Here is a 60,948-nt window from a genome sequence, read left to right as displayed (position 1 = left end):
TTCGCCAACATTTAATTTTATGTCAACTTCACAATTATTAGTGTAAATATAGCATTTACTTGACAATTATCAAAATTTTCATCTGGCCCTAAATAGAGTAAGTGCAGACTTTTTGCATGGAACTCTCTGGATTTATGTTCCTGGTGTTAAAAGCTTTCCAAAAATGTACAGTTTGTTTATTTGGGAGGACCATGTAGCGGAATTGTGTTTCTAAGCAAGCTTGAAATTTTGTCTGCAGGCCTATTTTGCTCAATGGGTTGTCAACTCGCTATTATACGATCATAGGTATCATTCTCCCACTTACAAATCCTCGACCCCGGAAATTATAACACAATTACATTTACCTCCCTTGTTTTTCTATTTCCCCCCCCCCCCCGCCCCCATGGAATAGCTATCTTCAAACGTTTGAATTTGAAGTTGAAAATGATATTTTTGCCAATTTCTCAACTGGCAATAGTGAATTATAGGATTAATAGGATTATTCTTTAACAAGGCACGAATGTTTATAGATACCATCTATTTCAAAGGCTCAATACCACTCTTCTTGTAACTGAATAATATGTCCCAATCTTTATTCTGGTCAACAAATTGTACTACTTTACAGTATTCCAATTAATTGATGATACAAATTTCATCTTAACACACCTAATTTAAAAAATTGGAAAAATTCAACTAATTGATTTGAAAAGCCTAACGTAAACCTTTTCAAATGTGACTTGGATTTAAAAATATTTTCGAACCCTCTGGACAAGTAAAATAGGATGTAGGCCTAATGGATAATTTACACAACAGGTAGGACACTTAAACATCTAATACTTAGAATAAGGCTAATATTTATTTACTGGAGCTGTCAAGCCAGCAAGAGTGTTATTGTCTCTTTAAGGCTTTATTTTAATTCATTTTAAAAATATAACTTAAAAATATGAAATTGCAACTTTAAGGGAGCTATAGGCCAGTAACGTTTTTGTAGTTATTTGACTGAAAAAACTTGCTCAAAGGAACTGCTTAAAAATTAGAAAGATCCACTAGCTGTGGCTGGAGTAAGACAGAATTAGACACCAGTAGTGGAACCATTTCTAATTACCGCGGTGAAAGGCGGGGTTGGATGGTCGAATTGCCTGCGCGCTGTATCATAAAGTCTGTCATTGAGTCAACGACTGCAGCGTGGTTTTGATTCCCCGGTTGTACGTGACAAGAAGTGGTGTCGCTGTAACCTCGTAGGTTTTTTTCTGAGTCCTTCGGTTTCCTCCCACGGCTAAAGACCCCTACGCACAAGCGAATTATTGGAATAAAATTGAACCATATTTATGTTAGTCCCGAAATGACCTAGTTTGTGTCGAGTAGACGTTATCCCAATCCCATCCCCTGCCGTCTGTCGATTAAAGCCGAGTAGTTTTGATTGATTTGACCCGGAAGCAAACTTGCCGGAAGTTGCCGGTGGCTTTACGACTCAGGAAAATGTTCATATTGCATAAGTGATATTGACGAAATTTCCAGTAAAATATGGCTTCTCTGTTTTCGCACAACGCTTTTCAGCCACAGGTAAATGTATTCTAAAAGGCATTAATAATGAAAACAAAAATCTTTATGTTGTATCATTTATCCCAGGACCTTCAAATGGTGTCCAGTGTATCATCAGAATTCAGTCGTCACTCAACTGTCGTGCTCTCTCACTCTCAGGTTTACTTACTTTTACTCTGATTTCTGTAGTAATCGCTCCTTGTGGAATGTTTTTGAGGACGTGATTTTCAAATGCCGACACACATCGGTGTCGTCAGTGAATAGACCTATTCAATACGATATTACGGTACATGGTTTGAGTGGGTGAATTGTCTTCTGTGTAAGGCATGCGCTACCAACAGTGAGTGGCATGGATGGTTCTGATTTGATGTCCAGCTTGGGCAGCCTTCAGGTGCGCTTGTATGGTCATGACTATACGGCAGAGTATAGTTCATTACACCCGAACGGAAGCTAGTTCGACCATAGTCTTCAAAATGGATGCCAATCTCTTCAATGAACTGCTACACATCATTTTACTTAACGAAAATGCAAGTTTGCTTAATGAAAACTTTGATATGACCACATCATTCTTTGGAGACAAATTCCTGGAACGTTTGCCAAAAGTTTCTGACTATGCTGAAAAGGCTGTACTAGAGGTAGTCACGGTAGAATATGATAACGATTTCAAGAAATCTACTCACAGTTGAGTTCCTGACCGAGTTATCCCCAGAGAATAAAATAAACAAACCAACCAAATATCCTGAGTTTATTTACAGTTACATAAGTTATATTTACAATGTATATCAAACTGATGTATTTAATGAACAAAATCGTTTGTTTGTGTTACTGTTTTTCCAAATAAAATTCACAAATGGATGAAATATTTTCACTATAATACTGTCACTTTCACAAATTCAGTCTGACATCTGCCCTGGTTGAATTGATTGACTAAACATGATTATCCACTCTATTTTATATAATCTGGAAACTACTTGAATATGTTATATGAATTTAAATAAGTCTCAGGTTCTGGGGCAACATTGGTAGTATACGTTCTATCTTCATATAACAATTCCAACACAACATAGTCAAGACTATGGTTGAACATTTGGACGAGACGAAGGTGGCCCTGTTTGTATGTAACAAGGACTACTATCGCCTGCCCAACCTCATGGGTTTTTTCTAGGTCTAGATTAATACTAGTAACTTAAACTAGCTCATTCTGATCTAGACAATAATTAATCAATCTGATTAAAACACAGATCCAAGTTCGTTTTGTTTTTATAGTTCAAAATTTTGATTTTACTTGTCTTTACTACACTTGGATCTGGAAGCGTCGTTATTTAACTCGTGTTCTGCTTGAAATGAGGGGTCAGCCAATCAAATGGTCTGTCGAATTGAGCGTTTGACCTTTTTTTGCACGGAACTGTGGGTAGACATTAGCGGCAATAGAAATCAAAACAAAGCAAAAGTAGATAAAAAATACATGGCGGTCGCTAATTGGTTAATCAAATGACTGACGTAATCGGGTCAAATGTCGCTTGCTAGGTACCTGAGGTCATAGAACGTGAACTCCCACTATAACCTGTTAGATCTACATGTAGTGTAGGCCTTCGAAAGTATAAAAAATTAGATTGATAATTAATTGTACATTAGAGAACTGTATTTGGGTTTCTTATGTACTTCTGCTTCTACATGTAGTTCTACATTACATTAACTTTTCTAAACATATTTTCATTCTAGGTGTTGGCAGCATTTTCACAGCTTTCGTCAATATATAATGGAATCAGAACTTTGTCACAGTCGTCTGCTTCTAGGACATCCAAAGACAAGAAATTCAAAGATCTCCAAAGTGTAGAAAGTCTTGTTGTATGTTATTTCTACTTGTGTATTTAATGCAGGCTGATATGATCAAGTTAACCATTTTTGTTGTCCTGTGCAGGGATTATCCAACTCCAAGATCTATTTTGGTGTTTAAAATTGACTCTTTGCAAAAATAACTTTCAAAGTCAAATTTTTTAGTTTTGCTGACAAATTTTCCCAATAGTAGGTCGGTCTATGACCAGAAAAAAAATACGATAACAAGATATATTTGTAGCTTATTTGAACATATATGATAAGACTTACCATTAAAAACATCATTCATGAAGAATTAAAGCATTGCTAAGTTGTATTTTTATGTGATGTAACCATGACGTTGTCACAAAAAATTAAGTTCCTTAGTCACATTAAAATTTCACCAGTCGCGCTGAAACGAATACTTAATTTCCTCTGCCCGGATTCTTCGTTTTATTAAGTACGTGCAAATGACGATGGAATTTAACATTTGTGTATGCACAGCCCTTAGTTTTTGCACATACATATAAGAAAACATTGTTGTGTATTTATCAGTTACATTTTCGGCTGATTATTTTTAAACGTTTACATGCACTAGACCATAGTTAAAGGGGCAATCCCGATAATATGTTGGAGAATAAAACTGCTTAATTTTGTGTTAAAATCTCTTAAAATCCTCTACCTAAGAGCCGAGCAACTAACTCAATATTTGTGATACGTTTTCAAACAACTTAAACCCATCAGTCTTCATCTGGAAATGGAGACCGGTGTCCCAAGCTGTATTATGCGATGTCTAGATAAAACCAGACTTTTATAAAATAATGTCTAGATGAAATTTACCTTTCGTTATCAAGTACAGCACATGGGTCATTCACCATAGACCTCTAAAGGAACGAGAATCCATTATCAAATCACGCAACAAAAAAATTGACCTGAAATCTTACAAGGGTTATGGGTCCGGATAAGCATTTTTGAAGTCCACGTCCAGGGCTAGAAATTCACACGAATTGCCAAATCTAATTCTCGCAAGAGCTTACGCTGCGAATCGACAAGGATTTGCGTAAAAAAATTCTAAAAAAACCCCAAAAAACTCTCAAATGTCAGTCAGGGTCAGTGTTCATCATGGGGCTGTATTTTGTCGGCTTTAACCGATTGATGTTTATTCAAGCCGATTGGTAAAACAATGAATCTGCCACTGTGGTATCTTAAATAATCAATCTACTTTTGGCTAAATTACAACGGGTTGTTTGTGGACACTCTACAGGTCACAATTTTTATCCAATTTCAGCGAAACTTGAAATATAGCTTTATCTCCCTAAGATCTCAGTTCCTTTCGATATTGGTATGTATCGGACCGTAACTTCATGGATTATGGCCCCTGATTGTACGAAAAACTGCGTTTTTAGCTTGTGGACACTCTAGAGGTCACAATTTTGATCCGATTTTGATGAAACCTGAAACACATGTTTCTAACCAAAAGATCTTGGTTCCTTTCGATATTCGCGCATATTGGATCGTAACTTCCTGAATTATGGCCCCTGATTGTACGATCTTGGTTCCTTTCGATATTTGCACATATAGGATCGTAACTTCCTGAATTATGGCCCCTGATTGTACGAAAAATCGCCTTTTTATACGCCCACGACGTATATTGTCGGAGGCCCCTGTCCGTCCGTCCACAATTGTTTGTGAACAGTCTACAGGTCACAATTTTTATCCGAATTCAATGAAACTTGAAATATAGGTTTATCACCCTAAGATCTCGGTTCCTTTTGATATTAGCATGTATCAGACTGTAACTTCATGGATTATGGCCTCTGATTGTACGAAAAATCACGTTTTTAGCTTGTGAACACTGTAGAGGTCACAATTTTTATCCAATTTGGTTTAAACTTGAAATGTATGCTTATAAACCAAAGATATTCGCGCTATCGGAACTTAATTTCCTGAATTATGGCCCCTAATTGTACGAAAAATCGCGTGTTTAGCTTGTGGACCCTATAGAGGTCATAATTTTTATCCGATTTAAAAATCACCGTTAGCCCTTAACCGGTCATTGTCGACTCTAGCACCACCGCGGTCGACTAATGTCGACCGCAGCAAGAACCTTTTTTATAAGCCGCATTTGAGTATTTAGTTTCGTATTTAATTGATATGGCCACGCATGCGTGTCAGACAGGAACTTGTCTTGTCAAGGGCATTGAGGAAAACATGTCTTTGTTCAACATTTTTGGACGAAAAACGTAATTTAACGGTGTCGGGAACGTTAAAGACACTCGAAGTGGTTGAAATACTTATGAATTGTTCTGAATCAGATTATATCGATGACACCGATTCTGAAGACGATATTTCTGATGAAAAGGATTTAGAATGATTTGCAAATTATAGATCAACTTATCCCCAGCAACTTATAATTATTCGGCAGTAGTCGATTGAAATAGGCATACAAAATATTTCAAATCAGCCTTTATTTAGCCTGACCACTTGACGTCATAACGTTGAAATGAGGTCGACCGGTTAAGGGTTAAACCCTTAGGACGGATGACAGACAAAATGGCTGCCGTTCGTTCTCAAATAGCGTAAAAATATGGTATATCAAGGTTGTGGACCCTATAGAGGTCACAATTTTTATCCGATTTTGTTGAATCTTGAAATGTAAGTTTATAACCCTAAGATTTCGGTTCCTTTTGATATTCGCGCATATCGGACCGTAACTTCCTGAATTATGGCCCCTGATTGTATGAAAAATTGCATTTTTAGCTTGTGGACCCTATAGAGGTTATAATTTTTATCCAATTTAAAAAAACGTATTATTATATCACCGTTACACCCTAAGGATGGCTGAGTTCGAATTTCGTGAAAATCGGCCCAAAACCGACAGACAAAATGGCCGCCCCTCGTTCTCAAATAGCGTAAAAATATGGTATATCAAGGTTGTGGACCCAATAGAGGTCACAATTTTTATCCAATTTTGTTGAAACTTGAAATGTAAGTTTATAACCCAAAGATAGTGGTTCCTTTCGATATTCGAGCATATCGGACCGGAACTTCCTGAATTATGGCCCCTGATTCTACGAAAAATCATGTTTTTAGCTTGTTGACACTATACAGGTCATAATTTTTATCTGATTTAGAAAAACATATTATTATATCACTGTTACACCCTAAGGACGACTGAGTTCGAATTTCGTGAAAATCGGCCCAAAACTGACAGACAAAATGTCTGCCCTTCGTTCTCAAATAGCGTAAAAATATGGTATATCAAGGTTGTGGACCCTATAGAGGTCACAATTTTAATCCTATTTGGATGAAACTTGAAATGTAAGAATCATAACCCAAAGATCTCGGTTCCTTTCGATATTCGCGCATATCGGAACGTGAAAATCGGCCCAAAATTGACAGACAAAATGGCCGATGTTTGTTCTCAAATAGCGTAAAAATATGGTATATCAAGGTTGTGGACCCTATAGAGGTCACAATTTTTATCCGATATTGTTGAAACTTGAAATGTAAGTTTATAACCCAAAGATCTCGGTTCCTTTCGATATTTGCGCATATCGAATTGTAATTTCCTGAATTATGGCCCTTGATTGTAGGAAAAATCACTTTCTTTTTAGCTTGTTCTCTATCCATCTCTTGAAAATGTGGGCATATCCTGTCTGGCAGCCGCTGGTTATCCAATGTTGATGAAACTTAAAATATATCTTTATATTCCAAAAATCTCAGTCCCTTTTGATATTTGTGCATTTCAGACCATAACTTTCTGGATTATGGCCCCTGATTGTACAAAAAATCGTTTTTATACGCCCACATTTAAATGTGGTCGTATATTGTCGTCGGTCCGGCTGGCCGGCCGGCCGGCGTCCACAATTGCTTGTAGACGCTCTAGAGGCTAAAGTTAATATCCGATTGACTTTAAATTTATACACAGTGTTAAAGGTCATGAGACGAAGAAGCCTATAGATTTTCAGCAATTTCCGATAATTACTGCCAGAGTTATGGCCCTTGATCACTTCAAAAAATCTTGTGGACGCTCTTGAGGCAAAAGTTAATATCAGATTTGCTTTAGATTCATACACAGTGTTTAAGGTCATGAGACGAAGAAGCCTATTGATTTTTAGCAATTTCCGATAATTACTGCCAGAGTTATGGCCCTTGATCACTTTGAAAAATCTTGTGGACGCTCTAAAGGCCAAAGTTAATATCCGATTGACTTTAAATTTATACACAGTCTTTAAGGTCATGAGACGAAGAAGCCTATTGATTTTTAGCAATTTCCGATAATTACTGCCAGTGTTATGGCCCTTGATCACTTTGAAAAATCTTGTGGACGCTCTAAAGGCCAAAGTTAATATCCGATTGACTTTAAATTTATACACAGTGTTTAAGGTCATGAGACGAAGAATCCTCTTGATTTTCAGCAATTTCCGATAATTAATGTCAGAGTTATGGCCCTTAATCATTTTGAAAAATCTTGTGGACGCTCTAGAGGTCAAAGTTAATATCCAATTGACTTTAAATTTATAATCAGATTTTAGTTTATTATAAATGTTTCATTACCGAAAATTAAAAATATGTGACAACTCTTGTTGACTGCCCGGACGATTTAGCTGCTGTCGGCGTATGTTTCGTTGCCTGGCAACCTATCTTTGTTTTTAGCTTGTTCTCTATCCATCTCTTGCAAAATGTGGGCGTATCCTGCCTGGCAGCCGCTGGTTACATATAAGCAATGGAAACGACATTGTCGCAGAGCATTTAATATTGGCAGCGATACCCTTCCATAGGTTATTCCAGTCTACACCGATAGTGTTTGTAGCGCATGCTTTCCAGATAAGAATGATACCCTTCCATAGGTTATTCCAGTCTACACCGAAAGGGTTTATAGCACATGCTTTCCAGATAAGAATATAATGTTATCGTTTGACAAGACTTGTGGAATATGTCTAGCCTGGTTCTTCTAGTCTCTTGTTACAACTGGCACTTAAATTTTGGATATCAGAAGCCCATCTTTTCCCGGTAAGATTACAACATCAATGTTTGTTTAAGTTGACAAATAATTTGTGTTTTCAATGTCGAAGACTTTGGATGATATTGAGTTAGAGACTTGGCTACTTTAAGTTGAACAAACATTTGTTTTATGGATCTGTGACTCGTTTCAGATAAGATTAAAAAATTGAATTAATGTCACTTTCATGTATTTTTGATTATTTCATTTTACAGAACAGTGATTTAAGTAAAGAATTGTCATTTGAAGATCTTCCTAAAGAGCTCACAGTATCCCAACTTCTTGATACATTCACACCTAAAAAACATACAGAAGTTCTTTCAAAAAACAAAGATGCGGTGTGGAATGAATCACATGTGTCAAAAAATACTTTCTTTGAAAATAAAACAGGTTAGTTTCTTCGGTAACTATTGTCCTAAAACATTTTTTTATATTCCCACATTTTCATTTGGACGTATATTGTTGTTGCTTCTGTCCATCCTTCCACACTTTTTTTGTGAACACTTTACAGGTCACAGTTTGTATCCGATTTTTACAAAACTTGAAAAATAGGTTTATCTCCAAAGTATCTTCGTTCCTTTTGATATTAGCATGGATCGTATCGTAACTTCATGGATTGTGACCCCCGGTTGAACAATGTACGAAAAATCATGTTTTTTAGCTTGTTGGAACCTCTATAGGTCAAAACATATCCCCGTTAGACACTAATTGTGGTTGAATTCGAATCTCATAAAAATCGGACCAAAACTGCTTGACAAAATGACTTCTACTTGCAAGCAAATAGTGTAAAAGTATGTAATACCAAAGTTGTGGACCCTCTAGAAGTCACAGTTTTTATCCGATTTTGATGAAACTTAAAATATATGTTTATATTCAAAAGATCTTGGATCCTTTTGATGTACAAGCATATCGGTCCGTAACTTTCTGGAATATGGTCCCTTATTTTAACTTGTTCTCTGTCCATCTCTTGCAAATGTGGGCATATCTTGCCTGGCAATGGCTGGATTTAATAAGAAAATTTTTATTTTGTTTTTTGTTTTCAAACAGTATAATATCTTTTTTGCAGGATTTCCATCCAGTCAACTTGGGGATAATCTACACCATGTTACAATTGGCCAGATATTGGAGGACAAAACAGTTCAACATTTATTAAATAAAGGAATATTCAACTCATGTATGTATTAGCCATCAGTAGCCTAATATTTATGACAGCTAATACACATTTGATAAATACAATTTTTTTTAACAAGGCAGATTTAGAAATATACACAATGGCACAAGTTACACATGTTTGCTTTGTTTATCATGATGAGTAATGTAGGCTAATTTATTGTTTTATATTATATCCAGACATATTTTAGTATTTCAGCAACAAAGGGGATTTAAGACTGTTAGAGCAGGTCACAGAGGTGGAATGGGTCAGGACCCTAAACATACATCAGCATTAGATGATCTTAAAAAATCTGTAAGCAATTTGTTTGAAATTATGTGTTTTTCAATACGTTTTAGACTTTTACAGAGGTTGTGTGGATAACACATGCAAAGTTCTCTCTCTGAAAGCAATTGTAGTGAATATATGTTACATCTGGTGCGGATGTAGAAATAAGAAGCACAAAGAAAAAACAAAATAAGTTGAATTAAATTAACCTCTAAGTCAGTCTAAGTAATATTTAGAATCATTTAATGTTCATGTGTATGCATATTGTCATCGCCCCTGTCCGTCCGTCCGTCTGTTTACAATTTATTGGATTTTGACGAAACCTAGAATATAGGTTTATTTCCAAACGATCTCGGTTCTTTTAGATATTGGCATGTATTGGGTCGAAACTTCATACTCACCGTTGCTCCCTGATGATGATGGAGTTAGAATTTTGTAAAAATCGGACCAAAACTGCCGGACAAAATAATTGCTCCTTGAAAGCAAATAGTGTAAAAGTATGTAATACCAGGGTTGTGGACCCGATAGCGGTCACAATTTTTGTCCGATTTGGATGGAACTTAAAATATATGTTTATATGCCAAAGATTTTGGCTCCTTTCGATATTCACGGACATCATACCGTAACTTCATGGATTATAGCCCCCGCTTGTAGCTTGTGGACCCTCTAGAGTTTACAGTTTTTATCCGTTTTTTACAACCTAAGCTAACAGTGCTAGGTATAGCTCTCCAATTATAAGAGATTATCCCTTGTGTTGCTCATTTTTGTGAATTTTCTGTTGTGTCCTGGCTAGGATGTGTGCTTAGAAAACATTTTAAGGATTTCTTTGAATTATGTTTTCTCAATCAACTAAGGTAAGATCAACTCTCTAAATTTAAATGATACAGGAACCCCATTTATGTTTTAACATTCTTTTTGGAAAATTCAATTGGAATGTGAGGTGAAAGAATGTTAGGCTAAAACAGTTAACAGGTTTTGATATTAAAGATTTCAAATTTGTGAATAAAGATATTATATTAAGATGCAAAATTCACTCTATTAAATTAATATTGAATATTTTTCAAGGTTTTTTCAAAGATATTTCCCACTAAAGAGTCACAGCAAAAACAGCCAGAGTTACAGAAGTTGGTCAATGAACATGAACGCAATCCTGAATTTCAAGACAAATTGAAAGTTGCGTTTGCAGAAGGTTACAGTGCCCGAGAGAAACCAGCATCAGCGAGTGGTTCTTCGGGTAGTAGATTTGGCCGATTTATTATGTATGGCTTCATTATATATATAATAATGCAGGTGGTATCTCTGTATAGAGGAGTGAGTGGTAAGTGATAACACTGTTTTTCATATATAAGATATTGGCCAATTTGCAAAAGTTTAAGTCTCTGATTGTCATTTGAGTGATTTTTGATCCCTTGCATACAGCAATATTCAGAAAGTTAAATCTCTAATATAACCTCTATTGACATTATTATAAAATAGTCATTAAAGAAAGGGTATGAGACAACAGTTCACATTATATTTATGAGAACACTGTTCATGTCCATTCATTTCATGACACATTGATTTTTTGCTTTACAGCATTCAAGATTTTTTGTAAAAATCATGTTTATAAACTCGTTTTCTTTTATCATAGACAATATTATTATTATTATTTGATTAATTTTTTTTATATTGGAGATGGAGTACAAAACGGATTTAAAGGTATTATCAACATAGGGCAACAATTCCAGATTAACCCAGAAGAAATCATGGTGACTTTTGATGATGTAAAAGGAGTAAGATATTGTTTTCTTTGTTTGAATCTTTGGCAGAAAATGAATGTGTTAGTTGAATAAAATGGCTAGAAATTCTTTTTAAAATACATTAGATAAAAAGATATAATGAGATGTTTTCAGAAACATGATAAACATTATTTGAGCCTTCCCTTTTCTGAGTTTGTCTGTTAATACATTAAAGATTGCATTATCATCTAATCTTTTTAAGATTTATATGTGTTGTTTACATTAGTGAAATGAATAAGCCTTTGAGTTTAAGCAATTTGTTTATTGTAATGTCTTATGAATGCTCCTGTTCTCATACAATCCATTGAAATTTATATGCATTGTTCAGATTAGTGAAATTTACTTTTGATTGAGATTTCTTTTCTTCTTCCGTCTTCATTGGCCCAGTAAGAGCAGAACAGTAGGACATTAAACTTCATTTCATTTGTTTTCTTCTTTTTTTTTCAGGCTGATGAAGCTAAGCAAGAGCTAAAAGATGTTGTTGAATTTTTACGTGATCCTGAAAAATTCACAGTACTTGGTGCTAAATTACCTAAAGGTGATATATCCATACATGTATTTACGCTCGCAAAGTTATTCGAACATAACAGTTTCAATAGTTTTTCAAGGCTTTGTTAAAATAATATCAATGTTCTGACATATACATTTGATTCGATGGTAGACATTTAAAGACTATTTTGTTGGTTGAGGGGTCTTTCAAATGGGTCATTTCAAATTACCACCCAATCCTTTGTTATTTTAAAATTGTGTAGCCCTTACTTTTATGTTTAAGTGTACATCAAGATTAGGCAAAAAAATATTTAGTATAGTTTTACAATATATAGATATTTTTTGCTAGATATTATTACATGATTGAGTACACAGAAAGTCTCACATTGCTATAAAAGATTTCTTTGCATTTCCAATATGTAGAAATGATAAATATATCTTTCATTTATATTTAGGTGTTTTGTTAGTGGGACCACCTGGTATAGGTAAAACTTTACTTGCTAGAGCAGTGGCAGGTAACTATTTTATTAAAATATATCAACTTGAAATAGCTTCAGTAACTGTCTTATGAATTGTCTTCTAATTTTATATTCAAGGAATTATTAACATGATGGTATATTATTAGATATAATCTTCAAAAAAAGAAACGCATGGTGACATTTAGTCATTGGTATACCCTCGCTCTACCATCGCCTCGTTGCAACAGGTACCGCAACTGGTCGCCGAACCAAACTGTTCTCAAGCGTTGCTGTAGCCATACCCTCTGTGTCTGAACCCATTGCAGTTGGATTTGACTGTGTCGGCATATTTCAAAAGAGCAGTTCTAACGGAGCGTCTGGCTCGTAATCCGGTTTCATGTTGGCATTTACAGACTGTCTAGTCTGAGATCCTATTTCCGCAATGACGTAACTGGATGTGACGATCCAGGGCAGGTGAGGTCACTCTTGTTTGGCCAGAGCTTGGACGGTCATGTGTTGAACTTCGCTGTCTGGGAAACATTCAGCCGCCTGGCTACATGTGTTTGGAATTCACCTGCTTGTATCAGACTGATAGCATTGTTGCGTTGGTCTTTGTTCGGATGTTGCATCACTTGGCTCGTTTACATGTGCAGCTGATTTTGAAACTGAGAACCCTGGGATTTTAAAGGCCTCAAATTTGGGTTTCATACGAAAAGCTTGCAAAGTTGTTAAACTCATGTGTCTTGGTCCAATCAAGCAAAAACAAATTTTGGCAAAAAGTATGACCAGTCACAATTAGTGACCCTACATTTAAAACCAATCTTGAATTTCTTTTATCATTACATAATGACATATAATGACATTAAAAACAAGCAAGATTTATAGAAACAGCGATCCTGTTCAAATATAAAATCATGAAAAATGGGCTATGCGTTTCTTATTTTTGAAGAGTATATATTCAGTTCTTTCCTTTATGTGTTTATTTTGTTGGATCTGTTTCAGTACAGTTTATAAGTTGCTACTAAATTCTAATTAATTTTAAGGTTTATTTGAGGTCAATTATTTGAGAATTTTTGGCTGCAATTCGACATGTCACAACTATGGGTATGTGGTGTGTTCATAGTTAGCTCTGCAATAAACTTCATTTTTCAGAAAAGGTAATGGAGGTTTCTTCACTATGAAGGTTATCAATAATTTTATAATTTTTTATTCAGGCGAAGCCCAAGTGAAGTTTTTTCGTGCATCTGGTTCTGAATTTGATGAAGTGTTTGTAGGAACAGGTGCCAAACGGGTACGACAACTCTTCAGTAAGTTAACACCAATGCATTGATAGTTTCAATGTTGATATTTTTGTCAGCTTAGAAAATCATTGATATCTTCGCCAGTTTATCTACATATCTTTATGCGTTTCACAAATCCATGACTTTTTAATTAGTAATATGTGGAAGTCATTAAAACATGTTGACCTTGTGAAGTATAAAGTAATGTATAACATATGATACAAAAATTTATCCTCTTCAATTTAAACATACATTATGCAAGAGCTAAATCTGCCTATTACAGGTCTTTCTTAAGGCCTGAAATGTTTTCTAAATTATTAATTAGACATTAATTAACTTATCCAGGCCATAATCAACTCTCGATGGCATCGGATTTCTCCGATGTTAAATAGATTAGAACAGTTCAGCCATATTTTGATTTAAACTAAAAATGGAGGAGCGAGACTTAGCTTCGAACAACCAGTACAGTTGTTGAAATTATTACACACATCTTGTCAAACCTTCAAAGGCTAATATCTTTACTCGCAATAGAGTAATTTGAATGAAATTTTCAAATTATTCATTTTACATTATCTATTTTCGAAGTATTATAGTGAGAATGGCTAGCTCTTTATCTAAATCTCACATAATGAATCTTTAAGACAAGAAATTAACCTGTCATGAAATTAATGTGAATTGAAGGGAGTTGGCATAAAGGCATTTTGAAATTAATGCGACCTGTATTTTTTTCTTTGCTATGATGAATGGCTTCTTTTGATTTTAACACATAATTAAGACATGATTTAACAGGTAATGATATCTTTCTTATGTCATCCTGATTAATCACTGATGATTATTGTATCATTTTGAGAGGTGTTATGGTTAACAATATTACTCAATGATGGGTAATTACTCTCTAAATTATTTTATATAAGGCAACAGAAATGCACATATGAATTAAAGTGTCACATGTTAAACATACATTAGGCAAAAGCTAAATCTACCTATTGCAGGTCTTTCTTTAGGCATGAAATGTTACATAAACTATTAATTATACATTTATTAACAAAACAAGACCATAATCAACTCTTGATAGCATCGGATACTCAAGATTTTAACTAGATTAGAACAGTTCGCCATTTAAAAATTTAATTTAAAAATGGGAAAGTGAGGCTAAGTTTCGAATATACCAGTGCGCTGCTTACAACAATGCACACATCTTGTCAAAACTACAAACAGTGATTTCTTGGTTCAAAATTTTACATTATTTATTTTTGAACTATTATAGCAAGAATGATCGGCTCTTTATCTAAATCTTACATAATGTATCTTTAAATTTCTTTAACTCATGAATTTCTCGTTTTAGAATATTCAAAAAATTAGTTCATGGTGTATATAATTATTTCAGAGGCTGCCAAACTCAGTGCTCCATGTGTGATATTTATTGATGAAATTGATTCTGTGGGTGCCAAAAGAACAAGTTCTCAAATTCACCCATACGCTAACCAGACTATTAATCAACTTCTTTCTGAAATGGATGGGTAATTATTTTGGTATTATTTTCAGAGATAAAAAAGTAATTAATTTCTTTCTTGCTGGATGTTTTGGAATTTTTGTACATGAAATGGCAAATTTCTTGTATAGTATTTCTGACAACCCAGTAGTTGTATTTTATCTTGAAGAGAAGCTGATCATGAAGTTGAGTGTGCAGAGTGTAGATGAAACATCCTTTGAACCGTTTGAATGGGAAGAGGTGTGCACATGGTAGTTACTTTCTGGACTAAATTCTCCTTGCCTTTCACAATTTATAGCTATAATAAAAATTGAGATAAATTATTCTTTCAAACATTTCAAACTGACAGCGGTGAGGACAATATACATCGACATGAAAATGAACTTAAATAGTGTAAATATATGGTATGTCATGGTTGTGGACCCTCAAGAGGCCACAATTTTGATCCGATTTTGATGAAACTTTCAGACCATAGCTTCCTGCATTATGGCCCCTAATTGTACGAAAAATCATTTTTTTTTTTAGCTTGTTCTCTATCCATCTCTTGCAAAATGTGGGCGTATCTTGCCTGGCAACCCCTGGTTAGATGTAGATTTTAAAATATAATGTGCGACTGTAAATTAATATACGAATTTTAGATTTGTACCTACCCATAAATTTAACTGTAAAGGCAGATATAACTATACATAATTAGTAGTGAATCATTGTGCTATATTTATAGATTTACCCAGAATGAAGGTGTAATTGTTCTTGGAGCCACCAATAAGAGAGATAATTTAGACAAGTAAGTATTCATATATTCCCATACACTAAAATTGTCAATGGGTCAAATATATCCATACACTATACCTATCAATAGGTCAAATATACCCACATACTAAATCTATCAATGGGTCAAATATTCCCATTCACAAAAAACAATCAATGAGTCAAATGCACAGCACTTTTAATTAACTAAATTAACAACTTTGAAACTGTTTTATGCTAATCAGATGGAACTATATGCCAAGTAATTGTAACTATCCGACAAATGTGCTATGAAAATTAATCTGACCCGAACAAGGTCTGCAGATATGCATATTTAGATTAAAGTGATATAGTGTAGATGTTCAGTGGGATTTATATTGGAGAACAAAAATGTTTATAGAAATGTGGCTTTTAACACAATTTTCTGGTTTGATTTAATTTCTATGTTACAGTATCCAACAATATTATATATATATATATATATATATATATATATGGGGTAGGTAATTCTATATATATATATATATATATGGGGTGGGTAATTCTACATATATTGTTCAAATATAACTCATAAATTCATATCAGCATTTGATAATTGGTTTAAATAAGAATTTTTTGTTTTTTTCCTATATTTCTAGAGCTTTGCTTCGAGCAGGTAGATTTGATGTAGAAGTTCGAGTTTTTCCACCAGATCTCAAGGGAAGAAAAGATATTTTAGAACATTATATGAAAAAAGTCATAGTAGATAAAAGTAAGTCATTTGTATTCAGTTATTTTCCTTTTAATTGATGGACAATAAGGATGTAACAAATATCTCCCTTATGCTACAGAAATCTGGGACATGATAGGAAATGATTTAAAAGGAACAAAAGAATTTATGAAAAGAAATACAAAGAAATAAAATCAGAACTGTCTGTCTGTCTGTTTTAAAAGGAACAAAAGAATTTATGAAGAGAAATACAAAGAAATAAAATCAGAACTGTCTGTCTGTCTGTCTGTCCGTCACACTTTTTTGGACACAATAACTCTCCTTCTAATTGAGCTAGAATGTTCAAACTTGGGCTAAGGAGCGATAAGCAATTTGATTGGTCAAGACTTTGGAACATAACAACTCTGATTTTAATTGAGGTAGAATGTTTAAACTTGAATGTCTTGACTGAGTTCAGTGATTAACATTTCAAGCTAAAGCTAAGCAGAGTTAAGCAATTTCATTGGTCGATGCTTTGGAACATGATAACGTTGATTCTATCTTATAGAGAGTGGGGAATAGTTGATAATCAGTTTGATTGCTTGATACTTTTTAAAAAAAAATAAATGTGCGATTAATTAATATGTGTCATCTTTTTATTTTGGGATTTCAGCCGGGACATCAGCCTCAATGTTGGCTTGCTTGATATAGTTTGCCTTATTTTTTTTTTTAATTGAATTAACACATTAGATTAACCCAGTTTAGTCCTAAATTAAAGAGATCTTGTTTTCTCTTGTAGCTGTTGATATTGAAATGTTGGCAAAGGGAACTACCGGATTCACTGGTAAGTTATTTCTGTATTTACAAAAATTATATAATGTATTCATAAATGATGTTAATTAAAGCAAAAATTATGTAGTTACTGGGCAACAATATATACAAATAGTGAAATCAGTATCTTACTCTATTGTCCACCCATCAACATATTCTATTGGTGTGTGTCTTTTACTAATTGTCCCCCATATTCCTGAAGCAATGGCCCGAGAAATCCCTATCTGGCCATTGCTGGATTGGCTTCTGATACTTGAGCTTTTGAGGGAGTGTGTCTATTCTTCCTGTTCAATCAAATCTATCTCAAGTACAGCAACATGACAGCCCTTCGTTTAATCTGGGGTCTTCCCTAAAACTTTGGGCAGTGATTTAAGATATTAAAAACGGTGAAAGTCTTGTTTGTCTACATACAGTATTGTTTACATTGTATCCGTGTTGATAGTCTCGTTTGTCATGCAATTATTTTTTCTGCAATATTCTGCTATGCACTGGTTAATTGGGCATAATAAAATCGTGAGTCATGGCATAACGTTATGTAAACATATCTGGTCCAATTTGTAATGATATTGTTACGCAGTTAGCTATTGGTTGTTAATCGGACTATTGACCAGTCATAATTTGAAACAGAAATTTGCTTCCTTTACATCAGTGTGAAGTGGGATTAGCTCTAATCAAATGAAACACAGCGAGAAGTATGATTGTGCAGGGGACTATTAAAATGTGTCTGTCCATCTGCCTCTCTGTCAGTCACACTTTTTGGGACACAATAACTCTCCTAATTGAGCTAGAATGTTCAAACTTGGTGTAGGTATTTATTAGTTTAATGCCTTTATTGGGTTCAAAGGTGAACATGTTCTGCTTAGGGTAAGCAGAGATAAGCAATTTGATTGGTTGATACTTTGGGGCACAATAACTTTAGTTCTAATTATGCGAGAGTGATGAAATTTGGTGTATAGTTTCATTACATCAGTTTCTTGACTAAGTTCGATAATGAGCATTTTCTGCTCAGGGTAGGCAGAGCGATGAACAATTTGATTGGTTAAGACTTTGGAACACAACTCACCTTCTAATTGAGCTAGAATGTCTACACTTGGTGTTGGTGTTTATTAAGTGAATGCCTTCATGGAGTTCAAAGGTGAGAATTTTCTCCTTAGGGTAAGCAGAGATCATCAATTTGATTGGTTGATGCTTTGGAACACCATAACTTTAGTGAAGTGAAAGTTATGGATCTTGGTGTATAGTTTTATCACTTCAATACCATGGCAAAGTTAGATAATGAGCATTTTTTTCAGAGCGATAAGTAATTTGATTGGTTGAGACTTTGGAACACGTTTAGCTTGTTCTCTATCCATCTCTTGCAAAATGTGGGCGTATCCTGTTTGACAGCCGCTGGTTCAACTTCATGTAGATGTTCATTAAGTGAATGTCTTGAGTCTTGAGTGAGTTCAATGGTTAACATTTCCCACTAAAGCTAAGCAGAGCTAAGCAATTTCATTGGTTGATTCTTTGGGCCATATTAACTTTGATTATAACTGATGGAGAGTGATGAAACTTAATGCAATTAATTAATATGTGTCATCTATTTGTTTTGGTATTTCGGCAGGGGACATCAGCCTCACTGTTGGCTTGTTATGAATTTTTCAGTTGAATACCTGGTAATTGTTGATTTTCCATGCAAACTTTTTTTTACTGATTTTTTGTGAAAGGGTGTGTTGTTGATGGCCAAGACATCTTGTTCGAAGGGGTAATAGTTGTTGTGTACTGGTGGGTGGAATATTTGAATGCCTGTAATTAAATTTTCTTTTCAATATTTATAGGAGCTGATTTAGAGAATATGGTAAATCAGGCAGCATTAAAAGCTGCTATTGATGGCTCTCCAACTGTTTCAATGAATCATATGGAATATTCTAGAGATAAAGTTTTAATGGGTACGTCCATTTACATTTATTAAATTATTTGCATATTGCATTTAGATTTATTATGATAATTGATCAACCATAACACATTTATATTATTTTTTTAATTTTATATAAATTTGCATTTAATATTAAAATGCATATTTAGAATATATCTCAATCAATAAGTGATTTAACTAGTATTTATACTAAATAATTGCATATTGCAATTATATATATATATTCCTTCCAGGGACCGTGCAATATAAATACATTTATATTTTCATAAAATTTTGTCATTTCTCATTAAATTATCATAAAATGGAAAAATATCACAAAAAAAAATAAATTTCACTATTTGTCATTAAATGGGACAAAATTTTTTTTTCAAAATATAAAATTCAAACATAAATCGCTACTCACAATAATGAATTTCTATACTATTAATTCCGGTTTTGAATAAGAAAATCATCCAGGCATTTTATGACCCACAGCTTGCTGCTCTTTCATTTTCTATTGAATTGACAGTGTTCAGTTAATGTTATGATGATATATGAAATGAAATGAAAGTTAGGTTTAATCTACTACTGTTCTGGTCCGACTGGGTTAAGGAAGACGGGCATACTGTGTTCTATGAGGGAAATTTTGCCATGACAGCGATGCTATCCAATTCCAACTGTCTAGGGATCTTTTACGTGCACGCCAATATGTACAGGGGACCTCACAGGACACGGGACTATCGGAATGACTAGACGGCTGTCCTTGTCAGGCCCTGTGTACGACACCACAGACATGGGGAAACCACGCCGGAAAACCTCAATGTACTTTCGCGGCCAACACCGGGAGCGAACCCGCAACCTACTGGCTAGTGAGCCAGCATCTTACCTACTTAGCCACCGTGGCTCCCCGTGGGTATATGAATATAGGAGAAGATGACTGTGACCATTAATACCACCAGTGCTACTGGGGGGGGGGGCATTCTTATCTGCATAACACTGGCTGAACACTACTTCATGGACAGGAGATAAGTTATTTACCGTCAGTGCAGTTATATAAAAGAAAAAGTCATAATATTTGATAATGATAAAAACATAAAAAGTCATGATATGTGATTAATACATTATAAAAATATCAAAAAATTTGATACAAATCATAAAATTGCACGAGAAACTTTCATAAAAATATAAATTGACTACAAAGATCTGTGTACGGTCCCTGTCCTTTTAATAGTCAAATTATTCCAATTAAATTAGTTACTCTATTTTCTAATTTTTTAAGATAATTTGAATTCGTCATGTTTACTCTCAATATTTTCCTTAAATAAATGAACAAATTGTCTTATACATGTGAAATATATTTATTTTTACAGGACCAGAAAAGAAAACTAAAATACCTGATGAAGCAACAAATTGGTCAACAGCTTATCATGAGGCAGGACATACTTTAGTAGCTTATTATACTAAAGAAGCCACACCCTTACACAAAGTAACCATTATTCCCCGTGGAATGGCTTTAGGTTATGTAAGTTATTTGTATTACATTATTTCTGTTTAATTTACTGCCATCATAGTCTGGATGGAAATACTCTGCAAGAAAAGTAAAGATATGTTTTCAGAATAAGTTAAATGTAGCCTATCTGTGAAAGACTTGTACAAAGTCGATGGTTTCCATTTATTTTTCTACATGGTCCCCATCAAGGTGTACACACTTTTGCCAACGATGTTGCAAGGCCTGGATGCGGGTCAGGAAGAAACTTTCTTCAGCCACCCTAAAATAAGTTGTCCACAGCTGACGTCATCATTGCTAGGAAATGTGATGACCGGCTAGTTCCTTTTTCATTTTTGGAAACAAGTCTCATCCATGGTTACAGATCTGGTTAAAAAAATTTTGATCCTCGTAGTCTAGAGCTTTGGCACCCATTTTGCCGAAACTTTTGTCATTCCTGACTCGTTTGTAATAATGTGCTCAACCCTCTCAAGAGGGGCGATCAGCCATTATCATATCATGCACCCGGGTAATGTTTTCTTGAATGGTTGCTGTTGATGGCCTTCCAGGACGCAGATCATAGTTAAGGCTCTCTCTGCCACACTTCAATTCCGTAGAAAAGGAAGGGGCATCATCCCCTAAAGTTGAGGCCATGTCGGCATGTATCTGTGTTGGGGTTGATCCTTTTAGTTGCAGATTCATGATGACTGCCCTGTCTAAAGCCAGTTTTGTCCATTTCTGGTGATTTCAATGGGTACATGTAGGTCCACAAGATGGTTTGGTACGAAGACAATAATAACACTACAGTTGAAATTCTTATGTCTATGATTCATTCAATGATAGTTGGTGGCAAAAGATTGTTTGAAACCAATTCTTAACAAAAACATTGAAAATACAGAGCAGCTAATGAAGTTTTTTCATTTCCTAACTAAAATTAGTCCAATCATTGTTGTACACATTATTGATTTTTAGCATGTAATTAGGTACCATCTTAGTTACTGTTTTATAGTAAGTGCTCAAACTAGTCATTTTGTATTCATAATTGTGATTTTTATACGCCCACATTTTCATGTGGAGGTATATTGTCGTCGCTCCTGTCTGTCTGGATATCGGTTTAGCTTGTGGACACTCTAGAGGTCACAATTTCCATTTGATTTTGATGAAACTTAAAATGCATATTTATAACCCAAAGATCTTGGTTCCTATTGATATTTGCACATATCGGATCGTAACTTCCTGCATTTTGTCCCCGATTGTATGAAAAATCGCATTTTTAGCTTGTTGTTCCTCTAGAGGTCACAATTATTATCCGATTTAAAAAAAACGTTTGAATATATCACCGTTACACCGTAATGTCGTTTGGGTTCGAATTGCTTGAAAATCGGACCAAAACTACCAGACAAATTAACCTCCCCTAGTGTATGCAAAAAGTGGAAAAATATGGTATATCAAGGTTTTGGACCCTCTAGAGGTCAAAATTTTGATCTGATTTTGATGAAACTTGAAATAAGTGTTTATAACCGAAAGATCTTGATTCCTTTTGATATTCGCGTATATCAGATCGTAACTTCCTAAATTATGGCCCTTTATTGCATGAAAATCATGTTTTTAGCTTGTGTTCCTTCTAGAGGTTACAATTTTTATCTGATTTAAAAAAACGTTTGAATATATCACCGTTACACCCTAATGACGGTTGAGTTCGAATTTCGTGAAAATCGGACCGCAACTGCCTGACAAGATGGCCGCTCCTTGTATACAATATGTGCACAGGTATGTAATAATATGATGGTTGTTCTAGAGGTCACAATTTTTGTCTGATTTTGATGAAACTTAAAATATATCTTTATATCTCGAAGATCTCAGTGCCTTTCGATAATTGCACATTTCAGACCATTACTTCCTGTATTATGGCTCATGATTGTATGAAAAATCATGTGATTTTTTTTGATTTTTTAGATTGTTCTCTATCCATCTCTTGCAAAATGTGGGCGTATCTTGCCTGGCAACCGCTAGTTTCTAAAATAAATGGTTTTCAACATTTACGGGACTAGGTTTTAACTGTAAACAATGTCTTTATATTATTATAGACAGCATTTATAGATGATAAAGAAGTATATAATCGTACTAAAGCTCAATTATTAGCACAGATGGATGTAGCTATGGGTGGACGAGTAGCAGAAGAACTTATTTATGGTGCAGATCAGGTTACAACAGGTACTCTTTATTCTTTTCCTTGTTTGTATTAAAACATGAATAACCCCATTAAATCTATTGTACAACCACAAGCTACATTTGTTCATGCTGATGAAAAATAGAGATAAAGACTCTAAGATGGTGTCAATTTGTTGGCTAATGTAGTGGAGAAAATCAAAGAGAAGCAGAGATGTATTGAACCTTTGTTTCTTGCCATGTCTGTGTGAGAAGTTTCAGATGAGTTTTTTTGGACCTGAAATTTATTATTTCCCTTTTATGAATTGTAATTTTTGGAAAAATGTGTTTTTTTTTTTGGACCTGAAATTTATTATTTCCCTTTTATGAATTGTAATTTTTGGAAAAATTTGTTCATTTCATAAGCACCTGTGGACTTGATTTATTTGCTCCATTTAGTTAGATGTAATTAGTATATATAGTAATGGGTGTTATGCATGAAGCAGGTTATGCTAGCTCTTTCTAGAATACCCAATAACACATCCAATTTTAAAGTTAAACAAATAAGTAAAGAACAGAGGATTTAATGATAAGGTTTTGGTCTTTTAGTTGAAATTCTTGGGTCAGGGAATCCATTACTTATTTGTTCAAGATAGCTCACTGATCTGTCAAGTATCTTTAGTTTCTCAAGAAGGCAAATTACTTCCACCTTCCTCACCGTTAGTTTCTAGCAGTTTTTCTCCATTCAAAGGCTTCATTAATTGAAAAGTTTTCTCATCTTAGCACATTGATTTAACTGTTGTATTATAAAAGAATTCTGCTTGTACAAATCTTATTTATTAATAATGCCAAAATTCATGTTAATGTTTTGTATTTTAGGTGCATCTGGGGATTTTCAGGGAGCGACAAGGATAGCTGCTGCCATGGTAAAACAATTTGGAATGTCAGATAAGGTATTGTTCTTTCTGTATGCAAATGTGATACGTGTCAATGTAAAGCCCATGAATCTTACAAACAAAACCGGTCTTAACATTCTAGAAATAGGTACTATTTATAGTAATTTCTTTGGTAGGAGACATTGTGTTTAACATCCACTTAATACAATTAGATCATTCGTACAAACAATAGTGTAGCCTTGTTTTATAGGTTGTTTTGATCTTCACTCTAGGAGAAAACTTATGGTTAGATAACCAACGTTACTCCTTGTATAACCTGCAGCATCTGTCTCTAGGTGACCATTGAACTTCCCATCCTTTTTTTTATATCCCAAAATTTTGAAATTCAAACTTTAACAACAGTTTGAAAACCAAACTATCCCAAAAGTTTGAAACCCAAACTATCCCAACAGCTTAAAATCAAAACATTGCCAAAGAAATTAATTACATTACCATTACTTTCCCATTTTTAGCAATAAAATTCATTACTATTACCCATTACCTTGAAAGTAATTAATTACCGTTAGCCATTACGTTTGACTATATACATGTAATTAATATCATTTTATTTATAGACATTTAAAAGACAACCATATTTTTCTGTCGTGTAGTACATAGCAAATTATGGTCAAAATAACCTTTCTTTGATTTGCTAAAACAGAGTTTTCTGTGTTAATTGTTATTTCTATAAAATATCACATCAAATAAGATTGTTGTTGTAACTGTATTGCTTTGAAAAATGAATTGAAAGTATACTTATAACTTCTTTCTTTGATTTCAAGTTATTAGGTATAATTCTTAATCCATCGAACTAGTTGGTTTATAATTTATAAATATTGTATAACTGGGAAATCATTCAGCATGACTGTAAAGCAAAATATATATTTTTTTTATAAGTAACCATAAAATGATGAGATACTTGAAGGTCATTGTTTGGTTTGCCACCTTTAGATTAAGATTAATGTGTAACGGACTGTCTAATTGTCATTTAACCTAACTGATTGAATCAATGATTGAATACTAATATAGCTCTAATCTTCGATTACAATCTACATCTATTCGGAGATCCTCTTTGTTTAAGCTTGCATGTACCATAAAATGTAAATTAGATGTAATTGACCATAAAAATAACATGATTTTTGAAATATAATGAATTACATTTCCATTACCTTTTGAAATCTTCCCATTACTCATTATATGACCATTACTTTAAAAATATAATGATTACATTTCATTACAATTAAAAACCAAACTGTCCTATCAGCTTGAAAATCAAACAATCCCTTCAGCTTGGAATCCAATCTATACAGTTTGGAATCCAATCTATACAGTTTGGAATCCAATCCATACAACTTATAAACCAAGCAATCCTTACAGCTTGTAAGCCAAACAATCTGACCAACTTGAAAACCATACAATCTGAATACAGTAAACCTCGCATAAGTCGGATTCGTATAAATCGGATCTTTGCTCAATTCGGCTAAAATCGTTTGGATCCTTTGATCCTGTACGTTTTTCTTATTAAATTTCTGCGCGGAAGTCGGATCTTTGCTCAACTCGGATCAAAATGTTTGGTCCATTTGATCTAATTCCGGCTTTTTTCCTTAGACTAAGTTGGATCGACAGTATGTTCACAACATGCTGTTAAAAATACGTTCCCCTTTGCCAAACGCCCTGGCAGACGCCTTTGAAATCCAAATTTACACAACTCAGCTATATAAGATAAACGAAATTGGAATTTTTGAAAAAAATTGATTGTAATTGGCCTAGGCAAAGCAATAATTGACTAAAGTTTCTCAGCTTTTCAAAGATTCTAATTTTTCCCCACTCCAGCTTACTTAAATTTCATTTCGTCTTATATGGCCGAGCAACGTAAATTCGTGCGCCACCCCACATCTAGACCTCAATGGCGTCAGCCAAAGCCAAAGGGGGCGCATTTTTAACAGCATGTTCTAGCGAGGTAAGCAAGGTCTTATTTTCTCACTAAAATGTTCCTTTACATTGTTCAGGCGTTAACAGAGACTGACACTCAACCGTTTGGCAATAAAAAGTTGCCCAGTAATATTGACTGAGAACCGATTTTATTTCGACGAGGATTCAATAGGACAGTTCCTGAACGTACAGGGCTATAATAAGACCTACATTCAGAGCTGAACTAGGTCTTCGGCTAACTCAGATAAAATTGGTCAGTCCACTTAGATCTGACTTATGCGAAGTTTACTGTAGCTTGAAATCTAAACAATCTGTACACCCCCGCAACTTTAAAGCCAAAACAAAACACCTCAATAGCTTAAAGATACATTATGGGAGATTAGATAAAGAGCTGGCAGTTTTCACTATAATAGTTAAAAACTAGATAATGTAAAGGGAATTTGCTGAAAATTTCAGTCAAACTCTGAACCAAGATTTTAGCGATAGAATTTTCGGCCTAGCCTCGATTATCATTACTAAAGTCGGTACGATAAAAAACATACTCTTGATTATCCATTTCATGATTAAATCATGAATGAAAGTTGAGCAGCAAATGGGATCCTAATCCAGTAAATATCGCAGTCTAGCGTTGACATCGAGAGTTGATTATGGTCTGGATAAGTTAATTAATGTCTTATTAATAATTTAGATAACATTTCAGGCCTAAAGAAAGACCTGCAATAGACAGATTTAGCTCTTGCATAATGTATGTTAAAAAATCAAACATATAATTGATTAAAATATATAAAGTAAGCTGTAAATGTTTTGTAGGTAGGAACAAGAGTATTTGAAGATAATGGTGGAGATGGTGGTTTTGCAACAATTAAAGTAAATGAAGTTAGTCAAGGTGTGCAAGATTTAGTTGATAATGAAATAAGACGACTTTTACAGGTATGTATACTGTCACTATATAATTCAGTTATCCACCACCTATTGAAGAAATGTATAATATATTAAAATAAATTTAGTTATTATCAGATCATGACATATTTCTATTATATCCATATTCCTTCTAACAATGTAGTTATTTTAAATGAATTAGTTATTCTATTTTCTAATTTGAATTCATCTTGTTTTATTCTGGAAAATGTCACTGACAAATTTTTATTATAGTCTTCCTCCCAGTCATATGTCACCCTGTTTGGGACAAAACAACTCAACTTTTAATTGAGCTAGAATGTTAAAATTTGTTGTAGATTTTATAAGGTGAATACCTTGGCTTAAGTTTGGTCATGGGTATTTCCTGCTTAGGTTAAACAGAGATAAGCAATTCGATTAGTCGGTGCAATGGGGCACAATAACTTTGATTTTAATTAAGTGAGTGTGTTGTATAATTTCATTACATCAATACTTTGACTATTACATCAATTCTTTGGTTGAGACCTTGGGGCATGATAACTTTGATTCTGATGGAGTGAAAGTGGCAAAACATTGTGTATAACATTATCTTGACTATGTTCAATAATGAACATTTCTTGCTCTGGCAGTTTGGAACACAATAACTCTCCTTCTAATTGAGGAAGAGGTTCAGGCTTGGTGTAGGTGTTTATGGCTTGACAGAGTTCGATGATGGCCATTTTCCAGAGATAAAAGCAGCGATAAAACAGTTTGTTAATTTTAAATTATGTTCTATTTTTATCTCATCTTGAATATATTTTGTTGTTTGTTTTGTTTTGTAGGAATCGTACGAAAGGGCAACAGCGTTATTGAAATCACATTCTGCTGAACATAAAGCTTTAGCTAAAGCCTTGATGACATATGAAACATTAGACAAAGATGATATAAAAGCAGTTGTAGAAGGGAAAAATTTAAACAAAAATGCAAAAATATCTTGATAATATTCTCTGTTAGACCTAAAACCAATCTAAATAGTCATAAAGATGATCAACAGATGCAAGTCGGGGGTGTTGAATTTAAGAAATACAATCACTTTTGTATTTCATCAGAGATATTGAACCTGTCAATTATGTATATCAAATGAGAACATTTATAAATAGTTGTGGATTCAGAATTTTGCTATTTATTACTTCAATATTTTAACATAGTGATTTAGCCTCAAAGAGGAAAAATAATAATACAAAAAGGATATAAAATGACATGACTTTACCTTTCACTATACCCCTCACAGTCATTTGTTTGAATTAAATGGTGCAAGATTAAATTAGTAACTGGAGTCTGTCTGTACATATAGTGTGTTTTTAAATGTAAACATTGATATTAATAAGAAAGAAATTGCTTAATGTCAAAATCAGTTCGTGAATTCTTTTAAAATCATTGTAAAAGAACTTTGTGGCATTAAATTAACTGCAATTATTGGTCCTGGTGGGGGTGGGGGGGTGTGTGTGTGGGGGGGGGGGGGTGTGTGTGCTCGATTGTCAGTTTGGAACATCATATTGACAGAATTGCAATCAAGTGAAGCAGAATTTAGTACTATTGGAGTTCTGTCAGTCCTGACAACAGTGGTAGTGTGACATAAACACAACCAATATGTTTCAGCTGTTGTGTTAATTTAGATATTTTCCAAGCAGTTGGCGCATGCGTTGTATATCTATATGTAAATCACCCTTTTCTTCACTCGATTGTTACTATTTTTGAGATTGAGAGAATTAAATTCTGAAACATTCAATCGAGTATCCCCATGGAGTTGTTTATTTTAAAGCCAGCCATGAAATTAAGCCAGTTTGAGCTGACTTTTTAAAGTTGATTGACACTTTTTTGCACATGTTACAGAGTAGGTTATTTTATATACTATGATGCTGAGAATATGAAAGTGGTGTATATACATCTATACTGGCAGAGTTTGGTTTTATTTAGTCTATAAATATGCAATGAAGAAAAGATTTTGTGCAAGATTTTTTTTTATCCGATTCCAACAATTCTGTTTTTGTGTCTATATTGTGAATAACAATAGAAATAAATTTACTCAGTTAATATCTGACGACATTAGTTGTATATTGCAGTCACCCCCTAACGTTTAGTATGCGAAACATTTAGTATCATGGATTTAGCTGTTCAAGTTATCAAATATCATTGAAAATCAATATATACTGAGCGCCATGGAAAGCGCATCACTTTTTTTTCCCAAATATTTTATTACCAGGTGGTTTTGTATGTATAATATTATGCAATACTATGAACTATTGTTTCACACAAAGCTCCCAAGCGCAAAAAATATCGGCCCGTGTGCACAAAAAAAAATTGCACGAGATGCACATGAAAAACCAAATATTCACGTGCAGCATTGTGTGTGAGCCCTTTAAAAGCATGTTTTCAACTTAATGTGCAGTACATGAACTGTGAAACGTCAATCTGTCGTAATTTGTTGTTGGATGTGTGAAGGAATCGAGCTAGAGATGCCGAGACTTACTGAAAATCAACGGAATGAAGCCATGGGAATGTCCAGGGCTGTCATGTCTACACGTGCTATTGCCAGACACTTCAATTATCATCAGTCCACTATTGTAAGGTTGGTGGAACGTGTTCGAGTTACTGGATCAACACGTGACCGTCAACATCCTGGTCCACAACACGTTACAACCCAGGCCCAAGACCGCTACATCCGGGTCACTCATTTGCGTGACAGATTCCACCCAGCGACTGGAACAGGTGCAGCAGTCATTGGAAGACAAGGACCAGTAAGTGCCAACACCGTAAGATGTCGTCTAAGAGAAATGGGACTCCGTGCACGACGACCTTATGTTGGAGCTATCCTCAGGGATCATCATCGTCAGCGGCGTTTGATATGGGCTCAAGGACACCAGACATGGAGAAGAGTAGACTGGCAAAGTGTGCTCTTCAGTGATGAGAGTCGCTTTCATCTTTATCACACTGATGGCCGTCAACGTGTGGAGACGTCTTGGGGAAGGTCTTGCAGACTGCTGCGTCTTCGAAACGAATCGATGGGGTGGGTGGAGTGTAATGGTGTGGGGAGGCTTCACATTTCATCACCAGACCGCCCTTCACATTTGCAGGGGTCACGTTAATGCTGTAGCCTACTGTGATGATGTCTTGCAACCAATTGTTGTTCCGATGTTTCGAGCTAACCCACAACTTCAGCACTTCCAACAGGATAATGCACGTCCGCATACCACCCGTTTTAGTATGGACTACCTGGCTGCACACAACAACAATGTCTTGGACTGGCCAGCCATCTCTCCGGACATGGCACCGATCTCTGGGATGAGATTGGACCCCATCTGTATCGAAGACCACAGATGCACACCATTGCTGCTTTAGAAGCTGCTCTTGTCCAAGAATGGAACAATTTGCCCCAGACCTTCTTTCAAACATTGGTAAATTCCATGCGACGTCGCTGCACAGCGTGCTCAAGAGCCCGTGGAGGACACACACGCTACTGACATCTGTGTCGTACTTTTGGTTTTGACCCCTCTGACTTCGTACCGTTGAGTACAGATTAAACATCCATAAGTGTACAAATGTGTTGTTATTGATGTGTTCCCATTTGAATATTGTTCACAATACGAAGCAAAATAAATAAGATATGTTTACAGAATCATTTTGTTATACTGGCGCTCAGTATACTTGTTTGTCTCAAGACCTTAAACTCTGTGTATCAATCTAAAGTCAATTGGATGATAATTGCGCCACATTTCAATGTGGGCGTATAATAAAAATTGTGACTTGTAGAGTGTCAACAAACAAATTGTGGACGGACAGTGTCGATGACAACGTCCACATGGAAATGTGGCCTATAAAAATAAAAGCTTGTGCAACGCCATGACATGGTGTTTAAAAAATAGCTTTTCATTGTGGGCTACTCACAACACCGATAAGAAATAATTAACTAAAATTGTCACATGGTTTATATAACATATATTTACATTAATTAATTTTTTTATATACATTTACATAATTTATACACTTACATTGTACTTTAATATTGGTAGACAGTCTATAGACAAGCACAACCAGGCAGAAATAGAGTCATATCTTTAACATTTGCTTATATAAACATAATAAACTACAAACAGATCTACAATGCTAGTAAATAATGGTTGGCAAGGCAAGCTACGGTGCATTGGTAGTATATAAAACATGCAAGACAATATATTCCTTCAAGCGAGACAATCTGATTAAAACACAGACCCTTTTACATTTCGTTTGTTTATAGTTCAAACTTATCTTCACTACAGCTAGGACCTGGAAGAGTTGTTAAATGACTGGCGTTCTAGTTGATGCAAGGGATTAGCCTATTAAATGGTCTGTTGAGTTGAGTTCTTATCGTTTGCCTCGCAGAACTGTGGGTAGACATTCACAGCGATAGAGAACAAAGCAAAGTAAAAGTTGTATTACCAAATATTCACTTGCGTGTACCGATGCGGATTGTTTAATCGAATGACTGATGTCATAGGGTCAATGACTGCTCACATGACTCCCTACTTGCGCAACCTCCCACAGATCTTGATGCGTAGAGGCCATCAAAAATATAAATAGCTGGCACGAAATATAGATGTATTTTAATCAGATTGCAAGCAAGAGACACTCACCAGGTCATTTCCGAAAGACAAGTGGTATATTGTCATTTCGGAAAGCCAAACAGTACATTGTCCACTCAACACTGATCAGGTCATTTCGGAAAGCCAAACGGTACTTTGTAAGCAATGACCAGTTCATTTCAGAACTAAGATATGGTTTATTGTTAATTGAATAATTCACTTGTGTGCAGGGGTCTTTAAAAGCAGTAGAAATATTTGAGACACAGGACTGTGATTATCGTCAAACATTCTAAAGCTGGCGAGTAACAGCGAACTGAATTTCAAGTGAAGGTTTCAACAGACCTCTCAGGCCTTCTCATGCCATTACATGGTTTACAATACGCCACACCCAATCTTACTAGAAAAATACTGGATTCCTTCAAAAACACCCATGGAGCGTGCACAGGACAAAAATGAAAGGGTTGCATGCGTAGATTGTCTGATCTCTTTGCATTAGAGAGCGCTTGCTGTATATGTTGATAAACTTTATGGTGAGTGGACGTGAAAGGGTGAGAGTCTTAAGCGTACAACAGTTTCTGAGAAGGAGAGAAAGATAGATGGGGTTTAACGTCCACTCGACACAAACTAGATCATTTCGGGACTAACATAAGATTCAATTTCATTTCAATAATCCACTTGCGCGTAGCAGTGGGAGGAAACTGGAGGACCTAGAGGTAACCCACAAGGTTGGACAGACAAACCTACTCCTTGTCACGTACAACCTGGGAATCGAAACCACGTCGGTTGATTCATTGACAGACCTTGGGAATCGAAACCACGCCGGTTGATTTATTGACAGACCTTACGATACAACACACGCGCACTAACCATTCAGACATCCACGGACAGCGCTTAAAGACAACATTGTATTTTATTTGCAATGAATTCTCCTCCGGCTTTGCACCCGTTGCTAGTTACAGTGATAGCCAAGTCATGTGACATAAACATGACTTCTTTTAATATATTTTTCATAATAGCTTGGGCTTTTTTCTCGCGAATACAATGTTTTCAATCTGATTAAAATACAGATCTATATTTCGTTCCGTTTTCTTTTTTTTTAAACTTTCGAAGGTCTGCATTACATGAAGATCTGACCGGTTGTTGTGGAAGGTCGTATCAGGGGGTCATGCGGGCGGCTTTTGACCCTATGACATCAGACATTTGATTAACCAATCAGCATTGATGTTGGCATTGCACGCCAAAAACTTGCCGTAACAGACCGTTGCGTTGGCTAATCCGTCCCATTAAACAGAACGCAGGTTATGTAACCACTCTTCCAGATCCTAGTGTAGTAAAGACAAGTAAAACGAAATTTTGAACAATAAAAAGCAAAACAAAATAGGATCTGTGTTTTAATCAGATTGCAATGTTTTGAAAGGAATTTGACACAAATTTTTGATAGATTAATTAATTTGAATATGTTTTTAGTCAAAATATTTCATCAAACCACCAACTTATTTGTATGCGGGAAAGTATCTTTAAAGAAGTTTGTACCATAAAATGTACTTTGGCTATGTATAAGTGGAAGTAAATCTGTAACTTGCTACAATTTAGCCTTTTAAATTGCTTTACACATTTTTCTTCATACAACACTGACTTACTTTTGTCAACAAACCCTTGTGTATCTATGACAATATAAAGCTTTTAACATTGTTCAACATTAACATTAATCAATTCCACAAATATTTTGTGATTGTCATAAAATAGACAATTTAATGCAGTTTCTTAAACTGAAAGGATTTCACTAGTATGATATTAATGTTAAATTTCTATCACAAATGGCCATTTCTTTGTATCAGTAGATAAAATACAAATAACCGTTCTGGGTTTTCCCTGGGTAAAACTTCAGATATGCTACCCGGATTTCCATGAGTCTGAGCTTAGCGACACACGACCAAGATTTGATTTATCAGAACAAGTTCATCATCCACGATAAAATGAACAGTTATGCTATGGCAGAGGTAATTGAAGATGAATTTAACCTAAAAACAATAACATTTTAAAAGTTGAAAGAATGCCCAGAATGATAATAATGTATGGAGCGTCGTAGCTGTCTTATGTTCAGATGTTTCGTGATGTCTGGTTAACTGAGTGTCTTGTCTTGTTAAAATGGTATTGTATCTTCTCAAATTACCATGATATCTTCCTCACAAACTATCATATCTTCTTAAGTGTTATGCTATCTTGTGGTATTGTCTCATTAGATCATAATGTATATTATGTTAAACTAACATGCTATTTTGTCTATATACCATGTTAATTTCTCACCATTTAAAGAACTTAACACAGTATTTGTACAACATAGCATTTCCATTTAAGAAGATTTAGACAAGACAGCATGTAAGTTTATCATGATATAAATTATGACCAAGAAGATACCACAAGATAGCATAACACTTAAAAAGATATGATAGTTTGGGAGGAAGATATGGTAATTTGCGAAGATACAATGCCATTTTAACAAGACCAGACACTCGGTTAACAAGACAAAACACTCATTTGACAAAACACTCGGTTAACAAGACATCCCAAAACGGCTCAACATAAGACAGCTACAGCGTTTCATAATAATGTATGAATATATGGCCAAACTGGATAATCAAAAAGGTCTGCTAAGACCAGCTTTGCAAACATTGCCGTAATGAAATGAACTTTACAAGTAAATTATTTGCTAAAGTGACTACATAACTAAACAAACATCGCAAAATAATATCATATTTTAACTATATCACAGTGTAACATATTAACTACCATACATTAAATAATAAACAAGCTAATGAAAACAAAAAACACACAAAGTAAAAGCCTTGAGTAGCCTATAAATAGAGTTATCTTTATACCAATGACAGACGGCTAAAAAGATATAAAAGACTTACAAGATGTATATAAAGTTGATATTAAAAGGATAGCCATGATGAAATGATGGCAGACAATTAGTAGGCGCTGTGGTACATACAATTTATAAATTATATATTTTTAATACAAAACTTATTCTTAATTCAATGTTAATAAATAAATGGCTAAAGTCCAGGTTGTTACATACTCCTGTATAAGAATTTAATCATTCTGTAATTATTTAAAGTCTATATGACTTTTGCTCCCAGGAATGTGCATTACAATCCAATTAATATTAATATAAGCTTCCATGAAAATAAAAAATATCTACAGTCACATTGTGGCCATGAACACAATTTTTTTTCTCACAATAGTTTTTACTATTTATGTCCGTCAGTCCACATCACAAATACATAACTATGTATTGATGTATCAAAAGAAATAAAAAAAATTATTCTTTTTCGAGATGAAATATGTTGCACTTTAAGTGCGTTAAAAAGAAGTCCAGTCAAAATTGCACAATCTATCTCTTTTGTCCTACATATGAACAAAAACCATGCATCAACATATATATCTGATTATATAGATAAATAATTCAAAACAAATCATCCATAACTCGGAACACGTTTATCAGATTAAAGATTTCTGAAGTGCAGTACATTCATAACTCGGAAAACTCCTGTTGTTTTCTTTTAAAATTTCAAACAAACGAAGATTCACCCATAACAAATAACTTAACAAATCCAGAGATTTTTTTCATTCTGGAATTTTTTTTTAAAAAATGAGATATAATAAATCCATGATATAAATTTCACTTACAGTACAACTAGATTCTATATAGCCCATGTTCTATGCATGGTCCACCTACATGTAGGGTTGAATCCCCATTTTTTTTAAAAACCAACTAAACATAAAGAGACAGTTATGTTTTCTGCACACAACATGGGGTATATAAAATGTAGTTAAACTACACCTTGTTACATCTATTTCTTTAGACAATAAAACAATTTGCTATTCCTAATTTTTTTAAATTCTACAAGATCACTGATGCAGAAAGCATACACACACTTTATGCCCATATGTAAATCAACCAAAGAGCGCTATTGAATATTCATGTTCTGTAACCATGCAACAGGACCAAGGTTTATTAACCCTTTGATTGATCACATAATCAAATATGTACATGTACCATATCAAATAGCCTGAACATAGTACATATTTCCTGATTAATCTAACCATATAATGTCTATGGAAAAATAACATTTACAGGTTAAAAAGGGATAAATGCCAACACACTTTCAGGATAAAAATCAAATTTAAATTCCTGACAAAATAGGTCTGTGGCATACTTAAACAATGAAATGTTACAATGGCATCGAGCAGAAAGTTCTGGATTAGTTTTAATTAAGAGAGTCATAAAGTATAAAACTGATTACGATTAGGTGTTTCAGTTTTCCAGAGACCATTTCTTTGATGCTTAAAATGATTTAAAATCTAAAATAAAATTCCAATTCAAATAAAGATTGCAAATTCATAAAATTGATCTTGATTTACTTTTTTGAGATATAGACCAGTGAAATATTATTGCTCAAAAACTGTTTGTTTAAATAAAACAATTAAATTAATTTATCCCATATAAAATAATTTTGTCGAAAATAAGGAATGAACTAGAATATAAAAAAAAATCTACTAAAACAGCTTTTGGTAATTCTACTTTGTGTTTCTGTCTTCAATTGTGGAGAGAATATTTTATTTATTCCTTTTATCACAGACTTTATCCATATTTATAATCTATGTTATTCTTTTCTACTTTATCATTGTAACAACTTCTTATCAATTCCATAACAAAATTCCAAAAATTGTATTCATGCTAATAATAATAGTCATTCTTTTTTTTAAAATATATACACGTATATATCAACAACTTTTCATTCGACTTACAAAATTAAATGAATTTTCTAACAGTCTTAATTTAACGTCACCACATAATTTGAATAAATAACTCAAAATCACTGCAATCATTGGACAAACATTGTTTTACGTTCTACAGGTGTAGGTATACAGTAGAACTCTAACCACAAACTGTGCCACCAGGGGAGGTCTGATCTTCATAGCTGACATGAGAAAAGAAAATAATCACGAAGAAAGCACAAATGGAGAGTTCACACTGTAATGTTTGGTCCAATGTGTTGGCAAAACAAGTTACCAATTCCAAGAATGGCTGAAGCAATGTGGAATTTGAACAGCGAATACTCCGCTGCCAGTACTTTTCGTCAAAGAATAGCGCAACATTTGCAATATCGTTGCCGACCTCCACCAACAGAAGGCGGTGGTGTTACAGGAGCAAAATATGCATGAACTCGGATATCTGGTAGGTGAGACTAAAAATAAAGAAATTATTTTCAGTAAATATTTAAACATACATAAAAAATAAAACTACTGTTTATTCAAACACAAATATTAAAGTTTGAGATGCTGCAATAGAATCAAGTAACGTTTTGACATTCCTTTAAAAGATCAAGCCAACTGCGAGGCTTATGTACCCCGCCGAAATATCAAAATAAATAGATGACACATATCAATTTAATGCTCATGTATTTATTTGAAAAGCATCGAGCACTCAAACTGATTATCTATACTTAGTCTAAGCCTAAAATGTTCATGATCGACCTCAGTCAAGGTTTCGAAGTACCTGGTAGTGAAACTCTACGTTTCATCACTCTCCATAAGTTAGAATCAAAGTTATCTTGTCCCAAAGCATTGACTAATGAAATTGCTTAGCTGACCTTAGCTTTAGCAGAAAATGTTAATCATTGAACTCTGTCAAGGCATTCACCTAATCAACACTTATACCAAGTTTGAACATTATACCTCAGAAGGAGAGATGTTGTGTTGCAAAGTCTCGACCAATCAGATTGAAGTCTCTACTCAGCCTAAGCAGAAAATGCTTCACCACTCTCACTCAATTAGAATCAAAGTTATTGGGTTTCAAAGTCTCAACCAATCAAATTGCTTATCGCTCTGCTTATGATGATCCTGAGCAGAAAATGCTCATTATCGAACATGCCATGAAACTATACACTAAGTTTCATCACTCTTACTTAATTAGAACCAAAGTTAGTATGTCTCAAATCATCAGCCAATCAAATTGCTTATCTCTGCTTAACCTAAGCAGAAAAGGCTCATCTTCGAGCTCCATCAAGGCATTCACCTAATAAACACCTACATCAAGCATGAACAATCTACCTCAATTAGGAGAGTTATTGTATCCCCAAAAGTGTGACGGACAGACGATCGGACGGAAAGACCCATTTTAATAGTCCAGCACCAGCATCAAGATTTCCACATTGTTTTTCACATGTATCCAGTTTGCCATGTCCATTAATTCATAATTTGTTGTATTCAGTTGTTTCTTACATTTCAAATAACAAAGTATGAAATCTTTCAAATTTCAAAGTGTGAAAAGTGCTCTCAAAATGAATGACTTTTACAGATATAAACATTCTGAAGATACCAGGAATGGTGTTAAGGGCATTGCCATGTCTAACATAGTAACTTCGGAAATTCTCAGTCTTGCCTGATCCGAATTAAATGATTTTTGGCATGAAAAATAGCTAAGCTAGACCTCTATAAAATGCGGGACATGTTTTTTCATGGTGCCATTATTAATGCCAAAATTCCTGAAAATCCAAAAATTTCACAGGTTGTTATGTAAACTGGTCTAAAATAAAATCTATTTCATATAATCATAATCTGTCCCGTAGCAATGTTCTTCCAAATGTAAGCTTCAATTTGACACCAACTTTGTTAAAATCTGTTGAGTAGCACTTAGGTTTTCGTCATTGTTTCCCTTGGTTTACTTATCCGACAAAGTGAATGTTTCTTTCTGTTGACGATTTATGTTTTTAGGAGTACAGGAGACAGGTACTAAAGTATCACCAAGAAATAGTTTGGAAAGTGAGTGCAAATCTTAGACATAGCAATGCCCTTAAAAGTAGACTAACAAAAGTGTCATAGAAATGTTCAGAATTCTAAGATCTCGTATATAGTTCTGACATAACATTCAGTTGCTGTGACAATGAAATGCTATTTTTGAGGTTTCTCATGTGGTTTAACATATTAGCTACTATCAGGTCATTTGAGAAATACAAAATGTTTTCTGTAGCTTCATTCTGTCAAATCTAAGCAGAAGCAATGTATGGAATAATTTTGCTATTCACTTTCATTAATTCCCAGCAATTTTTCTATTTATACCAATTTCTACACAGTTGGCTTATTGGTCTATCCTTGCAGCAGTTGGAATATCCCTGAAGTTCTTCACAACTGCGGTGGAGCAACAAGTATCTAAAAATCAATCTGAAAATCCTGTAGCCACACATCTTATAGTTTTTTTTAAAATTTATAAGACTTACCCTTAATCTGCGTATTCCAGCTCTAGTTATTAATTGGCAATCATATAATTCTATACGTTCTAATCCCTGACATCCCATTAAATGATCTAGTGAGGCATCAGTTATCAAGGGACAATTATCTAGTTCTAGTACTTGTAAATATTCCGTAGAACATGCTCCAGATCCTATATGTCTAATACCTTCATCTGTTATTAGCTCACAATGAGAAAGACTCTGAAAATATATTGATTAAATGTTTTCCCATTATTAGAGTTAATATCTGAATATAAAGGGATCATTGGATAGTCAAGAAGAGGAATCCTTTCCAATAATCCCCGGATTCCTTTTCCTACAAATTAACATAATAAGACTTGCTAGATGGTGAATATATGCATAAAATTATAAATGGTTACCAGACTTTTGTGTGTTCAACAATCAAAAATAGTGCACTCACAACCAATTTAAATCCGGTTTAACCAGAGCATTAAATATATTTAAATGGTAGTAAAAGTGACAAAACCTGACTTAAAGAGTAACTTCACTTTGGACATCATCTTCAATAGGTAAAAACACTTTGATTAGAAACTTAACACTTCAAAGTTTGTGTGCAAAAGTTGAGAAATTTATGTTAATCCATTGTTGACATATCAACGGCTTTATGCACACATATTTCATAGTTGTTTTTATAGAATGGCTCTCACTAGAAGAAGATCTGTTTATCGAAAATTACCATTGGTCAAATTTAGGATATGTTGAACATATTCAAATTTTGTTCAAAATGATAAAGCCTCTTTAATATTCTTCACATACATTTGTTGACTTTAAAAATAGAAAAATCGTACTTACAAGGTTTGAGAGTTTAGTACAATAAGTTGCTAGATGAGCAAGTGTAGAATCAGTAATCTACAAAACAAAAATATCATGTGAATTGCACATTTGGCTTTAAATGATAGTTCAATTTTAAAGAACTATGAAACTATTATAGCATTAAAAATCTAGCTTCCACAAAAGGTGAAGAATTTGAATACATTATCTGTGTTACCATACAGAGAAAGGTGAGCTAACATTACTGTTGAATTTTTCCAGAATTATGAGTCACGGTTTAACTCACTCCGTCACTGCAAGTAAAATAACATCACTGGTAACTGATAATGATCCAGCTATCTCCTTTAAATTCAGGAAGTCATAAGTTATTAAGTCATAACAAAACTAAAATACAAATATATACCTGTATGCATTCTTCCAGATCCATCTTTTCTAATTTTGTGCACGTCTAAAAATATATCAATGTGTACGTATTAAAATACATGTTATATGTTGGACCAACATTTAAGATTTCCTCAAGGTCACAAGATGTAAACAGGTGTAGCGCTAGCGCTAACCCTAACCACAATCCTCGGCAACAATCACGTACCTTAACGCTGTTTACACCTTGTGACTTTGAGAAAATCTGCAGGTGGCCTTGGTAAATAGATCTGACCTTTTAAAAGAGTGTAAAATCATGAATTCAAATGACTTTTTTTATATACTTATCTAGATAACATATCACCTAGATTAACACAAATCGTGTGCTAATAACTTTCTACTTGTGTTAATTTATACTTAATACCCAGTTATACTATATATCATCATATTTTAAGAACAATGCAACATACTGCTGCCTTGCATACCAAAAACTAAGTAAAATTTGTTTCCATGGGAACTAAAAAATGATTAAATCCGATTTATCTTGAACGATTTATGAGATATGCTTTGAAAGCAAAACAGGGATGGAAGGATTGTTTGGTATGGGAAGGGAAAAACAAAAATTTGCACACTTGTGTCCAAGATTTTCTCTTTTTTTTTTAAATACATACTATACATTATATTTGTTTTTATTCAAATAAATCCTCACTTACTCTAGCTAAAGTTTGGAATCCATTATCTGTTAAATGAGTACAACCAGCTACTTCCAATACTCTTTAAATAATTAATAACTCAATAAAATAACTATTATATAACATTTACCTAAAACATTAGCTTAACTGACTAGAGAGAGAAAGAAATTGGGTTTAACATCCACCCAATATAAATTAGGTCAACTTGGGACCAACACATGGTACATAGTATTTAAATAGTGTGGGATCGAAACCACACCACTTGACTCAATGACTGACCTCATGATTTAAATTCACTTGTTCAACCATGTCACCCACCCCAATAACTAACTAAAAGCAAATCATGGATAATAGAATGAGTATATTAAATTAAGTCGTAACTTATTAATGCACTGATCTGAAATATTTAAATAGAATAGAGAACTAAATATTTTGACTTACTTAAGGTCAACACATCCGGCGCCAAGCGCCACTAGTGTAGTATCTGTTAATCGCGGACAATTTGACACACAAACATTATTTAAATTATGACATTTTTGTCCTACTATACTCAAACAATCATCAGTTATTTGCTGAAATAGAAGAAAGCAAATGATATTCATAAGAAAATCAGGACTCTTCATAAAACAGAATCTACTACATTGTTTAGAGTTGTGTTAACTTTGTTTTAACTGTTTAAACTAATCAAATCAATATATCACATTTAGCTGTAATGAAAAAAAGTAACAAGTGTCAGTATATGGCAGGTATATTGAGCCCTGTGCATAATACTAGCCTAAAATAGAATAGTTACTTTTTATCGTACCAATATATAATTTATTGTTTTCTTACTTGACATCCTAGTAGTTTCAATCTTTTTAAGTTGTCACAGTTTTCAGCTAATGCTACTATACCTGCATCTGTTATCTAACATATCAAAAACATTGTAAACATAAAGACACATAACTCATTTTTAATGATATCCTATCTCAAACATGTACATGTAGTTAAAAGTCCTCATTATCATAGTAAACAAACAGGGTAAACCAAATTAATTTTTAGTTTTTGGAGTTTTGATAAATAAAATAACACTTAACATTTGTAACTGAAAGATGTTAGAAGAGTTACCAAGTATTTATTGGTTTTAAATTATTGTTTTTGCCCCAACAAATAAAAGAAGTAAAAATCTAATAAGTGTTAAGGAAGAACAAGACCTATATGTGTTAAGTTGTAAATAACTTTAAAGATGTAGACAACTACTTCAGATTCTTTATATATCAATCATTTTCTAATACTAAAATAAGCAGAACATTTCACCTTTAATACACAATGTATGTAGTTGGTGATCTTGATCATTGATGAATAGTCACAGAGGGAAAAATGAGAGAGAGAAATGGGGTTTAACGTCCACTTGACACAAACTAGGTCATTTCGGGACTAACATATGGTTTAATTTTATTTCAATAATTCGCTTGCAAGTAGGGGTCTTTAGCAGTAGGAGGAAACCGGAGGACCCGGAGAAAACCCACGAGGTTGGACAGGCGACCCTACTCCTTGTCACGTACAACCGGGGATTCGAAACCACGCCAGTCGACTCAATGACAGACTTTATGATACAGCGCGCACGCGCTAACCATTCAGCCATCCACCACCCCCCCCACCCACCCCGAGGGAAAAATGGGGTCTACACAACACCAACTAGTTTGTTGGAGTAACATATGGTATATCTTAATTAGCAGAGAGAGGAAACCAGAGAAATCCCGCTAATTTAAGCAGAAAACCACAACTCTGCATTGATGACATACCTCATCATCTGAAGAGCACTCATACGACCACTCAGACATCAATCAAGCAAACAACCCAAAACTTCATAATAATTTCATTCCACAATATACTACCAAGACGATGGTGATAAGATAAACAACAGAAATCCTAACCTACCTGTTGACAACCTTGACTGATAAATGTTGAGAGTTTAGGACAACCCTTAGCCAAGGCTTCCACACCACCATTAGATATTTCTGTACACCATGATATGTCTAGATAGGTTAATAATTTACACCCCTCACTAAAATAATTATAAAAATATTCAAACAAATTGAATATTGTCAACATCTGTTATGGTTTAATTTCAAACCAGAGTATATGTATTCAAAACATGCAAGCCCATCTCCATTAGCCTGGCTACTGAATGTTATAATTAAAATATTTGAATTAATAATCTATCAAAGGACTACTGCTGAAGGTTAAAATTAATATATCTAAATTTCATTACGTCTCCAAATGAGATCAGGATGTAATTACAATTCTTATTCCTGCAAATAAAAAAGAACTGGTTCAAATAACCGACCTGAGTGCCTTCAATGAATTATTTGTTACTTCTGAACAAGAACTTAAATCTAGCACTAGTAGTTTCTTACTGTAATGTCCTAAACTTTCACATGTTCTGTAAAAAACATATTAAGAAATGAATCAAATAAACTCTACAGTATTGTTTGATGCACATCCATCTGGCAACATTTTTGTTGAATTAACTAGTTTTAAAATTTCCAAAGTTTCAGTTTAAAACAGAAAATGAAAATGTAACACTGAATATATTGCTTTTAAAGATGCATTATGTGAGAGATAAATGTGCCTATTGCAGTTCTTTACTTCGACTTTAAATGTTATATAAACTATTATTTTTTAGACATTTTTACTTACATGACAAGCCCATAATCAACTCTCTAGACCATTGGATGGCCGAGATTCAAATGGATTATAACACCAAAATTCAACGGTAAAATGGATAATCTAGACTTAGACTTAATAAACAATCTACACTAGGATCTTGTCCAAGTGACAAACACCCATAACTTTGTTCACAATAAAGTTATTTGAATGAAAGTATTAAGTTTTCTATATCTATTTTTGAACTATTATAGCAAGAACTCTTTATCTAAATCTTACATAATACATCTTTAAGTTTTGAACTTATTGAAAACTAGATACATCAACTGAAAAAGGTGAATTTTATAACAATTTATCTCAAGTTTCTTGTGATTAATATACTTACAAGTCTGAGATTTTCTTACAATTGTTTAAATTAAGTACTTCAATATTTCTACAAGATTCTGCAAATATCCTAAAACATAAAATAATTAACAATTTTAATACATTCTTTATAGAAATAGGAAAATAAATGTCAGCTTAAAAAAAAATTACTGTATCTAAAAAAAATATCATAGTTTATCAAAACTTAAACATATGAAATGTACATACTGTAATGCTTTGTCTGTTATAGACTGACAGCCACGTAAACTCAGTGACTTGAGAAATCCTCCACATCTCTCTGATATGTTCACCACAACAGGACCCTAATAAAAAAATAAATCAACAATAAACAGCCTTTAGACTAGAAATTATTGTTCCCCAGAAAACTTATTTAGAATCACACAGTGACATAGAATGGATAATCAAGACCTTGACTGATATCTTAATCGAGACTCCACTATTTTCCAAACAGCCATAACTTTACTCAGAATTAAGTAACTTTGACTAAAATTTTCAAAATATTCATTTTTCATTAATGATTTTTTAAACTTTAACGGTAGTGAGAACTGTCAGCTCTTTATCTAAATCTTACATAATACATTTTTAAATGCAGTTTACTGACATTTACCATGTGAAATCTGTGACTGTTCATTTATCTCAATTCTTTTTCAATAATTTCAACCACTGATAAGATATTTCCTGCAACTTACTGCATATTGCATATTGTATTGCCTACCTCAACATCCTTTTGAAAGTCAAATAGATCCACCCTCTGCCAATTGCTTCCATCTAATGCCAAGATATTCCAAAACTAAAAGTACAAATAAGGTCTGTTGGTACACATTAAATATCTAAGAACCACTCAATCGACAAATTGAATAATAATGTGTCCTTCCACATCAGGCCACCTCAATAATCCTTTTATTCAGGCTTGAAATGTTTTTAAATAAAGCGATGACTCAATGATAATCATTTCATTTTTTTTTGTAAAAAAAAAATAGTTTTCACATGAATCACTGAGAATTTATGGACAGAAAATCTTGCATCATAAATTCTGTATCATGGCACACTGCCAGGATGGAAATAAAAGTTCTGATCAAAAATATAACTGGTACATAATTATATAGTTACCTTGGATACTTGAGCGCACCTACACAGTGACACAACATCTAAGAAGGAAAAAATTCTGAAAAATAAAAATGAAATCACTTTCAAGTTATCATTCCCTGATACACAACGCATGGATAATATTCAATACCTTCTAGCTCAAATCATTGGGTTTGATACATGTACATAGTTCTCTGATCATTTACTTATTTTGTTTGTTATGTCTGTTTTTCATCCATTTGTTTGTGAGGTTATTGCAGGGGGTTTTGTACATAGCACAGCCTTCCTGTGTTTGCTTTTGCTATTAGGAAACTAAAAGTTGTTTTCTCATATAATTGGGTCTTCTGTTCAATCCTCTAAACTTATTTTCATCAAATATTATATTTGTAAGCTCACAATAAGTAAATTCAGTTAATTATTTGAGGGATTTTTAATTCCTTACAAACTACAAAATTGTGAAAGATGAATCTTGAAAAACTAACATATAAATATAAAGATGATATGATCAATTAAACAAGCAATTGCCATACAAGATACTTCCACATTTTGCAAGAGATGTACCAACATCCTATTATAGGATGACATATCCGGTAATTGAAGATACTGATATCTGAAAAAATTAAGTGGTTGCCATGCAAGACACACCGACATTTTGCAAGAGTTGGTATGAGAACAAGTTAAAAAAAAAAGCGATTTCTTACACAATTAGGGGCCATAATCCAGGAAGTTACGGTCCAATATGAACGAATATCAATAGGAACCAAGATCTTTTCGATATAAACATATGTTTTAAAAATACTTTCCTGCATACAAACTGTGTGATTTGATGAAATATTTTGACTAAAAACATATTCAAACCAATCTATCAAAAATTTGCTTCAAAAACCTTTTAAAACTTTGTATTCACCGGGAGATACCTATAGCTATAAATAAGCTGTTGTTATGTCTGTCACTTTAGCTTGCTTCAGTGGCCGTAGTCTCGGAATTCCATTCCCAGACATAAAGATAATGTAGTGAGAGCAGCTCTATAATTTGAAATCTAACACCTAACAGATATAAATTCATAACCGGAAAAAAACTACAGGAACACAAATATTGACATGGCCATGCCTGTCGGGCAATCCAAAATGTTTGATATCGTGGTTCAACCCCATGACTGAAGGTTCAACAATATCTCGAAGACGGACATGGTAAATTTATCATATTTTGATGAAACATATTCCAGCATAGTTACAAAATAGTCTTCCAGTGAATTTTGTACATGTTCGCAAACTACAGTAAAATAATTATCAATACCCAAGAAGTTCCATATCCATATATTATTAATATTCCCATGTAATATTTACGGAGTAAAAATCTCTGCTAGTTTTCATAGTAAGTTTATAAACAGGATTTATGTTTTAAGATTTGCGAGGTCAAAATAAAATCATGGAATTTACCGTCCAATATGTGGGAATATCAAAAAGAACCGTTATCTTTGGGTTTTAAACATACATTTCAAGTTTCATCTATATCGGGTAAAAATTGTGACCTCTAGAGTGTCCACAAGCTAAAATCGTGAATTTTCAAAAATCAGGGGCCGATACATGCCAATTTCAAGTTCTATTAAAATCAGATAAAAATTGTGACCTGCAGAGTGTGTCCACAAGCAAATAGTGGACTGACATCGGGGCGGACAGGGGCAACTACAATATATATACATCCACATCCACATGAAAATGTGGGCCTATGAAAATATTCAACATTGGGCATCCTCTGAAAATATTATCTACCATTGATATTTTGATTTTGTTCCTAATTAAATATTAACTAATCAATTTGAGATCATTTTAGCATGCATTAAACCATCAAAAATTAAATATTGTCACAATGATAAAGTGGCGACCAGAAGATTTAATGTATTTATGCATAATTTGTTACTTCAGTTCATGTTCTATAATTAGTTTTGCCTAAAGTTATTTTGAATAAGGTAATATTTCAGATGATTAATAATTAATTCCTTGAAAGTGATAATAATCCTTCAAAGCTTGATGGGTGCAAACTATATATTACAGTGTTGAAAGGTGAAAAATATGAACTGAGTAGTTTGCAGCTCACTTTCATCAACTGTTTTCCAATTGTATTTGATTTACCTGTTACATCCATTTCTAGGTAACTCTTCATGTAAGGTTTTAAAGGTTCTAGTATATACATGTATTATACAATGTATTGACTTATGTTTATCGATTTTTAACAACAAATTACACCTCTGATAATATGTTACATAAGACACATAGATATGTAAAATGTAAGCTTTCATTATATGATTTCATTAGCCCTCTCATGTAAAAAAATATAATTAATTTGGAAAAATGTCTTATCCAAATCAACTGTAGATTCAAATGTTGCTGAAATCCCTTGCACTTGTTGAAAAGCACTAAAAGATTTGAATGACTCTTTAAGTTGAAAATTAAAATTTGTCAGTTTATTTATATATCTCAGCTAGGAGCTGACAGATTTGTCTCTAATTTTGCATACAATCCAATTTAAACATACCCAGTGTAATTTTGTATTTAAATTGCGTTGAATTATAGAAAATAATATTTTCAGTCAGCAAAAAAGGTCTGCAAAGTGCTAATGCCTCATTAAAATTCGAACACATTTTCTATGTTATGATAACATACCTTAGTAAGAGTTCCTTTGGTAGCTTTTTATTAATAGGAGCATCATCTTCATACACAGTGTGATTAACCTTGAAAAAACCCCAAAACAAACAAAAAACATTATTCGTTATATAAAATTACAAGACAAGATTAATACATGTAAGTACCCATAATCCATGATGCTTGGCAATCAAGACTATTTATGCTATATATTGTCATAACTTAGTTCAGAATAAAGTAATTTGACTGAATGTTTCCATATATATATTTTTCATTACCTATTTTTGAACTATAGCAAGAACAGCTCTTTATCTAAATCTTACATAATGCATCTTTAACGAAGGCATTTAACTAGAGCGTCCACAAGATGATTGCACGTGGGATGCCACCTCACTGCCCAGAGAAGTAAATGTAGGGCTGACAACAATATACAACATTTAAAGATACATTATGTAAGATTTAGATAAAGAGCTAGCCATTCTTGCTATAATAGTTCGAAAATAGATAAGGTATAATGAATAATTTGAAAATTTCATTCAAATTGCTCCATTGCGAGTGAAGATATTAGCCATTAAAGGTTTGACAAGATGTGTGCAATAATTGCAACCACCTTACTGGTTGTTCGAAGCTAAGTCTCGTTCCTCCATTTTTATATTAAATCAAAATATGGTTTAACCGTTCTAATCTATTTAATATAGGAAAAATCTGATGCCATCGTGAATTGATTATGGCCTGGATCAGTTAAAGATACATTATGGGAGATATTTATAGAGAGTTGGCCATTCTTGCTATAACAGTTCAAAAGTAGATGATGAAAGAAGAATATATTGAAAAATTCAGTCAAATTACTTTATTCTGAACATAGTTATCATCGTAGTAATATTTGCCTAGAAATGGTAGCGAAATGTGTCTTCACCTTCGCTGAACATTTGATTGACAGGCGTTAACACCACCTACATATCTCGATTATCAAGTAAAGTTTTCAATGGCATACGGAAACGCTTTACAGCGGCCTCGCTAAGTACACTCTATTATTTAGCCTCGATCTAAATGACGTATTTTCATCAGGTTACCCCTTATCTGATTTAATTAATTAGTGAAATCTTATTTAAATCCGAGCTGTAGCTGAGCCATCCGTGAGTCTACAGAGTTAATTTTGGTATTGTTGTTTAAATAAAGATCTAATTTATAATTTCTATAAATCTGAAGCCTAAATTAAGACTTGCAATAATCAGATTTAGCTCTTGCATAATGCATGTTTAATTAATGTCTAATTAATAATTTAGAAAACATTTCAGGCCTAAAGAAAGACCTGCAATAGGCAGATTTAGCTCTTGCATAATGTATGTTTAAATGTGTGTGTTTAAAAAAGAATAACAAATCTATTATTCTTCTTCTTTTTTATGATTTCAATAACTTCAGAATGTCAAGAAATTTTGTCGCATTTGTAATATCACTTCATCCTTTAACAGAAATTAATTTGAAGCTGGACAAATTTTGATACATGTACGATCGATGTAGGTGCTGAATTTATAATAAAAGTCTGTCTCTTTTGAAAAGTCTGGCAGTTGTGCAAATAAATTGTGCAATGATTGTCAATGGTTCTTTTAATAGTTTTATCCTTGAGAAACTTAAACTCTATCAAATTTTGATTAACTAGATTGGGAACTTGACAATGATCACAATATTTTTATTCATTAAATCTGAATTTGGATTGGGGGAACAGGTTACACATAGGCATAGCCTGTTCCCCAATCCAAATTCAGATTTAATGAATAAAAATATTGTTTAAAAAAAAAAAAAAAAATTCTTGTTGAGGCTCTTGCTTCAAAATACATGTATGAAGTAAAAGGTATGACCAATGCAAAAATGATACAAAACTTCAATCCTACTGTTGGTTTGTTGGTTCTGTAAGAGGCTTAATGGGATGAAGGTTTTTTGTATCTGAAGAGGGAAATAAATTGCATATGTTTCAGTGAGTAACAGTACAAAAAGACCAGTGAGAACAACTTACAGTATTTCATTACATTTCCTCAGATACTATTTCATTTGTTAAAAAGAAATTGTTTTTTTTTCCATTTAAGTCACAATGAAAATCACTATCAAAGTCTCTGAGAGTGACCTGAGCGGTTTGTGAATTCCTTGCAATATTGTAAAAGTTGAATTTCTAATATGAATATCAGTCCAAAAATGGTATTAATTTGTTAATGAGCACAGTGATTGCTGCAATGAATGAGCTCAGTGAAATGAGCATTGTGCGTGGTTGAAAGCTTGAATTTCATTCAATGGTAGAAAAAAAAGTCAGCTTATAGTTTTAGCAGTGAAATGAAAGCTTTAAAAACTAAATGTCATTTTGACCTTTAGACAGTCAATTAAATGATTGGATAATTAAATCCATTGAAAAGCAAGGGAAAGAGAGCGAGACAGAGGGGGGGGGGGGGGAGGAGTGAATGTCTTCTCTGCACAACCTTGTGTTTAAGGGGCTTTGGTGGTGAGATGAAAAAAAGAGACCATATTCGGTGTCACGTGGGAGCCTCGCTGGCTCAGTAAGTAGGGTTCAATCCTAGCCTTGGTCGGGAAAGTTCCCTGGATTTCCTACATGGTTTGATCTTGTCAGTGGTGCAGGCTGGAGGGCCTGGCAAGAATAGCGTCTATTTGTTCGTATTGGATAAAAACCAAGGTCCTGTTTACACGTACATGTACAAGAACCCTTGACATGTGGAATTCGATATATAAGTAGGCTATAGTGCCGCTGCCTGGGCAAAATTTTCCTCATAGCACACCGTACGCCAGTCTTCATTAGCCCAGTCAATGCAGAAAATAGAATTTTAAGCCACATTTCATTTCATTAATTTTCTTGTCGTGTACAAGCATGGAATCGAAAAGGAAAGCAAGCGTATCACATCATAGCACATATTCACTTCAAACACCATTGCTCTCCAATTTGTAATGTAACTCAGATATGGTAAGCAGCCTGTCTGTTTTGATTACTTCCTGTATTAACTAATTTGACCAATTTTGTCAATGTTACTATTCTCCATGTACATCAGTTGTTACAATAAAGTGATAATTGATTTACAAATTATCACTTAATTATTCTTTTTTGGACATCTATTTCTTCTGCTCATTCGAATATGAGAGGCTGCATTATTTATTACAATATGTTTTTTTTTTAATGTCACATCATATAACATCATTGGGTGAATGTTATTTTTTTTGCTGGTGGTTTAAAGGGTTTTTAGCATGTGATCTTTGCAACTGGAAATCCAGACCTAGATTCGTGGTGCAGAAAAAATATGGAATACAACAAATATGATATAAATACATGTAGGCCTATAATGCCATAAATAAATTAGTACAGTTTCATGGTATTCTTTGAATCAGAACAAGGCTACCGTATCAGAAGATGAATTTATATCACACTTTCTTAACAATCGTCAAACGACTTAATATATAAATTTTTGAGTAACTAGGTTTTCGTACTAGAAGAGGGTGGGGGAGCTGGGACGCTACATATCTATAAGCCTTCAATGAGACATGATGATGGGCCTACTCGCTGAAGGGGGCTAGAGTGATCGACAATAATCCCTTCACTCAGCTAATTATATAATAATCAATTGTAAACCAGATTACACCAATCTATGATTGCAATTTTAACAGCTAATGGGGTACTAGACTTAGTAAATCTAAGCTTGTTAATCATTATTGTTTGTAAACATCCCATGCTCAGCCTGAGGCCATGCAGTGGGGGGTTCACGACGATTGATTAAGAAATAGGCCTATTCGGGAAATAAAAAATAAAGAAAATGCTTTTGTCTATGCATTTATGCCTCCCTTAAATCAGTTCCCTTACCACCAGAAAATCGTACGCGTTTAATAGACACAGACAATGGGGTTTGCGTTTAACCGTAACAAAACACCATGGCTCTTTTGTCGAAGAAAGAAGGCAGCGACTCAACATTGCAAGGGTAAAAATACCAAAACAGTGTAATCATAACAAAGCCATTTGCTGGTCTGCATTGCCTCAGTACCATCATAATACATACCTCTGATCTTGCCCTGACGTGGTGATTAAAATGGTTGTGATTATTCATGTTTTTTAAGCCATCAAACTAATATTTAATCCTGATTTCATCGATGAAATGACAGGATGAACAAAAGAAAAATAATAACATGAATTCTCACTCTCAACCTTATTTGTAATCGTCGATTTGGTTGGTTAATATTTTAGAAGGTCATAGATCAAACACGGGTCAAGGCCCTTCCGTGTCAGACTTTTAATAAATATTGCGTAATACCACAAGGTATTAAGGTACCCCGCTTATCTATATGATCTCATAATTAAAAACTGATCAACGGTATTGATTTTGATGCTGTTTAGTATTTATTTATCAGATGTTTGACAACTTTTTGTATCCAATCGGGTGCAACGGACCAATCAAAATTACCGAGACTTTAGACAATCATACCAGCTGACGATGTCGATATACACAAGAATTCTGATTTTAATTTATTTATTTTTTGTAATTTTGTTTTATTTGTCAGTAGAATTAAATAATCGTCACTGATGTATATACTCTATTTTCTCCCTACAAGAAGTGCAATCATTACTTCATCGTGGTACTATATACCATGATCATAACCGTTTACACGGTGAGTGTGAGTGTGACGGGAATTCATTGGCCAATAATGGCAATATTATTAATTATGAGTGGTCTAGGGTGTCGCGCTTCGAGCTGTAGCTGGCCGGTCACCTTAGTCTTGTGGTCATGGTTTCGATCTCTAGTGAGCGTATGTGGCTTGGAGATAATCTCGCCTTCTCAACCTCGTGGGTTTACTCCGGGTACACCCCCCCCCCCCCCACACACACACACAGGAAAGACCCCTAGCTGCGCGTGAGATAACGAAAATTTATAAGACAACTTTTCTTCGATATCACCTCGGTGAAAAGCGGGTGTTAAACACTAATACAAGAAGAAGATCAATTGATGTCAATTAAGTTGCTATAGATTGAGTGTTTTAGCTCCAGGGCCCGTGATCTCGAGATCCGGAGATAGTACTAGTAGAGAGGGTCGGCCGTACATTTCGAGAAATTTTAAAAACAGATTTGTTGGTTCCTATTTATAATTAATAAAAAAAATATACCCCGTTTGACCCCTTAAGTAGAGAAGAAAACCGGTGACTTTTCTGAATGTGGGTACCTATATATATAGTGGCATGGATAGAAGGAATAGATCAGATAGAATCGGATTTTGACAGTTCATTTTCCTTTTTTTTTTCTTTTTTTTTTTTATTAAAAACATATATAAGCCACCCGCCCGGGCCTCGATCCGCGCCTTGGATCTCCAGCTCGTAGGCCCACGTCCTCGTTCCGTTTGAGACTCCTGCCGCCCGTGATCATGCTCGCGATTATCAATTGCTCTAAGCAGGTTGAATGGTTTCCGATTATTAAAAAACTTTCGTCGTCGTTTCGTTTGCTCGCTTAAAATTTCCTGTAAAAATCGTGTACATCTGATTATTATTAGGCTACATCAGTAAAACTAAAGCGAAGTGCATGTATTTGGTATGTCATATTTATGCTGTATTAAATCTCAGATTCATAGTTTTAGCAAAGTGACCTCCAGGTAATTACCCCAGACATACGCCAAAATATGCCTTTCCACCGATATATTAGCGTTTGAAATTTAGGCCAAGCCTCGATCATCATTACTAAAGTCGGTACGATAAAAAGAAACATAGTCTTAGTTATCTATTTTTGGATTAAATCATCAATCACCCTCGGTATCCCCAGTGGTTTCATTCCGTTCTACTGCACTAACACCTGGGTTAATCTATGGCGGGGGGGGGGGGGCACGTTTTCAAGTTATCCGCCCTTGATGATTGTGCTATTTTTATCGACCAATCCCATAAATCGTTAATTGCAAAGGAAGTTGGCAAAGGGAAGTAGGCCTAACTCTCATGGGACAAGGTTAGCCTAAATGAAAGAAGTTCAAATTATTCTAAATGCGTATTTATTAATAACAAATTATATAATATTATATTAATGAAAAACGGACGTTTATGTAGGTTCAAGAGTTTTACTGAGAATCGTTCTTTCGTCCGCGGAGTTTTACGTCCACTCCACGTGATATCGTAGACAAGTTAATGTGAATCAAATTGCCACAATAGAAGACTCGAGTAAACTACGGTTTTACAAACTATATAAAACTATTCATGAACCAGAATTTTACCTCCAATCGAATATTCAAGTAAAATATAAAACTATTATATGTCATTTTTGTTGTGGTCTTCTCAAGCTAAACATCGAAACTGGGCGATATAATAAAATCGAAAGAAATAAAAGATTTTGCAAATGTTGTAACATGAAAGCTGTTGAAGATGAATTTCACTTTCTGCTGTGCTGTCCCGCTTACATATTCATCCGTAGAAAATATTTTTCGCGATATTTTTGGTCTTTTCCATCTCTTCAAAAACTAAAAAAACCTCATGAATCACAGTAATAATAATATAAAACTGCTTAATCTTGGAAAATATCTGTATCACTCAATGAAAATTAGAGAACAACTGTTATATAACCATACCTAATGGGAAATGGTTTGGGTTGTGGTGGTGTTATTTAGTTATATGTATATGTGTTTATATTTCAGTTTTCAAAGGTGGAAGGGGGATTATATATTTTATACGGTTATCTATACGTATATATTAATTACAATGCATACTATTTATATCTGTGTTTTTGGCTATAGCAAACTTTTTGCTTCGCCTGTATAAAAGTTCAAGTTCAAGTTCAAAAGTTAAAATAATAAACATAACAGAATGAAACATTTCAGAAAAAGAACGAGTAGTTATATTACAAAAAAAGTCAAACATATAGATGTTATACATATTTGAAATCAGCGAAATATATTACACATTGATAATACAATTTAAATATAAATGAATTAGAAATATATGCATTACTTACATAAATTATTCAGTAAATGGACATGAATATGGTTATCTACCCTTATAAAAACGAAGGCGAAACCACAGGTTTGTAAACTGTTTTTTGATTGGTTCGTAGACTATAGCTACAATCAAGGCCAGGGCCCTTATTCACGAAAACGTAAACAAAGATAAAATCGAAATTTTAAGAAATACTGCAACTTCATTGGATATATGCAAATTGATTTTACTGGTCAGTCAATCGAATTGCAGTATTTCTTAAAATTTCGATTTTATCTTAGTTTAAGTTTTCGTGAATAAGGGCCCAGGGCAGATAATTTGAAATCGTGGAAATCCTATGTGTTAACCCAGGGTATAGTTAAGTAAATCAGAATGAGTACACTACGGATACCGATGATGAGCATCAATGAGCGTTGAGCAGCAAACCGGATTCGAATCTAGTGAACATCCGACACATAAGATGACATCGAGAGCTGATTATGATCTTTTCATGTTAATAAATGTCTAATTAATAGTTTATATAACATTTCAGGCCCAAAGAAATACCCACAATAAGCAGATTAGCTCTTGCATAATGAATCTTTAAATAATCACTTATTCTACCATTTTATTAGTGAAACAAAGGTGTGCCCTAGGTGTAATTCTACAAACGCAGATAATTACCATTATTTTTTTATATGTCCAGCTTACTCTGCCCCAATCTGTTTCACAGAGAATTAGAGAATTACGAGTCTCGTATAATATCTCTGTCATAGATGACTGCCTTAACACGTGCTGTCACAGCACGCGGTGTGAATCATTGGCTGAATGGCGCGTGCATTGTTTACATAAGACATAACTGCATCGGAGAGAATGCTGCATTTTAGTCAATTTAATACCCATTTACACTAAATCGGAAATAATTTTTACCTACCAATACGATTAAACGCCTTTATTTATTTTTCCAATATATACAAAAAATGTTTTAGAATTTAATTTGTCGCAGGAAAAAAGTTAATATTTCTAGCGCATTAAGCCGCATCAATGTCATCCTTATCAGTGATTGTCGCGGCCAAGCAAATATTCACTGCGGATCAGTGTGACTCTGCCCCAATAACAATTCTACAAAATAATCGGCATCAGCTCTACAAGGTGTACGACCTAATTTTATATGACAACCCCGATCTTTCAGATGATACCCATTCTAACATATTCGAAATATTGCACAAATATATAAAAGATAGCAAGAGATTTTAACACTATATTTACAATATGTATTTTTTTTTATTTCCATAATCTAAAATAAAAATGTAATATATATCTCACCATTACACTCCAAGAAATGTTTATATGTTTGTAACTCGGTGTCTATACATATGATTGTAAACATAAGATTTATCTGTTTTATATGTTTGGAGAGAACTTATATAGGCCTTAGCCTATTGTTCAGTCCAATTCAGTTTATTGAATAAAATAATATTGTTGTGCTACTAGGAGGTGGAATCAAGGTAACTTTGAACTCATTTATATTCCAGTTTTGAACGCAGAATCTGTCAAAAATGTCATTAGTATTTTTGTTTGTTTTTTTTTTGTTTTTTTTTGTTTTTTTTTTTGTTGCCGCTGAATCGAGGAACGCTGGTTTCTGGATCCGTATTCTTTGACGTTTAGTTCCTAGACTATAATTATTTGATATGCATAATATTAGAAATGGTTCCACTACTGATATCTTCAGTCTAACTCCAGCTACAGTAGTGGGTCGTCCTAAAAGGTTTCTTTGAGCATGTTTTTTTTTTAGTCAAATGACTACAAAAAAGTTACCGGCCTATAGATCCCCTAATTTACACATGTTACTGACACCAACCTGTACTGCACATGCATAGCTTAACATATAATAAACCAATTCCCATTGAAATAAAGGTGAAGTCGTACAGCATAATTTTATGATTTGATGAAACCCAACTGCTACGCGAAATTTCTCTCCTATCCAACTTAAAATGTCCGCCAATCCAGAAATAGCATGCGCACTCCGTCTCACGTGATCATGCGTCACTTTCCATATATGGATTTCGTATCCATATTTATATTCTCTCATAGTAATCTAGCGTAGTAACACTACCTTATAAGGGAAGCGATGGGCGAGGTAACGCGACGCGATATTTGGCGAGATTTCACCTGGGTGGTGTCATGGCGGCTTGTACAATATAAATATCGCCTCGAAAATGCAGAACGCATTACCACAAAGAAGAACTGATCGGTAACTAATTTAGTGGTCCAGTCTTCACTATTTCTGATAGAATTACTTGTTTCAATACAAACTGTAATGATGTGTGTTGAAAATTGTGCATTTTAACCCATCTGTACACAATATTACCGCGAAAATATTGTAGCTAGTCTAATAGGCCGATGTAGGGTATAGCTGTGTCAAAGTCTCCCCGTTATGTATCACTGACCTACTTCAAATTAGGTTTGGTGTAGTTACATTCATGGTGTAGAATAATAATGTCAAAGTTCTGGTCGTTTGTATTAGGTTGGGTGCCCATATAATATGCTCAAGACCCCACCATGACATATTCCTGAAGCAATTAAGGGCCCGAGAAATCCCTCTCTGGCCATTGCGGGGGGTTGGATGGCCTAATGGTTAGCACGTGCGCGCTTTATCATAAGATCTGGCGTAAATACATACAAATTGATCTTTTTAAACAGAGAAATCCAACATCCTGTTTGACGTCAATTTTTATTATGAATTAATACGATGACATTGTGATTCAATTTTATTGATGCAAAGCATTAATTGTGATATCACATATGTCTATATCATTATCTCGCGCTTTGAGTGCCCATCCTGTCGCAACATCTGACGATAAAGGATAAAGTACAACAAGAGTGGTATTGAGCCTTTAAGAAAAAAATAAATAAATGTGTTGGAAGTATATCTGGATAACAATATTATGACACTTTTCTCATAAAAAGGTTGTTTTACAAAGAATTTTATGTAGCTGAGCAGGGGGGTGGTTTGTGTCGAGTGGGGGTTACCCCCTCTCTCTCTTTCTCTCTCTCTCATTGTTGTATTGGCTTCTGATACTTGAGCTTTGACCCGTTCAATCAAATCTATCCCAAGTACAGCAACGTGACATCCCTAAGGTATTAAAGTCGGTGAAAGTATTGTTGTCTCCAAACTGTAGTGTTTACATTGTATTTGCTTTGATAGCCTTGTTTGTCACGCAATTAGATTTTCTACAATATTCTGGTTAATTGGGCATAATAAAATCGTGAGTCATGACGTAACGTTATGTAAACATATTTGGTCTAATTTGGAGCTCTGTTTAAAGCGTAAGGATATTGTTATGCAGTTAGCTATTGATTGTTAATCGGACTATTGACCAGTCATAATTTGGAACAGAAATTTGCTTCCTTTACAGCAGTGTTGAGTGGAATTAGGTATAATCAAACGAAACACTGCGAGGAGTATGCCACCATGATTAATCCAGCACTCTTTCGATTGCAAACCTACATATGTTTATGCTACTACTACTACTACTACTACTACTACTATTATCAATTTGTCAAACTGTTCAGCAGTAAATATTCGCTTGGTTGCTACTATCGATCACTAATAGGGATAACGTCGGGGAATATTAACTTTTTATTTAAATTATTAAAGAGACAATAACACTCTTGCTGGCTTGACAGCTCCAGAAAATAAAAAATAGCCATATTCTAAGTACTAGATGGTTAGTGTCCTACCTGTTGTGTAAATTATCCATTAAATCCTGTATTAGTCCAGAGGGTTCAAAAATGTTTTTAAATCCAATTCACATTTGAAAAGCTTTACGTCAGGCTTTTCAAATCATTTAGTTGAATTTTTCTAATTTTTTTAAATTAGGTGTGTTAAGATCAAATTTGTATCATCAATTAATTGGAATATTGTAAAATAGTACAATTTGTTGACCAGAATAAAGATTGGGACATATTATTCAGTTACAACAAGAGTGGTATTGAGCCTTTAAGAAAAAAATAAATAAATGTGTTGGAAGTATATCTGGATAACAATATATTTCCTATTTAGTGTAAATGAGTATACATAAAATAGTACGCAAAGGCGTAAAATGAGTAAAAGGCACCAATTCTAGAGAGTTAAAAGAAGGTTTCGCGAAGCTGTAAATTAGTGTAGCCTATAACAGATTGCCAATTTGTATATTTCAAACTTTCTGTGGTCAACCTCATAAACTTTGGAGCAAGACATTACCAAATATTGCTGCGTCTGAAGTAGAGAGCGTCCAACCCAACTAATATTTGGCAAAAGAGCCGGATAAAGGAACAAGACGTTAAAACAACAATTTGGGTAGTCTGCACCCAAAATCAACATACAGTTACTCCCCTTTTCGACCGTTTTCAATACGGAAAGATATGTATAGTAATGAAATTAGTTCGCATTCAGTATTAATATTTGTTTGTTCTGAAAAATTGTGCAAGGCTAGTACAAATATTATTCTATAAGCATGTAATAATTTTCTATTACTGTCACGATTGTAGAGGGAAAGTTGTTTTATTGTAAATACTTTATGCACAATATGCATATAACCAGCGAAGAGCACTGAATATCGAATAATTATTTCCTAATAGTGAGCTAATTTCCTTTATGAAAATAACTACTGCTGGGATGAAAACAAACAAATAACTTACATAGTACGCACTGTTGTTAAATTTGACCTACATGGTAAAAAGTTAGTATAACTTATATCATAAGGTATTGATTATGGGCATTAAATGGCATTACGGGCGTGTAGTTTTATTATTGCATTGACCCGACGGAAGTACACTACAACGTTTGACATCTTATTCTTGTGTAGTTTCTTGATTCTTCTAAGCAAGTTTATTTGTTTGCTAGCAGTGCTACATGGATCTGTCACAGAAGGATTCTGCATATTATGCTGAGTGTAGATCATGTGACTAAAATCTTCCCAGCTAGATTTTATAACAAAACATAAGTCCTACGAATTAATTTGGCAATGCAATAAGTTATTTACATTACAAATAATATAACCACTAACACTTAGTTAAATAAAGACTAAAAGTTAAAAGAATTAATTAGATTAAGATGTTTGGATTTTAGTACTGTAACTGTTCAGTGTAAAATGTATTTTGAATAGTAGGCTACCCTACATTGATTGTTTTAAGCAGCTGCCCACAATGACAATGTAAACTTTTAGAAGTTGAATTTTAATGTTTCTGATAGATAGAGAAATATAGCTTACACGTTGCACAAACATCTCAGAGAAAACTTACTAGTACAATGTATTGGAACAGAATGAACCAAAGCACATTCAACGAAGACATGCTCTAGACTTTGTGTATGACAGGTCTTATATAAATGCCTATGTAATAGGATTACTCCTTCAGATTGGAGGATGTTGTGTCTGTCACAAACTATTTTATTGTTTATTACTTCAAAGTCTTTATTAATGTTTTGGAATTGAATTAGCAATTATTTTTGTTATTAGAAAAATAATTGTAGGCCTATTTGAGAATAACAATTTTTGTGCATGCATGGGATCATGTAGTATTTTGCACAGGAATCTATCTCTGAATGTTATTAAATTAAAGCAAATAGAATATTGAAATTATAAAGATCACGATTGTTTACACATTGTTACTCTTGGGCTTATTATAAGCATAATTATGCTCTAAGGAAAGGAGTAATCCTATACCTTGGGCACCTGTGAGGCTGTGACCTGCCACCCAAGAACAACTTCATTAAGAAAAGCAAAAAGTTCAGAAGTAAAATTTTTTATGTTACTCATACTTCAGGACAGTTAACACAATGCAAAAAGAGAAAGAGAACACAAGTGAGCAATTTAACTGTCTTCTTGCAGATTTTTAAAATTGAAATGTTAAATAGAAACTAGAAGTATGTCGAAGGTAGTAACAGCTGCAAGTCTCAGTACAGGGCCACAACAAGAGAAAATCATTCAAGATGTTGAAGGTACAATATATATTAGTTTGTCTTACCATTATTTTAATGTTATGATTCTTTGATAAATGTCGTCCTATTTGTTCTGCAAATTCTGTTTGATCAGAAATTTTTGGCAATTCTTCTGAAAAAGCAAATATTTTTAGAAGAATGAAAATAGTGCAAAAATTTGTTAGCTATGTCAACTCCTCGAACATCTGGCATCAGGTAAAAAGAGTAAATAAATATCCTGCCTTACATGTAGTAGTACATGACCTGGGGATTTCCAAAGCTGGAGGTTTCTTGGATTAGGATAACATCTGGTTGAAGACCTCTAACATAATCAGAGATTTAAGTGAAAAAATACCACCAAAATGATGTTATTATATGTTAAAACCTGAAATGAGAAGTGGTATCTGGTATCAGATCTAGAAAGAGTAAGCATGCATGACATCCGTTACACTTCATCCATTATATTGAAATGTGTCTGCTGTGTGGAGGGACTTGCTTTCTTGTTATCTCTAATGTTAGTTGTTTAGTTTTTACAATGTTTATATTCTGTCTTGCCTGCAGGTTTACCTTGTAGATTTTATTTTACGTGTAGTGCGGTCCTCCTGCACTTACTATTAAGGAGGTGGCGGGTGTCTAACACTCTCACTTTATCGCATACGGTTTGTCATTTGATCCTAGGTTTCTATGCACATAACAAAGACTATAGTCACCTGCCTATAACCTTGTG

General features: G+C 33.9%; 3 protein-coding genes across 4 annotated transcripts in view; 2 read left to right on the top strand and 1 right to left on the bottom strand.

Annotated features, from left to right (window-relative positions):
• The first annotated feature begins 1,406 nt into the window (after positions 1-1,406).
• Positions 1,407-28,330, top strand: LOC126820747 (ATP-dependent zinc metalloprotease YME1L). The gene is made up of 20 exons (XM_050548857.2): positions 1,407-1,542; positions 3,244-3,369; positions 8,557-8,731; positions 9,408-9,515; positions 9,703-9,806; positions 10,845-11,097; positions 11,454-11,551; positions 12,005-12,095; positions 12,502-12,561; positions 13,719-13,811; positions 15,172-15,304; positions 15,998-16,060; positions 16,662-16,774; positions 17,511-17,555; positions 19,360-19,470; positions 20,807-20,958; positions 23,010-23,136; positions 23,950-24,023; positions 26,748-26,867; positions 27,656-28,330. Exons 1-20 carry the CDS (start codon positions 1,504-1,506, stop codon positions 27,809-27,811), a joined length of 2,241 nt encoding a protein of 746 aa, XP_050404814.1. The 5' UTR covers positions 1,407-1,503; the 3' UTR covers positions 27,812-28,330.
• Positions 28,331-30,781: 2,451 nt separating this feature from the next.
• Positions 30,782-51,526, bottom strand: LOC126820758 (F-box/LRR-repeat protein 20). 2 transcript variants are annotated; one of them, XM_050548867.2, is made up of 15 exons: positions 51,382-51,526; positions 47,357-47,424; positions 44,718-44,772; positions 44,323-44,397; positions 43,815-43,909; positions 43,609-43,677; positions 42,904-42,999; positions 42,495-42,621; positions 41,406-41,480; positions 41,016-41,146; positions 40,596-40,656; positions 39,926-39,970; positions 39,544-39,600; positions 38,719-38,931; positions 30,782-36,687 (listed from the first exon to the last, which is right to left on the bottom strand). In XM_050548867.2, exons 1-15 carry the CDS (start codon positions 51,427-51,429, stop codon positions 36,580-36,582), a joined length of 1,323 nt encoding a protein of 440 aa, XP_050404824.1. In that variant the 5' UTR covers positions 51,430-51,526; the 3' UTR covers positions 30,782-36,579. The 2 variants fall into 2 exon arrangements, with proteins under 2 accessions (XP_050404824.1, XP_050404825.1); XM_050548868.2 differs by lacking the exons at positions 42,904-42,999; positions 43,609-43,677; positions 43,815-43,909; ... (2 more) ...; positions 47,357-47,424; positions 51,382-51,526 and having other exon boundaries at positions 42,495-42,895.
• Positions 51,527-58,937: 7,411 nt separating this feature from the next.
• The window catches only part of LOC126820782 (FYVE and coiled-coil domain-containing protein 1), a gene marked incomplete at its 3' end in the record, with an annotated part of 8,534 nt that continues 6,523 nt past the window's right edge, over positions 58,938-60,948 (top strand). The window contains exons 1-2 of the mRNA XM_050548924.2: positions 58,938-58,983; positions 60,133-60,242. Coding sequence (XP_050404881.1) covers positions 60,170-60,242 — 73 coding nt within the window. The remainder of the gene's footprint in view (positions 58,984-60,132; positions 60,243-60,948) is intronic.

Source organism: Patella vulgata, chromosome 5 (assembly GCF_932274485.2).
Source record: "Patella vulgata chromosome 5, xgPatVulg1.2, whole genome shotgun sequence".
NCBI lineage: Eukaryota > Metazoa > Mollusca > Gastropoda > Patellidae > Patella > Patella vulgata.
Note: the sequence above shows the minus strand (reverse complement) of the source record. Positions and strands in the feature narration are given on the sequence as shown.

Excerpts from the sequence above, each read along its gene's own strand:
- LOC126820758 (XM_050548867.2), bottom strand. The coding sequence starts at position 51,429 with ATGAATAATCACAACCATTTTAATCACCACGTCAGGGCAAGATCAGAG. Across the intron at positions 47,425-51,381 it reads ACGTCAGGGCAAGATCAGAG|GTTAATCACACTGTGTATGA; the intron begins GTATGTATTATG and ends GGTTTTTTCAAG. Across the intron at positions 42,622-42,903 it reads AATTCATTGAAGGCACTCAG|TGAGGGGTGTAAATTATTAA; the intron begins GTCGGTTATTTG and ends TAATTATTTTAG.
- LOC126820747 (XM_050548857.2), top strand. The coding sequence starts at position 1,504 with ATGGCTTCTCTGTTTTCGCACAACGCTTTTCAGCCACAG. Across the intron at positions 9,807-10,844 it reads TAGATGATCTTAAAAAATCT|GTTTTTTCAAAGATATTTCC; the intron begins GTAAGCAATTTG and ends ATATTTTTCAAG. Across the intron at positions 12,562-13,718 it reads ACTTGCTAGAGCAGTGGCAG|GCGAAGCCCAAGTGAAGTTT; the intron begins GTAACTATTTTA and ends TTTTTTATTCAG.